A 72,089-nucleotide genomic window follows, 5' to 3' on the forward strand; every position below is an offset into this window, starting at 1 on the left:
CCAAATCACTTGCTGATATCTGTTGGGATAGGAACATTCAAGAGGCCTACAGAAGTCGTCTTAAGCTTATACATCCCTAAATAGATACACATTTTTCTGACAGTTCCATCAGTTTTTCGTAATCTAAAATAAATTTCTCTCCAATACTCAAAATAATAAGGAATACTAGTCCTTTTTATTGCTATGTTGCAAAGATACCTTTCCAACTATGAGCTGATAGAGATTTGCCTCCACTCCTTGATATTAAGAGATACATAGGAGTTGTCTATTCATGACGATCTAAACTGCGCATGTGTATCTATGTGTTTACAGAGCAGTAATCCCTGTTCTATAAATAGCCTGAGCCTCTAGTGACCAAACAAGAACAAAAATCCAGGCTTCCACTTAAACAGAAATTTGGCTTTATCAGTATGATAAACCTAGAGTGGTGGCCAGGGTTTAGGACAGCAAGGCCTGAGCACCCGTCCCAGAAGTCGAAGCTTCGAGTGTAAAATCTACAATTGTGAGGAAGCCTGGAAACCTTGGGGGCATCTTAGTTCTTCTAGACACAACTATTGGGGTCTAAGGGTTCCTGTTCAAAGCCAGAAAGTTTCGAACTGGGTTGGTCCAGCTATGCAGACCCGGGTGCCCTACACAGGGTACCCTGGTGGATTTAATGAAACAGAGAATTGCTGGGAAATTTCTGACTTCATTCCACTTATAGGTCTCTCTAAAATATGCGTGAAATATCTGTAATTTAATCAACACGCCGTTAGCTTATAAACCTAATGACGACTGGTTCAATGCCAACATTTTTTTTGGCACTGCAGTTCATTTTATTATAAAATTGCAGCAAGTCTGGAGCTAAATTCAGAATTCTTGCTTTGGATATCAAGAATGGTAGGAAAGAATCACCACATTTTCTCTGTTTTCACAGAGAAACCTTGATTTCTTGCCTCTTTTGAGCCAAAAGAAAACATTAATTAACAACATTACATCTTCAGAGAGGTCTGCGTGAGATAGCCTTCTAATATGTAATCATTATTTTAAGCAATGACACAGTATCCTCAAACGATTTCCACCACAAGTTTGTTTGACCTTTAGTTTGAAACTACCCACAATGGGGACTGGTCTTTTTTCACTCTTCATTACCTTAGCCACTTACATCTGAGTACTTAAGGCTTTCATATTTTTGCATAAGTGTGGGATATGAATATATGACTACATGATATATTGATTTCAAATGAATGACAAATGGACATATTATTTCCCAGCATATGAAAAAATACAAAGCCAGTGATTTATTCATACCAAGAACATCAGTAAAATCAAACTTCAAAAAGTGGTTTAACCTTTATTTTATTCTGCTTTTCTTTCCTCTTCCCTCCATCCTTATTCCTTCTTAGAAACATCACGGGCATGGTATGCATACTGTGGAAAGGATATTAGTCTTCAAATAGGCCTTATCCACCCTTGCTTACAGCAAATACAGACAAAGGACACCTTCCCAGCAAAATATTTTACACACTGTTTTGCAACCTACCCTTCCTAAAGGTTATTTGTGCATTTTAATTAGCTCAGGTTTTTTCCTCCATTGATTAGGCTGATTAGACGGATAGTGAAATATAACTAAGAGGATCGCAAAAGAGACAAATACTTCTTTTAAATGTGGTTAGGTGTTGATGGTGCTGTCAAAGCTCACTGTGGCAGATCAACACACAACATGTCTATGAAGCATACCACATAAATAAAACAACGAGTGCCAGAACTGGCTCAATGATGAACAGAAAGTTCAACCTTCTGTGTTTTATTCAGTAGCTCATCACTGGCTTGAGGAATATCTGATAAATACCCAATACACCATAGACTGACACAGCTCTCTTTGCAGCTATTAATAGCAGTAACTATGCTAATGTCTGTAATGAGTTAATTACCTGTGGTATAAACATGAAGTTTTGCATAAAGAGGGCTTTTTTAATCCCAGATAATTTCAAGTTTTAATCAGCTTCCTCAACCAACCAGGTTTTTTTATTGCAGACATTTGATTGTAGTCTCTGGAAATACTGTGCTAAAAGGTGTTTTTCCATAGTTTAGTCAGGAAATAATTACATTCTCTTAGAAATAACTGAAAAGATGATAAACCATCATCTCTTTCATAACTTGGCCTTTTTTCAAAAATAAATCCGTTCAGTGTAGGGATCCTGCGTGGTCAAAACTGATGGCCGGAAAAAGAACATTGTGCGTTGCCTAGACCTCTTCAGTCTACTCAACTCAAGAAGGAATTTTGCAAGAGCTCACAATCACTAGAACAGAAAATAGATGCCCTGAAATGTTATTACATTTACAGAAAGCATCAGGATAATTTATTTATGAGATGGGTTGTTGCTTTTACCTACTCCTTATGTTTACCAAATCTTTGGCATTTATTCTTCCCAGCTGGGCCAGTGAAAAGCAGTCAATTAAGGTGCTATTCAGGCATACAACTTCCATCTACATCTGGAAGCAGAGAAGTAGGAAGAAGAATTATCCAAGGGTTTTTTGGATTTTTTTGGGGGGTTGTTTTTTTGATGGTGTTTTTTGTCTTTTTTTTTTTTTTTTTTTTTTTTTTTTTCCTTTTTTTTTTAAATCTTCTAATAGATTCAGCTCAAGCAGGTAGAAAGGGGTCCAGGAGATCCCTACTTACATGGCAACTATTACTTGACCATGTCAAAGAGCTGAGTCCTTCCCACCAAGGTCACAATGTCCCTCTTCGGTGATATCCTTCCACAAGAGGAGCGAGGGCTCTGTGGCCAGGTCCCGCTCTCCTGCAGGAGCTGGCTGGCTGAGCAGGGCTTTCATGGCTGATTGCTGATGAACCTGCTGACATGCAAACTGATGCTCTTCCACAGGTATAAAAATTTATCCAACGTGTTCTAGTAAGCATGGGGCTGTCCCTCAACTAGGGGACAACTTAGTGGACAAAAAAACCCACCATAATTGGAGTTTATGTTCATAGCAGAGACTTTTATAGGTTAAATACAGTGGGTGCCTGAGCAGGAAAAGCTGTGAGATCATTACTTTGTTAATCTGTAGGTCTTTACTCCTTGGAAAATGAGGATAGCAGAAGGAGAGGTGCCAGTTTTTCTGGCTTGTTTTCACCATTGCACTTGCACACAGTGCCAATGATTTAGGCTTTCAAAAGGTAGTTTGAATGCTTCCTATTATGGCTTTGTCCTACAGATTTGACCATAAAGAAACAATGATTCGGGCTTTAATGGCAGTCTTAAAACTTTTTGGTCTAACAAACAAATATAATTTGGTGTGTCCAGCAAAGTTATTATCTCTTTATATTTATGTCAATTAAATTATGTCTGAAGCAAAGTTTAAGTGTGGTGGCATTGCAGTTAAAGATCAAAACTGATTGTGTTTTGCTTGGCAATACTGTAAAACACTGCTATTTCTATTAAAAAAAAAAAACAAACAATTTTTCTATAACAGATTACATTGTTTCCTTGAAGTGTGAATTTAAGCAGCTAGTGTTTATAATAATATGTACATCATTAATCTTCAGACTTTATAGTCTTGTTTAACACAGTGAAGCTTCAAAGGGTATGGTTGTCTTATATTGTTCATTGAGATATGAGGTAAAATATAAATGAAAGATCTGGGGAATCAAAATTATATCCATAATGTTTCTTTAATCTGCATAATATATTTAATGCTAGATGTATTAGAAAGCTACCTGTATATTTGCCTGATGAACAGTAATACGGACATACTGGTAAGGGTAAACATATTAATTAGAGCCTGCACATTTCTCCTTCTTGCTAGTGTAATCATTAAATTGATTTTTCCAGTCTGACATGTAATTGTTCCAGCGATGGAATCCTGCTTTCCACTCTCGTTCTGCTTCATCAATATTTCCTGTAAAACATGAAATGGGTTACATTAATCTAAATTTGAATCTTTTTATATGCTAATTGAAAAATAATTTCGATTATCAATGTCATTTGCTCCAAATACATTATAGGATGGTCTTTTGTCTCTTAAATCTGGAAAGACTGAAAATTCAGTGATTAACACTTTATCTTTAAATCAGGAAGGAAGTACTGCAAGGATATCATTCTGGCACACTGTAGGATAATAAACATATTTATGTTTGTTCTTGTTGCTTCTGTCCATCAAAGTCATCAATTTAAAGCCTCCTTTTATAAAAACTCTCCAAATATTATGTTGGTTCAGTAAACTCTACAGTAAAACCTGCATTTCCTGGAGACTACAATATGAAAACTGAGATAGGTTCTTGTAAAGATACAATGAAATCACATCTTTGTTCAAGACAACAATGGTATTGCCATCAGTTTCAATGGATTTCAATGGATAGCCAGGATTTCACGCTACTGTGGAATAAATCCACAAGTTTAATGTGCAAAGGGAACAGGTTTGGAGAAGGATACAGTAAAATGTGTACTGTGTCAATATGAAACCATCTTCTCTTTTCTTTTTCATTCTAGCCTATAAAGCATTTGCCAACTAATCCTCTGTCCCAAGGCAATATTTACTGCCAAATTTGTTATAGACATCAGAGCAGAGGGTGAGGATAAGAAGAGTAATAAAAATATATCATTTTACAAGGTTCCCAGAGTATTTTACAGACAGGGATCACTTCCTCCAGTCCCAAAAGGTAATTAATGTTAGGGAGAAATGCAGTGACCTTGCAGGAGCAACCCATACAACAACTAAAGGAAAGATAAAGTATGTATACTGTAACGCATACTGTGGCTTATTTTGGATCAGTTGTAGAATTTTTCTTAAAGTTTAGAAGCCATTTATTATCTATGAATGCCTTTACTCGTTCTGGACTTAATTATCTCAGTGTCCCATATTGACATATCTTGCTTCCAGAAAAATTTGGTAATCATGTTTGTGAGATAAGTTCCATGGTTTCTTTATGCTCCTTTGACTTTATGATCTTATGCTGCAGTAGACCATAGGCCCTTTCCCTCCATAAATACACCCTTTCCCCCTTTTTGATGATCTGCCAGCACTGCAAGTTTAACTGGTTATGTGAAAATGAAATACTTTCATGTTTTACACATCAATAGAGAAAATATTCTGAAAAGAGAGTTAACAGATTCAGAGATTTAGTTTGGAGAAGCAGCCAGTAATTTGGTTGCTTATCTGCAGTTTAGCTCAATATTTCCAAACCTTTTTGGTCTGGAAATCCAGATGGCAATTTAATGAGTTTGAAATGAGATTTACATTACTTCTTGGTTTCAGTGAGACCAGAAATAAAACCAAAATACTTTTTCTTGGGGAGGTTCTGGACTTCTGCTTGTAGTCAAAAGGGAAAATATGAAGAACAAATATAGGAAAAAATATTTTAAGAAATTAACTACAAATCTCTCTCTCGGTTCAAAGATGTAAATAAGCTTGCTTATATCGGAGATCAAAGAAAAGTTCAGAACATTTTAAATTTTTTTGTGCAAGCCACAGTTGTCATTAACTCAAAGAGCATTTGTAACTGCTGGTAACAATAAAACTTTGTTTGATAACTTAGATATGCAGATATGACTCGCAGAACCATGGGGAGAATATATGCACAACATTTTACTTTCCTGACTCAAAGAACTCATCTTTGTGTGTTTCTTAATTTAAAGATGTAGCTAGGGTCTCAGGTAAAGCCAGATTTTCCACATATGTCAAATAGTTTGGTAATTTAGTGTATGAACCAGTACTAGTATTATTTGGTGAAAAATGCTTCAACTGTATTTCTTGTCTTATTCTTGGTTATGGGTATCCAGTTTTATTTAGCCAGGCAAAGCCTCCACTTATGAATTAAGAAAAATCTGTTCCTTATTTAATTATTCAGGTTATAATGTGTTTGAAGTCTGCCCAAAGACTTTAGAAACTGGAATAGCTCTACCATACACACATCTTCAATTAAAAGTCACTCTTCTAGAGTGTAAATTATGAGGCATTTCAGTGCTTCTTAAAGATCAGTGAAGTGAGTCAGCTAGAGAAAGCAGACAGCAAGAAATTCAGAGTAGCCACCATTATGAATCTCAAAGACAAAAGAGGGAAAGAAAACACTGAAATAAGAACTTGGATTCCCATTTGTTTGCTATTTTTCAGTGATAAGATCCAAATTGAAGTCACAAGTCAATGCATCCCATTATCACCAACATCATCAATCTCTTTGAAGCAACCACCCATGACTTAGATGAGCTGACAGCTAGAAGGCAAAAAAAAAAAAAAAAAATTGGAGAATTCAGTTTGACCAATAATTACAGCTCAGAGCACTGGGTTACTACAATGAACTGCAGTACTGTGGAAGTTGGCTAATAATATGATGACGTATTTTGCTATATGTAGTAATGTAGGCAATCCCAAACTTTATATCAATGCCAATTAGCCTAATGCAAAGCCCAGTGAAGTTTACAAGGAGAAAAGTGGAGATTTCGGTAGGCAATGAATCATACCTCAGTGCTCTGAAAGGTCCCAGTTTAACAGACCAAAAAAATTAAAGTGTGGTTATTTTTTTTTTTTTTTATTCTTCAGCAGTGTCAGTGCAGACAGCTGGCATTTCTTTTCTTTACACACAGACGTACAGCCCTTAATTTAATGGCATTACAACAAAGTTAAATTTATCTCCATACCATCATTTGAACTGCTAGATGTGCCAATAAAGTGCTAATCTTAAATGTATTTTTGTGGTATTAACATTAAGATTGGGAAAAAAGCCATATAGCTATACTGATATAGTATAATTAATAAGGGATGACAGGTTAGAATTAATTTTTCTGTCCTCAACAGCTCATAAATGCAAGTACCTGCAAACTTCTTGATTCATTAGTATGATAAATGCTACAAGTTTATCTATGCTGTAGATTATTATGGTGATACTTTGTACACAAATGTTCAGAAAGAAGAAAACAAATAGTATGTATACTTCAGTATCTCTAGTCAATGTTCTTTTGTCACACACTCTGAATATCAATGCTTTTTTAATCACAACACTATATTTGTTTTCATATGTATTTTTAAGGACTTCAGATTTATGGGTTTTTTTAAGTTTTCTTCTTCCAAAAGTCAATAGAGCTCTCTGGGAGTTGAAATATTGTAAGGGCTGTTATCTCTTCTATGACTTGGGATGTAAGGTACTTACTGGAGTTAGAAAGAAATCAAATTGTTAAGGTACATAGCTTATTGTCCATAGGTGCACCGAGTACAACCAAACTGTGTTGGTAGGTGCAGTAGTATTGAGGAGGTTACTTCTGACTAGTTCACTTTTCTGCATGTGTAATGAATGCAGCATCTAGCCCTATGGAATTTGAAAACTAATTTCAATGTTGAATTTTCTAATTAGTCACATTTTTAATATTCTTACTGCCCTGAGTATTTAGCTCTACAGAACCCAGATACTATTTAGAGGATCATAGCAAATACAATTATTTTGGTTATTCACTGATCAAGAGGTTGAATTTCTCTCTGTCTCCACACTCAAAATCTTTTTAGGGCTGCTTTAAAATGCAATGTATTTACATTACTTACTTTGATCTTTGGTCTCTCTATAGATGATATATGATGCAGTAATATCAAATAAAATAGAAAAATATGTATTAGGCACACTAAAATAATAATGGAACACAAATGGAAAGCTTGGCTGCCTGCAGCCTTCTATAATCAAGAGAAAACAGGCACATATAAATAGTTAGGGCTCTAGATGCATTAAAGATTATGTTAAGGAGGTAGAGTCTAACATAGATGCTTTTATAATTAACATATGATTGCTCTAAAAGCTACTTAAGAGTCACTTACTGTTTACTGTCCCTCCAGTGTGTTTCTTCAAGAAGCAGTCATCAGAAAAAGTTTTGGTTATTGTCCCAGCACTCACACCCTCAAATGAAATATTAAATGCTGAGTGCTCCCATCTTGCTTAGGGTGAGTTGGAACAGAGAGTATTCTCAGTGCTTTCACAATAGGGTTAAAATCTGTGTAGAAATTGTGTCTAGTTGGATTTGAGAGCCCACATAAGGCATGTCTAGGTCCAGTTTACCTGGCTAGTGATTATTATTAAGCTAGACACAAAACTACAAGTTTTGACCTATGTCTTCAATGATACTTTTATATATTGAAATTGAAGTGGAAAACATTGAGAAATCTTACAAAATCATCCAAAATACCTGAGATATGAAGGCCAGTATTTTATATATGGTTATTACTGTTATGTTAGTGTGTGATGTTTACTTTTTTTCTTATTAGTTTTCTCAATCCATGACATTTTTTTTTTAATATATTAGATTTTGTTGCTTGAAGAAAATGGAAAATATCTAACCATAAACACGGTAGGGAATAACATTTTTCCTCTCTCCCATATGTAATTGCCTCAAGGAACCTATCTCACCCGGCCTGTCATGGAAACAGGCTGGCTCAGATGATGAACACCTCTGGAGCTGGCCATGACATGTCCAGAAAAGCTCAGGGGGATAGCAAGGCTTGTGCTAGGAGTGGATCAGTAACTAAACAAGTGGTTTGTTACCAAGCACATCCATGTCAAATTCTGACCACTTAGCACAATGAGAAATTCCCCTGCAGTTTTTGCAAAATAAGTTGGTTTGATTGTCCTCTTAAGGTTCTACCTGACATAATTCAGCTTGAACTGCATCTTGCAATAATGGTAGCATATTAAAAAATCCTTACTTCTTGTTCTCTGTCATCTTATAACATATCATGTTAAAGCAACTTTCTTTTTATAATAATATTTCAATAAAAGGAATAATAGAAAAGGTAGACCTTCAGAAAATGAGGAAATAGGTGTATTTATGGCATGCACTGTCCTTTAGGTATAAAAGGAGATAGAAATGGAAAATAATATTTCAGTGAAGAGAACTATTATAACATAAAGTATTATTTCATGTTTGTAAACAGAATCTTAAAGATTTGTCAGAATTGTATAAGGTTGTATAGGGAAAATAAATATATAAACAGTATTTCTGTTACAGTATTTCAAGGACTGATAGATGTACATACATGGCAAAGCAGCACTACTTCTTGACAATATTCTTGTCTCATTTCTATATTAGGATCCAGGGATCCAGGCATGATGATTCTTTACTTTTTGCTAAGAATATTCTCAGATTCTTTTATATTGAATTACAAAGATTTATGTTTTAAATTACTGAACATGACAAAGCCATATATTTATGTCTCCTGGCAGATCCAGAGCATTATTTTGTCATGACTTTTATCCTAGGACCACGCAAAGCAATTCTGCTGTCCTCCCAAGATGTGTTGAGCTATGTCTGGTGATGTGCTCTCTTCTGCTCTGCCACAGAACATTTGGTTGTGCACAGTCCATTTGTAAGATGCACATTACTCCATAGGGGTTCACAGCCAGGTTAAAGAAATATGTAAAATAGTTCAGTTCCCCTGGCTCAGCATAAAGGGCTTGTCAGAATTTTTGAAACCTCCTTAAAATCCATCCGTAATTTGGTATACTGTGATTTTAAAATCGCAGAGTATGCTTTATAAATTATTCATTTACCTACTGATTTTGCTTCTCTTGATTTAATTGGAAAACATCTATTGAATTGAGAGGGGATAAAAGTTGAGCCATATTACAGTTATAGTCTCAAGTGAGGAAGGAATAAATTATTTCAGAAAGAATCATCTGTGCATCATGGAAGTTTACATATTTTTAAGACTAACATTCAAACTGAATCTTGCAGAAAGCTTGTAAATTGCTAATTAACATTTTAAAAGTGTATCTTATTTTTGAAATGAGACTTCCCCTCCTTGCTTCAGACAAACTGCAGAATGTGTTTCTAGAGCTGCAAAATCACTTTATAAAACCAATTCCTTTCATTGTCCAGAGGCACAGAGGCTTGGTCTGTCTGGTGGGCTTTGCAACAACAGTGGCATCAGGCTTCTAAAGATAGTCCGAGTGCTTTGTGTTCAACTGATCTTAAAGTTTTAAGCAGCTCATTATACTTTTCTAGGTAGTGTAATCTCATAAATTTATAGTACACATGGTCAGGGGAAAATCAGTTATATTTTGCATAGGCAAATCCTGAACTGTCTGGGTTGTCATCAATGGCTAACACTAGAAATAAACCACAAGACTTTCCCATGTGCAATGTAGAACAGATGCTGCCCATCTTGGCAATAGCAATGCACTTCATATCCTCTGTGGATTAGTTGCATAATAATATAATCCCATAAATAATAGACAATATAATCTCAATATGACATCTCACAATGTACCTTAGATACATGAAGTTAGTATGGAACATCTAAATCCTCCAGAAAACCCTGTGCCAGCTCCCCCTTTAGCAACATCTCTCCTGCACCCCAGGACCCCAGAGCCAGGCAGTGCCAAGACCCTCGCAAGGGGCAGCTTCAGAGAAGAGGTCTGCAGCACCTCAAAATGTCTCGTTAAGCACCCTAAAATGCATTGTGGCTGTATCTGCACTCTGGGGCCGAGAAGCTCCACACCCCGTAAATCCTGGGCCTTGGCCTGTCCCTGGGTTTTGCCCTAAGACACTGTTACAGGGTGGTGAGCCCATGGCCAGAAGTGTAGGACACATTATGGGGTACACCCCTGGCACAGCCTGGACAGCTTTGTCCAACATCTGAACTTCTCCTGCAAATTCAGCTGTAAATAGGAAAGTAAAGATTTAAATTTGAGTTTAAATGATACTTGAGTATCATGTCAGTCTCAAGCAAATGATCCTTATATAAAAGTTATACAAAAGCATCTTGAAAACAATTTTTACCTGTCATTTCCAGGACTTTGGGAAAAAAAATATTCCAGAATCGACACTGCTGAGCACGTAACTTTGTCAGTATCTCTGAAGTGTTGGTATTTAATGTCAAATATTTTTGTTCAGTACTAGTGAAGACTGGCCATCTTGTTCCGTTAATCAGCGTCCCATTTGGAGTTCTAAATGAGAAAAGAAGCATTTCATCTGGAATGAGAAATTACCCCAGCACATAAATAAAAAACACATAATGTTTTTATTCAACAGTTATCTCAGCCTAAGTATATTATTTTATAATTACTGAAATATACTTTTGTAAGTAACAGGAAGAAAGGAAGGTAAATTTGATTTAACTTCATTGGGGAAAAAAAAAAAAAAAAAGTATTCTCCTTTTGGGGTGTTCTGGGTTTACCTAAGGTAAAAATGTTAGTAAATGGCCATACACAAACTACACTTGCTGAATTTGGAGATTCTCACGGAAGCTGTAATTTATTATGTATGACTTAAGAACAAACAAAGCAACCGGTTTGGGAAGTTGAGTAGTTTATGTTTATGTTTTAGTTTGAATCTTGCTGATGCCTTCAGATAGGCAAATAGATTGAGCTAAATAGCTCAGATAAAAATGCAAGTAGAGGTACAAATAATGTCTAAACTTTGGATGACAGCTGTACTGGGAGAGAAAAGGACAATATGTAGTATCTATATGATTAGAGAAAAAATAATTGGTTTAACTGTGTAGAACAACAACAAAATGGGGAGCAATGAATTAGGGAAAAAATGAGACAGAATATGATTTTCAGAAAAGGGAAATTTTATACTTGAAACAGTCACAAATCACCATTTGTTTGGAAAAGGTTAAGAATACAAATTAAACATCTTATTGAAGTGCAAGCAGAAGGATTCATTTTGTCCTCTAGAAGCTGATATCAAGGAATCTGGGGTTTAGGGCAGAACAACAGTAATTGAAGATTTTTTTGTGGGATAAATTAAGAGCACTATCAGCCAATTTAATTTGGTTATCTCTACTTTTCACCAGGACTCTTCTCAGAAGGCAGCGATCAGAGAGGAGTCCAAGGGGTATGGACCCCACTTGAGTTCTTCTTGCTGAGAATGGGAACAAGGTACAGGGTGTAGGTGGGATCAGTCAGAGCACAAGATTCAGCTGCTGAAATGCTATTTATATCTCTTAGTTGATTCAGAATTAGTCAAGTGTTCGGCCCATGTTTTAGTATTCTAGAGTCTTTGGCGCTGACTGCTTACAGAAATTATGTTAGAGATTCAGCATGTTATTTCCTGAATTGCTCACTTCTTTACTAATGTTTCTTCACTAATTCAGCTCTGATTAACCTACGGCACCCTTTTCAACTGCACATTTATCTGTGGCTCATGAGAATGATGGCTCAAGCAGAGCTTGCACTTCAGTTCAAGATCAGAACACTAATGGTGCTGTCAGTATTCATTTAACAGCTTTTATGCTATAAAATAAATCATGACATTCCACATTATAATTTACAGGTGTGGGGGGGATTACACAATGGCTCCAGATGTATTTTACTGAAAATGATTGAAAGAACTGTCAGATGAACACAGCATTTTGAAATACATGAACCTGTTGATTATGACATTCTCTCCGAATTGCTGGGAAGCTTACTGCTCACAGAAATGTCCAGTAATTTCCTTTTTAGCTCCATTATTTAAAATTTCCCAAGTTATAAAATAGCTCCCAGTTACAGCAAAACAGAGATCACGTGAATATAATTTTTAACTGGTAAGAACAAGTTATGATTATAATCTTGTTGTTCCATCACAATTCCTTCTTACTAATAACTTCATGATGAGAATTGCAGTTCCCAGAATAAACTGTAAAATTCCTTGTTCTTTGTACCAAACTCAAAGTTTAGTAATATTCATGTAGAAAATTAAAAGTATTGTGAGAATATCTTTACTGAACAGAAAGGAATCCAGTACACTGCACAACCTTGTCTTTGTCCATCTATGTTTGGATGGATAGATTATAGATTATGTTTAGATGCTGATAGATTATAAGAACTTGTTTCTAGTGAAACAAAGCTCAAAATTTCCTATTATCTTTATCAGTTCCTCAAAACTCTGCTCTTTCATCTTCTGAGTTAATCGTCTCTTCTTCAGTATGTTCCAGTTTCGCCCAACTGGATGATGCCAATGGGGCCTGAAGGTGTGTGCTGAAAGGGCTTGGGCCATGCATCTTCAGGATGGACCTCTATCTTGTGCATCTACATTGTCAAACATTAATCACCCTTCTTGGATCTCTGCTTATATGTAAAAACTGTAGTCAGGGAAGAGGTTCCTTGTTGTTTGGAGAAAATGCGAGCTTCCTCACTGAATATTTTGGAAAGAAGCTAGCTCTGTTTCTACAGACTTTTAATGTTTACAGGAGCAGGTCTTATGGAAATTAAGAAATACAATTATTTGAGTTGCTCTCAGAGAATAAATGTAAGAGAGGGGAAAAAAAAAAAAAAAACTAAACAAAAACCCCCAAGCCATCTGTGTTTAAGCTTTGGTGTAAACAAAATTTGTTTAATTATTTCATCTTTTTATTTTTATTTTTTCTTTGTCTATGCCTTGAAGAGATAAGCTGGACTCTCTCTACTCTCCAATAGTGTTACAGCAGCTCATTTATAGTTAATTATTTTAAGATATGTCTTTAAGTCAGCCAAACTTATTTTCTCAAGAACTTGAAAAACAGTGTCCTTGTGGGCTCAATCTCTGGTAAAGCTGCTCTCATGTTCTCTCTTTATACATATATGTGCCTTCACTGCAGTTCATGAGCCTTATTTAATCTTGTGCTCAGTGGAAGTTGCTTGGTATTACTCATTGTTACTAATATCAGATTCTTCCCCCTTTGGGTATTGTATGTCCATAACTGTCAATAACGTTTAATTCTCAAGACTTATTTACAGTAAGCATACTGGATCTGACATAGGAATTAAGAGGGTTTTAGAGGAGCTTATTCACTGATAATTTCTGTGTATTTAATGTTCATCTTCAACTATTTTAGAAAGTTAATTTGGTTTGGATGGAAAATGCAACAACCTGAACACAGTTCTGTTAATCATAATAAACATATCTACATTATTATTCACATTAATATTATCAATATAGCCTGAATTACGATACTATTCACTGCATATTTATTAATATTCACACAATTTTACTTTTACAGATGGTTTATCATACACATACACAAAAAAACGTAATTCATCATTTAACCTCGTATTTGGTAAGCATTCATGATAAAAAGCACCTGTAAAATATTCACTTTATTTTTGTGAGTCAGCTCTAAACAGTTTTCATTCTGCTATGGTATCATTTAACAGAGTTCTTTTGTACTGTTAAGTTCTATTTTGATATAGTCCACACTGAAAAAATCTTCTCTGATAAGTCTCCTGAAAACAGTTTTAGGCATCATTTACCTTCCTAATGAGTGTTGTAAACACTAACTGTACCACATGCCAGCTTAGATTGTCCCAAGCTTTCCCTGTTTTCCTATTTAGCTGCTCTATTTGTAAATGGATCAGGTTAACATGTTGTGTATTTCTCTAGAGGAAAAGAAAAACAATACCCACATCATTTTAGCTGTCTAATACAGATGAATTATACCAACCCAAACTCACTAAGAGGTTCACAGGCTGAAACACTATTTTACCTCCAGTCCCCGGTAGCCCCTTCCTCCAGACAGAAAAAAAAAAAATATTTGTTCTGCCTGGCTGAAGCTGTTCATAGAGATATTGCTCCCTGAGAGGAAGCACACACTAATTTCACCCGAGCAGTGTGTTATTGCTCTTAATTGTCTCTCCAGTTGCAGCTGGCTCCCCTCCAGCCCCCTGCTAGAAGAGCTCAGCAAGCCCATTTGCCCACAGCTCGCCCCGGGGAGGATTTCCCGTCCCTCCCCATCGTGCAGGGCCGTGGGACGGCACATTTGCTCCCCTCCTGCTCCCACCAGGGCAGCAGCAACCCCGCCGCTCGCAGACCCTTCGGAAGGCAACGTCTTCCTCGGTGCCTTCTGCAGGTTAGCGCCAGCCTGGCATTCTGCTGGCGTGTGTGCCTCGTTAGCTGAACGGGTTGCCCACGGAGATTAATGAAAAGTTATGATAATGCCGCTGCACCCTCTGCTTCCCCCACGCTGCAAGAGCTGAAATCAAATGGAGACCCGTTCCTCCTCAGTGCGACTTTATTGACTTCGCTCGGGTTGTAACCGCTAATGCTCATTTTCAATTTGGCCCCCTTTTTCTTTTAAACAGCTGGTTTGAAGAGAGGAGAGTGTGAACGTGAATCATTTTTATTAGCTTTCATGGCTCCTTGTAGCTGTCAGGCAGTACTCACAATCAGCTGTTTTTCACAGGATGGCGTTTTACAGTGTGTTACCATGGGCACAAGATCACAGGGAAGGGGGAATGGCCTTAGAGCAAATGAAACGGCAACAATAACCCCGTCGCTCTCACTTTTTCTACAGTTGCATTACAAAGCCTTTAAGAATTAACAGCCAGCTTAGCATCAAATAAGAAGTGTACTGTAGCTGTTTTACCCCAGGGGTAGCTCTGGGACTGAGGGACGGCTCTGCATCTGCTGGGGAAGCTCATGTGGATGCACCCCAGGTGGCTTCAGAGCAGCTACACGAAGGCTGCTAGAAGCACAGAGTGGTTTCCAGCCTTGAGAACCCTCGTGCAGCAGCCCAGTACAGATATAAAACCTGATAGGACTGAATGTAATTAATAATATCTTTGTGCTTGTAGCAATAAATAATGAAGTGCTTTTTCTGTATCTTGGTAAATTTGGGTTCTGTTGTCTCCTAATACATTTTCTGCTAGGTGAAAGGGAGTAAGACAGCACAAGGTAGAGAAATCTAAGGCTCAGGAAAAATGAACAAGATGATAAGGCGTTGGCTGGGTTATGGAATCAGCAGCTGATCTGAGTAAGGGACTGGAAGCAGAGATACGTGGTTTACAACAGAAGCAAAGATGCCAAACTAACAACTGGCACCACAGGTTAAGCTGTCACTGTGCCACAAGTAAAAGTGGCCCCTTGCTTTGATGAAGCTGCAGGTAGATTAAAAAAAAAAAAAAACAAAGATAGGGTGGTAAGGTCCCCACTAAAGCTCTGGCCTCCAAATCTTTGCTCCTCCAAGGGACAGGCTATGCCAGCCTTTTGTGCTTCTTCCTGCAGCATGGCCACAGCCTGTGGCCCTCCTGCTGATGCCCCAATCAAGAAGTGATCCCGTTGACTCCAGAGGAATTGCAACAGGGATTTCATATGCTTTGAGGAAAGGCCTCAAGATAGGTATCCTAAAAATTTATCTCAGTTTTACCATTGCTTTATTAGTGGTTGTGTCATGTAGAACACCTCCATTAATAATGCTGGCATTAAACATATGCAGTCAAAGTATCTTTATTTATCTAATCCAAAAGGATGAAATGTGCTGGGGTTTTTTGTGTTTGTTGGATTTGGGGTTTTGTGTTTTTTTTTTTTTGTTGTTGTTTGTTTGTTTGTTTTTGTTGTTTTGTTTTGTTTGTTTTGGTTTTTTTTTTTTGTGGTTGTTTTTTTTTTTTTTTTTTCCCCTGTCTGGAAGAAAACATTTTGTTGTTTTCCCTCTTTTCCACTTGGACAAGAGGACACTCCTAATTAGCAGGAGAGCTGACAAGGAGCATCAGGCAGCCTGTGCTGCCTCAGCCCTCTGGAGCAGCGCTCGCTGCAGAGGGGCGGGAAGTGTTTGCGGCATTAGTCAGGCAAATGTATCCAGATGTCTTGCATAATTTCTAAAGGCCGCAATGCATGATATTTATACCTATGTTCATTTTCTCATTGCAACACAACGACTGCCAGGTTAACAGCAATTTTAGGCTGTGGTGACAATGGAGTAGCGACAGTGCATATTTGTGTAAGGCTTTGCTCAGATGGTACAACTGGGAGCTTAACAGATACTTTCCAGCCCAGTCCTATTAAAAAGAAGAGCAGATTTTATTGTTAAGTACTGGTGGAATCTTCTCAAACCCTCAAACAATTTGGCTTACTGCTGGTTTCTTCATACCAGGCTATTAGTTTCAGATGACTCACTGTTAAGTGGACACTGGAGAGGGCAGTGAGGTTGAAGACTCAAAGTCCTTAACCTGAGGAGCAGTCCTAGCTATTGGAACAAAAGAAATGAAACTGTTCTGGAAGCTTTCCTTAGAAAGGTTAGCGAGGGAAAGGATGAAGGAATATCTGCAACACCTGTAAAAAACTTGTTAACTATACAAGCATCCCCAGAAGCTCTAATTACTGTATAAGATTTCCATTCAGAGATTGAGACCTGTATAAATCTGAAAAGCATTCACTATGTGAATACGTGGATTGCCTCTGATGCAATATCACCATCAATTGGGTCCACCTAGGTATGATTCAATATAATGAATTTATTCTTAGATTTTTGAAATTCAGACAGTTATCCAGAACATTTTCCCAAGTCAGCTAATTATCTACCACCTACTAAAATAATTTGATGGAGTCCCTGGATGATATCTTTATGCCAAAATATTTTACATAAAATTGTGCACTCTGAGGCTCTTGTCAGTAGAAACTGCTAAAGCAAAGACAACAGGGGCAGTTTTCTGTCCATTATCCAAAGTTTATGAATTGGCCCATTTAGAATAAGACAAGGGGAAATGTCACCCCTAAATAAGTGAATTGGAAAGCTGACACACTATCACTTTGTAAATACATATATTAATTTTGATGTCACTACTGCTGCCAGTTGGTGCTCTTTACACATGATGCCTCATAACAAGTTACCTTGCTGGTTTTTATTTAATTGAGACTGCTCTTCAGAGTATTCCTTAATATCGGATAATTATTAACCATCCTACCCATTGAACTGATGGACCCCCTGTACAAATGTACTGCCGCACTTAATATTTTATTTTAAAATATTCTCTTAAGGTCTTTATCCTCTTAGACTAATGGGAAAGGCAGCAGCTATCTAATCTATCAGCTGAAAAGGGTGAGTGGTGCCATTTATAATAACCAAGCTCTGAAAACTACAGTACTGAAAAGTGACAACTCGGACAGGGGTATTGTCAGCTTGTGCAATACTGGGTAATTGGAAAGCATCCATGATTATCTGTTTTATACACTAAGCTTCCCTGCAGCCTTGTGGCATCAGCATTCTCAAGGCATCAGGCCTATGCTCCTGTGGCACTATGAAGAACTGGAGAGCTTAAGAAAAAAACCCAAGAAGTTGGACAAGTTTAAAAATGTTGTTTTGTTTATTAGAATTTAATTCTAGCAAGAAAATAGTAACCAGCTTCTGAAAATGTGTAGTAATTAAACCTTTCTCATTTACTTGTTCCTTAATAAGATACAAAAAATCATTGGTCTTGATTCTGTGATGTTTGCACCTTACTCAGATTTCCACTGTAATGAATTAAAGGATTCTTACGATTGAGCACTACAAGTTTGAGAGAGGTTGCAGATTTGAATCCTTCAAATTACTTTTATTCAGCAGCTGTTTATGGGAAGTCCATTAAATTCTGCTGTGCTCAGTTCCCCATCGCAGATCACACACGAGTTCATAATCTAGTGACTATAAAGTGCCCCTGAGCCACAGCAAAAGGAAACTGCTTTGCAAGTTATAGTATAAGTAAATATTATTTCTTCTGTTGATCCTTGAAGAAACCTGTAGGATCCAGCTGGCATGCTTTTTAACTGACAGAAATTGGAGAAGGACCTTTGCAGCTAGGCTTTCTCACACCTTCGCAAGTTAAATAAAGCTCAGGATATTCCTTCCAGATTCCAGCCTGGTGACAGCAGTTGTGTGTTTAAATGTCTTAAACTATAAATTCTCACGGTATGCACTATTACAACCGATATCAGTTTCAGGAAATGAAGCAACAAGCTGTTGCTTCTTTTTTGAACTTATTGTGTTCTGCTCAAAACAGCCTCATGAAGCACCCATCAAATTGAAGTGATTCTTGCTTGTACGTGTCCTGGTACCTATTTGTGAATTCCTGATATATAATAGGGGATTGACAAATTACATCTGATGGTATTGGCCATAAATAATATCGTATTTGAGAAATTTAGATCCAGGATGTTCTGCCTTAGCTCTTTGGGCATGCTTGCAATGCATTTAGGAGCTCAGTGCCTCAAATCTCTGGCTCCTGGACTGGAGCCTGCTCTGGTATCAGGAGTAATAACGAGCTGGGTCAGCCGAGCCAGAGCTAATGAGCCCTTCAGACCCTGTCTGTGTATTTCCAACCTCCTGGGCCCACACTGGCACTCCTGCACATAGGTTTCCTCCACTGTGAAAATGTTTCAGCAAAGCTTGCTGCTATTTCTGGAACCCCTACCCCAAACACCGCTATCCTTATAGCATAGGATGAGATGTGATTATTATACAAGGTCTGGAACTGCAGTCCCACCGTTCTAAGAGTCACTAGCTCTTGAAAGCAAGTTAAAATGTCCTTTCCTGAGCAACTGGTAGTGAAACATGACCCGACTTTCCTCTAAATTTAGCTCTAATTAATAATGAAGATCCACATTGATTTAAATGAGAGCAACATTGTCCCAGTATCCTCTGGGTCCCTCTGAGTGAGGACTACCAGACTTGTGTCTTCTGTCCTCTCAGTGAGTCTACACTACAGCCCTAAAGCTCTAACAGTCAGAATTCCCTCAATATCTCTGATGGTACATCCCAAATGCATGCATGTTCTGTCCAGTTTTGAAGAAGGTGTAAAGAAGAGACTGAATCTCATCACAGAGCATTATTTCTGGCCAAAGAAAGGAAAGCAGCTCTGAAAATGGAAGGAGCCTGTGATGCTGGAGGCTGCCACAGTGAGAATAGTTATTGGCAAGTGAAAAAGGAAAAGTAAAAAACCAACACCAAACTAGCAAATAATATTGAACTTAATGGTATGACTTCAAGGAGACAAAAGATTTGAAGTTAAATTGAGTTCAGGGAAATGGATGAAAGTTTGACATTAATCTGGAGATAATTTTAACCCACCAAATGTTTTATCCTATCTTGTTTTAAGAAATACTTATCACTCAGTGTCATAAGATCATCTAAGATGCTCACAGTCACACTAAGATGAATGTGACAAGTATCTAATATAATATACCTACAACATAGGTTGTAGTCATTTACATATTTAGATTATGCATTGTGATAAAGCAGTAAAGAATTTTCAGAAGTATTCTATTCCTTCTGCATAACATGTCTTGCATCTGATGCATTATTTTTTATGGTATTTGAAGTTCAGTCCAGAAATTTTTTATGTGAATCAACTTACTAGTTAGGGGCTGATCCAAATCCAAACAAATGGAACAGATTGATTGACTTCTGAAGCTTTGGATCAGGTCCCAGCTTGAAAAATACCTGTAGCTGTTTACAAAAGGAGCTCCTCTTCTCCTAGACAGAATTCACAATGATGATTTCACACCTTCTCCAGGACTTCAGGTTCTGGTGTGAATATTCTCAGTTCGTTTTATGTCACTTTTGAATAGACATGAGAGAGGCAACACTATGGCTTAGTCTTTTTTTTTTTTTTTTTTTTTTTTTTTTTTTTTAATGTTCCCATAAAGTATTTTGTAAGATCATTATGTCCTTTCGTATGGTATCAATTTTAACTTTCAAGGACCACTTTTCAAAGATGTTATTTTTTTACACTTATGGCTGCAGCAAATAATCAAATGAAACTATACTTTTTAGTCTTGTAGAGGTTAGAGAGGGCTATTTGTAAATGGAAGGAGGTGCTGAACCCTGTTGAGACCTTGAAGGAGGAAGTAACTTTCATAGAAGGTAAATAAAAGAATAAGTAGACAAGAAGGCACATGGCACTTGCCCTTTTACTTATCCTCTGAAACTGTCTTATCTCCTCTACAACCTCACTTCTGCTTCCTATGACCTGGAAAAACATAAACTTTTCATAGTATCTTAACCAGATTTGCTCCCTGGGAGAAACCTAAAGAGACTGTCTAAAGGGAGAGAAAAACATTTTTATTGTCATGGAACAATTAATACTGTGCTTTAAATTCCCAGTGGCTTTGGTAAAATTTGTCAGCCCAGTTGGTTGTGAGAAAGAGTGAGTACTGTACTCATATGTATATGATTGCTGTTTCTATTTCTTACTTTCTTTCCCATTAATAGACTTCATGCCAGACTATCAGCAATTGTTAGATAAATGGATTCAGTGCTTTCCTTATCTTGAGACCAAATTTTCAATACAGACTGTGTAGTAAATACTATACTAGGATATAATGTTTGAGATTTGTTTTCAATTGTAATTGCCCTAATCATGATTTCTTTTCAAGATGTATGTTCCACATAGCCCTGCACCAACTAAAATCATCTAGGTTCACTGTGTCCTCACAGACTTGATCACAGTAGCATTTTCCTTGATATTTTCCACTACTGCCACTGTTTTATTTCTGTGAATGGTAGGAAGAGCATGAGTCACAGACTTCAACTACCATGTAATCTAGGCCAAGTTGAGCAGTCCTATAAATGAAACCATTATGTGGCTTTCAGTACTGTGTATACGTGTTACCACTTTGTCTGAAACAGAACCACTGATGCTTCGTGATGAGAGATGTAAATAAGAAGCTCTAGCATTCATAAATCCCTCCAAAGATATGTAAATACAAAAAAATACCAAAGTATTAATTTCTTATCGCTGTTATAATTCATTTTAGGTTTGACATTTACAAGTAGAAGTTACATGTAACATTGATAAGCACATTCAAATTATGTCCCAGCTTTATAACATCCTCTGAGTTTAGTTTGAACTACACCAAGAGGGAGATCTCCAAATACCAACGTTTGGACTGAGAGTCATGCTCACAAGAAGAAATAGTATGTAAAGAGGAGGGGATATCTGAGCCTATTCTAAGTCCTTCTCTTTCAAAATTGAGGGTATTTTTGTGGAAATTATAGTATGCAGACTGCTTCATAACTAGGAAAAAACAACTGTCAAACCTCTAAGCATTTCCAGGTGTATAGAAAAATCCCTTGGAGGCTACTCCTTGAGAACACCATGGTGAATAACATTCATTAGGGGCAGATTTTTAAAACTTCATTAGTTAAAATCACAGTGTTTGAACAGTAGCTCCAGTAGAAAAAGGATCTCTCTGGTGTAAATTTGAGGCAACACTCTTTAGAGTTTGTATTGTATGAAATTAAGAAGTTGTTTTATGATCCCTCAATGAAAGGTAGAGAACACAGATGGCGGCCAGAGATACCTGGGAAAGCAGATGATGGCAGCTTTTAATTTTACATCTGTGCTAGCATGGAATTGTGTAAGATCGCTAACTGTAAGCATGAAATGACTGATTTCTACTTATGTAGCTGTGGGGACAGAATCTCACAAATCCTGTGACTAAATTGCTAACTACATTTACCCACAACTGACTTCTCTTGCAGCTGATTGAAAAAAAATTAAACACATATTGAGCTACCTTCAAAAATATGGTGTTGAGTAACCTCTGCTGCTCCTCATTTCCTCTTTTCTCCCCTTTGCCACTTTCCTGAAACAAGCCAATCTCTTGCGTTAGGGAGTAAATTAAAATGTGTACCAAAAGGTTTCTATTCTTCATGTCAAATTTCTCAGTAGGACTTCAGATTAGTGTTCCAGAACCACCTGGAAAAATGGGGTTTGCAGACCTTTTAAACTTCAATTTCTGTCTTTTGATGATGAAACAAGGACTAAGCTGCAGAAAATCATCACAGAAAAAGTGTGCTCCTAAAAAGAGGATTAACTGTGGGTGAGCACTAATTAGAATTTCACAGTGACTTTTGCAACCATGTGTTTACATGCCTGCAAAAGTGATGGTATAGGGAAAGTAATTCATAATGCTAGATTATCTCTGAAGAGTATTGCTCTTATATGTGAACCTGCCTTACACATAACTTGTAATAAGTTCATGCATGCGTTTCCTTCATTTTATTGTTCACAAATCCTTTTATTCCCCAAAATGGTTAGCAAGTCTCTAAGACGTTTTCCTCTCTTATCTTTCCATGTCTTTTTGTGCTCTTTATCTTCTTTATGTCTTTTCTTGTTCACCTAGACTCTTGCCTCGGTTAGAATTTCTCTCTCTTGTTTTCCCATCTTCCTTACTCATGTACTTTCCATCAAACAGTGAATTATTTCCATCCAGGCTTCTTATTCCCACTCCCAAATTTGAGGTAGCAATCATGCCACGATTTTATTTCAACTCTTGGAACAGTTGTGTTTCTGCATTCCTCTCCTTTCCCCGAAACATATCATGCAGCTTCTCCATCAGGTTCTGGGCACAGAAGGGTACCATGTCCAATACAGGCTCTTTTGTAAGAATAGGAAAAGCTACATCCAAGTCATTTCCTTCTCTTCTTTTTCAGGGTCAGCCAAAGACAGCATAACTTTACAGAAACCCACCTCAAAGTGATCCACTATATAATTTCTTTTTCTGTGCCTGTGTACAAGTTTGTGTGTCTCTGCCTCTGACTGCAGACAAGGGGAGTTCACCTTGCTCAGTCCCAGGACCGTGCGTTACCACTGGTGGGTTTGACCCTGCAGCCTTTGACAATTGTAATAGAGCTTACCTTTTTCTATAAAACATTGCCAGTGTTATATTCAAGTCAAACCTTTGCATTATAATTTTAAGGTTCAGTTTTATGTCTCATTCAATGCTCCTGCAATATTTGGACACTTCCTTATATCACATGTTTGAAAATAGTAGTTTGGCTCATCTGTTGTAGAGAACAGAATCTGTATGGACAGAATTGCATTTGCTGTACATATGGAAAATAACAAGACATCTTCTTGTAATTTTGCAATATTTGTAATAATACTAATCCAATTTGAATCTCAGACCTATTTTCAAAAGATGACTGAATCAAATACTCCTGGTTTCAACTTTGAAATTCAATGACAGCTTGTCAGCTTGCAAGCCAGAAAGAGAGAGATGACTGCCAAATAAGAGTGTCTAGTTACTGATTTTTTCCATGATGCACTATTTCCAAATAGATTGCTAAAAAGGTGTTTCCATTACTACTTCTGAATATAACAATATGTATGGACCCTGGAAAGATGATGAATCACTTTCAAGAACCTTGAAACTGGAAGTGAAGTTGGAGAAATAGGAGAAAGTTTCCTATAATTTGATCTTTTTTTTTTTTTTTTTTTTTTGTTCATGGCTATGATTTCCACAGTTTTTTCATGGCTCAGAGGCAATTCCAGTAAAATATGACAACTGTGCAAACGCATGTGCTCTTTTGGGTCAAAATTAAAGCTTTGCTTTTGCCTAATGTGTAGGGAAGACTTTCCTTTCTGTCTACCTTCTTGTATTTTTAGAAACCTCTCTCATGTATCATGACTTTGGTTTTTACCTCATACCCAGAAATCTTCTGCTCTGGATTCTTGACCTGATCCAGTCAAATCACTAGTTAAGATGACAAATGGCGTATTCTAGGTGAATGTGAGATGCCAGAAGCAGCAGCCTCAGAGAAAGCCTCCTCTTGGTCCTGTTGAGCTGCAGCTCCAGTGCATTTGATGACACAAGAGTAGATTGAACTCAGGCACCTGTCTCTCTCCCTGTGAACGTGGGCTAATCTCAGAAAGAAATACAACCCACAGTAAATTTTTTACCGTGAAATATCTGAGTGGTACGTAAAACTTCTTAGTTTCTGAAGTGTTAGAAAATTGAAAGTGGTTGGAGTTTGAGGGGGTTTTTTGGTTGGTTGGTTGGTTGGTTTGGTGTTTTTGTTTTGTTTTGGATTTTTTTTTTGTTTTGTTTTGTTTTGTTTTCCCCAGTATATTCGTTGCCTTCCATGCATAGAGTATATAAGTCCCCAGTTCAACCTGCTGTCTGGACTCTATATGAGGCTGTTGTTTTTGTTCTCACTGTTCTGAAACTACCCTCTATAAACATGTTGTGATAAGTTGGTAACAAAAGCACTGAAATTTATTATATGTCCACCAGTGGAACATCAGGGAAAGGCAATAATAACCAGGGAAAGTGCTTCAGAGCTTTAGTGGGACAATCAAAGCCTCACAAATTCCCCTTAAAACATAGGATGAAATATTTCAAAGGCTTCACTTTATAGAAAAAGCTGCAAAGATTTGTTTCAGCAGTTGTAAAACTGGCAGTGAGACAAGTTTTGCCAGTTTCCTTTTATCTGAAACATTTTTCAAAAAGCCTTAAAAATATTATCTTTGTATGTTCCACTACATTCTTATTTGAGTTTTCATCTCATCCGATTTGTCTGTCTCCTTGTCATTTTACGTCACTCATGTCTAAAGAATACAGTTACCAAATCTAATGAATAAAGTAACGCAAAAGGCATAACCTAGCAACCACTGATTTGGGATGCCATATATTTTTTCATGATAAATAAAACTTCCTCTTACTAGAGTTAGCAGAGCATTCTGCTGCTTATGATTGATAGTACCTGTTAGTGCCACTTGCTTACTTTCAAAAGCTTTCTGAAGAATAACAAAAGTGCAGCAGATAAATGAATTTTAAAAGTGTTTGAAAAGAGAAATTCAAATTCTTTCACCATGTATGTCACTCAAAACGTATCAGAAAGCATTCAGAAGAATGCCACTGAAAACTAGCTTAGTATTGCTAAAATGAACTTTACTCATACACAAACATAATCATACTGAGCCTGATCCAACCCCTTTCATGTGACATCATGCTATGGTTTCCCGCTAAATACAATTTGGCCACATCTCTTTGCCTGTCTAATTTTGACGATGTCTGGAATTTTATCAAATGTTTTTAATTTTAACAATTGATATTCAACTGCCAATGTTCTTAAATACAAGAATCAGCTGAGGAGACCCTAGGTCAGGGTAAATGGAGGATTTTTAGATCAAAGTGTAAATCAAGAACGCTGATTTTGGAATCTGTTCTTTCCTATAACCCAAATATTTTAATATACTTGATTTATTCAGACAGCACCAGTAATAACCCCCTTTCTTCCCTCACTGGTAGAACAGAGATTTCTTGAGGGTGTGATGAAAATTCTGTTCTATAAAGGCTCAACCACATGCAGAAAACGTATTTTACAAAATTACGTTATTAGCACTAGGAACGGCTGGGATACTTGGTTGACTTTATTTGATACGAAAAGTTCAGTCATTAAAAGTTGTAGTGATAATGAAGCAGCAGAAATGTCCAAGTGATTGAAAAAGGAATTGGCACACCTGGAAACTTTTGTCTTCCAATCCCATGAATTTATTGGCAGTTTAGTAATAGATACCTTTCTCTGCACCTTAATGGACATCAGTATCCACTCAAGACTGATTTCACACAGTTCAGTCAGGACGTTCCTACCTAGGCACTTTCTCCCTTAGTACACTGAATCTAGTTTTAAAATGAAGAGGTCATTGGAAGATACAAGTGTTCAGCTGCCAGCAGACTTCGGACACCAGCACGCCGGGGAGACTGGAAATGCCCAAGACTGGAAGGCAGAGGCACTTCAGCCATGCCAGGAATGGCAGGAACTGACTGCACATCTCACAGAATTAGAGACTGATTATTGGAGTGATGTTCTTCTATACACTGTGAATCAGAGAATGGTATTTCTGTCCACATGTAGCATACCCTTGCAAGAGTCTAACAGATAATCTGTGCCACTGATTACTTAGATCTGCTCTTGAAATAAATCATAAACATATTTTTCTAAGGGGAAGAGATGCTGCGAGTGTATAACTGGGCGTTAGCCATGGCTCCATGGTGGGCGCCTACTTGTGTCCTGTGGTCTATCTATAAGCACCAGGGTTAGCAATAGCTAGAAATATTCCAGAGGGCTGATCCTAAACATCACTACCAGGAATCTTATGGGCATCCCAGTCTGTCCTTTCTTCAAGCTGCTTCATGTTAACTGCTTGAACAGTCAGAACTATGAGGTAATTCGTTGGGTTTTATTTTCATTCTTTTCAGACTATGTGATATGAAATAGCATCATTTATATGGGTAAATACTGCAGACAGTGATTAGCAGCCTGTCCCTACATGCAGTAACAGAGGTAGTTATGGTATCCATAGTTCCCTGGGGGTTCCCAAGCTGCCAGATTGTGTTCTGGATAATGAATCTGTGGGGAATCGCATGACTGAAAAGCAGTGGCTTATTGTCAAAGAAGACTATTTCAGCAGGGTCTTCACAGATGTTACAGACCATATAAATATATGGTAGATTCCTAAAAATGACATGATTCCCCTGGGTACTGAAGGGAGATATTGATCTATAATGCTAGCATCTAACTTCAAGCCTCACAGGTGAAATGTCTGTTCCCTCTCCTACCTAATCTTGTACATTACCCATTCCTCATTCATATTCAAAACAAGAAAATCTTTAACCTTGTTAAATTTCCAGCAAAAATGGTCAGCTATCACTGATATTTATTTTTAACAAGGCTGTGAAATAAGAGGTGCCTAGAGACTTGGAAAATTACATCAGCTATTGATGGGAGTGGTGGTCAAGTGGGAAATCCATGGACTGGCTGACAGTCTCCTTCTGTTTACTGAGAAATGTAGAAATTAAGAATTTCACATATACTCTTGGGATCCTTTGAAGGAGTTACTTCTCTTTTTCTCCCTAACATCTTTTCTTTTGTTCTTACATGACATTACGTATTTCTAAGAAATAGAAAATGCTCCTACTGGGCATTTGGATCTTTGACTTTTCATATCACCATTTTTGTTCCTAGTACTCATGTGAGAATGAAAACCAGAGATCAGTAAGGTCAAAGCATGGGCTTGAGGAACCCCCTTGACAAACGTGGAGCCACAGGCTGTGGTGCCAGAGGTGACATGGAGCTCACAGCTACACAAGCCATGAACTGAGCCACTTCCCAGTCCCTTCCAGTGAGAAAGTACCAGGAGAAAATCAATTTCTTTCAGTTTTTGTTGACTCTACCATATCTACTTTCCTCTACAGACTGCTCTTCCCTCCCTTATGCTTTTGTACTTCTGCACATTAGAATATTAGGTCAAACACCCTCACTAAAAATTTTGCTGTACAATATTTCTGGTTTTCATCTTTTTGCTTGATTTTCTCCTCATCTACTGTAGACATCAATGGTAAAGTATTTTTCCCCTCAGATATTTGCCCTTTGATCATGCCAGTTTACTAGAAACATTATGTAAAATGGGGCTTCCCCAGTTGTTTATAAATGTTTACTGTGTCTTCAAAGGTATCAGGAAAACAAGGATCAGCTATTACTCTTGGAATTATTAACAATTATTATTATTTCCCCACTCACTGTACACTATGAATAATGTGTTACAGAGCCTTAGGGGGTCTGTGTTCTGGACAATGAGGAAAGTGTCACATAATGGGTTAATAGTCTTATAATCTTTTACATAAATTGCATGATTGTATTGTTTACCCTAATCGTGATGTTTTTGATACTTGTGGTTGAAGCAGAGGGAGGGATTATTTGCTGCTTGCTGTGGAAACGACTTGAAATTCAATCTGTAGGCTAATCTAATTATAGTGCAAATGATAATCAGGCTAGATGATGGGACTGTCTTCTATAAACTTAAACCTGAATGTACCTTATGTTGTCTAATTTTAGCAAGGTACAGTGACAGGGACTGCGTACTCTATTTTGCACAACAGTTTACTGAGATTTATATATATATATATATATATATATATATACACGTATAAAATTTATATAGATATATATACAGAAAAAATAAATACATATAAACCAGTGGAAACCAGTAGTTCACAGAAATGTAAATATTGCTCTACAAAATCTAGTATAGACCTGAATTTGTCTTTTCCTACTAAGAAGTAGTTCTGTTTAATGGAAAGATCTGCTATCTCTGGTATAAGATCCTGATTGCAAACTCCTGTAGGGGAGGTAGTAAAGCTGCAGTATGTAATAAGGAACCTTCATCCAGTTTACACTAAGGTTCTAATGACACCAGCTTCAAAGCAATGTTGTCATAGCATGTCTTCAGGATGCAGGAATCGTTACCAGGCTTTACCTGGTCTCATTGTGAAAACTTCATCTTGGGAATCTATCAGATGTATTTTTAGCACTGATAAATCAACCGCAAACTCAATTCCAGAACATACACCCCTGTTGAATGCTTTTCTCTGTGCTATGGTCTTTCACACCAAATTCATATGGAGTGGTGTCATCAGGCTCTGAGTAAAGAGGAAAGTGGAAAGAGCTCATAGATTAAATTTTAGATTAAATTTTACATTAAAACATGTATTAAGACATTATGCATTAATGACTATAGCTATCTGTACAGTCATTTTCTGAGTTTTAATATGCTCATCACTTATGGTAAAAAAAAATATATATTACAGGCTCCAACATATGAAGGGGATAGAATTTGTTAATGTAATTAATATTTCTACATATCAAGGCAAGGAATCAACCACCCCTATAGCTGAGAAAATCCATTAAAAAAAGGATGCACATAAAAATAAGCTGTTAGTTCAACTGGGGGTGTGATGGCTGCCCCGTGCAGCGAGTTCCAGAGCCGCGGGGCGACCGGAACCCGTCACGGAGCAGCTGCGCACCGGCTGGCACACCGCGGCTCCTGGCGTGACACCACAGCCAAGGCAAATAGCACTTTCCTTGGATGGGTAGGCAGGGGAATGTTGGGTTGGACTCTAGAGAGGATGGATGACAGCGGTAATTAGGACTCCTTGGGGAGGGCAGTGTTTGATTGCAACAAGGAAAGTTCCAACAAGGTGTTGATGAATCACAGTTTTAGAGAAGATGCAGAGTTATTATTTAAGGACTTGAAAAAATGCATTACATTGAAAGCCTCAGGAGTATAACCTAAGAAAAAGGATTAACGGTTATTTGAATAGAGCCGAGAACTATCTCTATATGGAACACAAATCATAAAACTTAGAAATCATCATAAATAATATAGCATCTGGAAAATAGAGAAGTAGAATAGGCAAAATGCAAAACTTCTTTTAATAACTGTAGCTGTTTTAACTGTAATTATCCTTTAGAACAACCTACTAACGTTTGTTCTAGACTTTCCATCACTGGAAAGATTTAAGTCCCACCTGTGTTTTGTGTTATGTACAAGGTTATATGGACTAAATGAGCATAGTGATCCCCTCTGGTTTCAAACCTGTTAATAAAAACAAATAGATCCTTCTCCAAAGTTGATTTCAGTCTTTACAAATCTACATATCCTTCACAAACCAAAAGTGAAGTCCACCATGGATGCAAAATTAAAGCAGGATTTAAAAATTTAAGTTATTTAAACATTTCAGAAGTGTGAATTAAGTGTCTGATTGTACATTTTCACAGGTACAGATTTTTAGATATATAATTTTCTCAGGAGAGAGCAAGAATTGGGCTTCAGAGAAGACAAGATACCTCCCCATCCCATCAGGCTTGCAGCCTTGAGACTAATTGTACACGACTCTGGTAGTGGCTGTTTTTCTTACCACATTGAAATGTTTCCATTTCAAACAGAATATTGCAGTGAGAGAGCCCCACAATCTTGCCGTGCAGCACGAGGGCTGTTTCACTTCTCTTTGACTCCAGCTAAGTAGACTGAATGAGCGGGTGTATTTAATCCATTTCAAACTTCCAAATGAAATATGTTTATTTGCTTCTTATACAGGCTAAGACATATTTCATTTAAAGATGAGTCTAATGGAAATATCAAGCGATTTGTCATTGGCTTCAGCGAAACCCAGTATTATACTTACCATACACACTGGAAGATAGGCTTTCTGAAAAGAGCATCCTGCAATCCCAATCATTTCATCATGTGAACATAATATACCTCCATATTATACACCTGCATGTTCTGAGAAAATTACATCTTAAAGGAAATTGGGCTTTTTGCTCCTATTTCTACTGTTGGAAGTCTTTCCCAGAATTTGAAATATTTTGTTTCTAAAACTTGAAATCATTATCTTCCTTTGTAACAACTGCTGCCACGTCAAAAAAAAAAAAAGTTTTGTGTTTGCTTTTATGGGTGGGTACACATTGTTTCCTTAAGATCATCCAATACAGTGAGCTACTCATCAGCAGTTTATTTTACTAAAATACTGCTTTTATCAGAATTAAAATAGATATTCTGGATAGCAAAGCAATTAATCCTTCCTCATCATTCTCATTAGGTTTCAAATCACCACTGAAACTTAAGCTGCTTTCACCTGTGAAACAACAAGCATCTGACCAATCAAATGAATTTCCACAGTAAACTTACCCAGTTTTTGCAAAAGTTGCCCAGTATCTCAACATGGACCGGCTTAAGATTTCTTCAGCCTTGGTGTAATTCACTCTTCGTTCTAAGGGCAATCCAAACACAAACTCAATCTCATAACCATGCATTACTCCCATCCACTCTGGCCAAGGGAGCTTTGAGGATCGATGTTCAAAGAAATAAAAGAATGCATTGTGTCCTAGTTGTGCAAATTTTTTGGTGAACTCCACTGCAGGACATATTATATTGTAGTCACCAATAACATCATCCATGGCATCACGGTAATGTTCTGGATTTTGCTCATTTTCCCAATCTGTGTACTGAAAAATGATTGATTCTATTCCAAGTTGGCTTGCTTCTGGGAAGGATAGAGTTAAAGCTGCTTCAAATTGTGTTTTATTGATCAGGCCATCACTATCCTTGCTGAAGCCAGGGACTCCATATGCTAGAAATGCTGATCCTTCATCTTTATTAACACCGACTAAGATCTGTGTTTGTTTGAAAAGGCCATTCTCAATCAACGTTTCTGGCATGTCTGAGAGAAAATCACCATCCACAGTTGGGCAAAAATATACTTTTAAAAGAGGGTCATATGTTACAACAAAAATTTCATTCTCCAATATATCCTTTGGGTCCTTGTCTTGGAGGCAGAGAATTAGCTCTGTCTCATTGCTGGTGGGACACTGGAGTTGTTTAGCTAAAGCCACTGTTCTGTTTCTGGCTTCAGATGCTGATATTGCAGCCCAAGGGGCATTTGCAGATCCACTTTGCATGATGGCTCTTGTGAACAGAGGATGGCTTTTAGGAGAAAGGATATGGTAGCTGACAGAAGCCGAGCCTGCGCTCTCCCCAAATATAGTCACACTTTTTGGATTACCTCCAAATGCTGCTATATTCTCCTGGACCCACTGAAGTGCCAATCTTTGATCAAATAAGCCTACATTTCCAGGAGCTTCCTGGTTTCCTGGCAAAGCCAAAAATCCTAATGCACCAGTCCTGTAGTTCATGGAAACTACAATGACTCTTTCTACCCTGGCCAGAAACTTGCCATCGTAGACTGGTAGGGAAGTCGACCCAGCCTCAAAGCCACCACCATATATCCACACCATGACAGTTGCATTCTTGGGTTTGGGAGAAGGAATCCATACATTAAGGTATAAGCAGTCTTCACTTAGGTTAGTTTTTGGATTCCACATCTCCGATCCAGGAAATCCTGGGTAAGTTGTATCTAGAAGCTGGTAACAGGAGTTTGCATGCTTTGTGGCATCCCAAACATCTGACCATTTCTCATGAGGTTCTGGTTTTTGAAATCTCAGTCTACCAATGGGTGGTTGTCCATATGGTATTCCAAGGAAGGTTGTCACGGTTCCTCCTAGTACCTGCAAGTTCACCCCTCTGACTCTACCTTTCTTGGTTGTGATGATATTGTCTTCAGGTACCACCTTCCTGATGAACATGTACAGGATAAGAAGCCACATAAGAAATCTGGTATAGAGACTCGTACTATTTGTCCAAATCATGATATCTGAAACACAGGGAAAAAAGAAATTCAGAATTAGTATTACAATGTACTAGAACCAGAGTCAAAGCAGTTTATTCAAAAAGAACGTAGGTCATCCCAAGGGCATTGAAAATACTATAGTGCTGCTGCACAAAGCTCAGAAATCTTTAAACATAAGTTCTTGTTAGTTAGTTGCGTTGCAAGGATTGTGTTTATTATTTAGTATTTGTTACAGTGCCTCAGAAAAACTCTATCATTAAAAAAGCATAGAACTGAGGAAGCCAGACGAGGGGAGGTAAAGCCATACAAGCAGACTCTGACTACTTCAGTTAGCAGATGACTTAACCACTTAAGTTTCCACTGGCACGCTGAACAGAACATTTTATGATCTGTGATGGAAAATGCCATGCCCAACTAGCTGTTATTCTGTTAGAGTTTACTTTGGCAATTTCAAAGTAATTTCAAATCAATGACCAGTGATAACATCACCAGGCACAGATTTTTCCACACATAAACATGTATCCCATGAACACTGAAAAAGAGCTTGAAGCCAAGCTTTAATCCAAGGATTTCCAGGTTCACATAAGTTTTGAACTATATGCTTACATCCCAGTAGATGCCTGGACAAAACCATTGCGATGTCTTTGCTATAAACTCAAAGCACTGGGTGATTTCACTGTCCTACTCATAGGTCTTAAGATCTGAAGGTGTTTTAGCAAGTGAAGTACATGAAGGACCTCTGAACTGACTGTCAGTTTGTCAGCTCCTGTGGGCAACTGCTTAAATAGGTACACCAAGACCTACATGAAACATTTCTTTCAAGATCTTTTTTCTCTAAAACCCCGTAACTAAGTCTATAACCACCATAGTCATAAGAAGTAGTCATATTTCTACTACTTAGTATTAACATTAAAATCCTAAAAAGCCAAGGATTTTTTAAATATATGTAGGTCATGTCTAATACTTTAAGTCTGACCTGGTCTTTGCTTCCTAAGAACATTTCAAAATGATGATTAATACTATCTTAAAGTTAAGCGTACAGGTGTTGATTATGTACCACATTTAAGGATACTAATAGTCCTATTTACCCCAACCTTTTCAAATGTTATAAAAAACCTGGTATCTTCCCCTTGAAAGTGAAAAGTCAGAAAAAGACTATTTGCGTAAACCCATTTCTGTAGCTTACATATTTGGAAATGCTCAACAAAGCTTCTTTCTTTTTTTGCTTGTTGCCCTGTCGTACATAGTGTACTGTGTCCTGCCACTTTAAACAAGACGTTCTTTGTTAATGAGAAGCATTTGTGTCCTTAAAAGGAATGAGGCTAATTTCTGTGGAAAACACAGCTGTGGCCTTATCTGAGCTCCTGCTCATTTGCGTATTCTTAGAAATTAACTAAGAAAACACAACGGGGAAAAAAGGAAGATTTTGAGCAAAGAGGTTCCTAACTTTGAGATAGCATCAAAGGAGCAGGGAAGAATCTTCAGACACAATATTTTTGGCATTCATCTAAACAGATAAAAAATAGATAAATTGTAGAAAACATAAACATTTATGCCTTAGTCTTTTTATTTAAAAAAAAAAAAAAAAAAAAAAGATGAAGTGGTGAATGGGGGGAAATAGACTTTAGAATTGGTCTAACACTCCACTTAACCTTCAGCTTGACTTGCAGAAACCTGCAAATGCCCCCGTGTATGCTAAACTTTAGAGATGTGAGTGTACAACTCGTGTGGTCCAGCAACTCCCGAGAAGTTCGAGTAATCAGAGGCTCCCCCTGGCAGCCTGCAGCTCCCGCATGGGAGGTTCACATCATTTAGTGGCATTTAGCTTCCCTCTCTATGTACCAGTCATTTTTTGTTCCAGTCATTGTTGTAATAAATTCTTGTAAGAGCTGGGTGAGATAAGGTATGTAAAGATTAGCTTAGGGCTAAACTCTTTCACCCTATCTCAGAGTCAACCAAGGCAACTGGGGTGGCTGTGAGAAATGTTAGTAGTAGGGCTTGAGTTGGGGATTTGTGCACCCAATGTACAGTACTGTGGGGTGGGAGAAGTAATTTGTGCAAGTCTGTTGTTTCACTGATACCATCTTTCTTCACATATTCAATTCTAACATATCACCCAGGACCAAACCACAGCAACAAGCTGGAAATAATGAGATTTCAAACATTGTCATTATGAAGAAGAGAAAAAGACACTAAGAAAAGCAAAAGACATTAAAGTTCCTAAAGCTTTCAATATCTAAATAGTAATTAAAATTAATTCCCTTATGCACTTTCCTGTTAATTAAAAAGGAATAGGATGGGAGGAAAACACTGCAAAACAGAGAGGCATAACTTTTGACCCTGAGAAATTTTAGACAAGAATTTTAAGAAGAAACAAAACTAACGAAAAATTCAGGTCTGTACATTTTTAATTAGCTCTGCAAAAGAACAGGTGGCATTTTAAAGAGAAAGATTGAAATAGATCAAGCTTGAAAAACATAAAAGTTTTGTACTACTGAATGAGAGGACTTGTCTCAAGTTACTCTGCTAATATTAACAGAAGTAGCAAGTGAGAGAGGATTATTATTATTACACCTTGAATGTATGGCAAATATTACATTTAATAAGGTTTTTAATGCTGCATTAAAACAAACTCAACAACGTAAAACATACTGAGCAAAACAAACATTAGTTGATTATTACTATGAGAGTAAAAGGGTCAGATTGCCTCAGCTCATCAACCTTAACTGAACAGAGATATATCGTATAATATATTTACATACTTTAAAAAGCTGCTTCTGTAGTAGTTTCCTCCAGCCAAAATTAAATAGACTATACTTTTGTATTCTTATTCAGCAAGGGAACACAATTTATTTCAATGACTATTTCCTCTCCTTGCAAATCTTTACCCAGCCAAAAAATCTATACACAAGACTATATAATCACTATTTAAATAGAAAAGATGGTTGAATTAATAAATGATTTCTAGCTCAGCTTAATTTACTTAGCCCAGGATCCCTCAAATAATGCCAAGGTCTGATACACACGCCTGCTTACTCGTTCCATTTGCAGAGCAGAGAGAGTTTTCCCAAGAGAGCAACAAATGGGCAGAGCATAACATTTTAAAAGATCACAATCCCCATGCAAATCAAGCTGAACTGTAAATTATCCTGGCAGAGAGAGACGGGTAAATAGAGAATCACTTACCCCACTTCTATTACAAGAACTACAAAGTTTTTAAGAGTCAGGATCTTTGAATACTTCAGGGAAAATGCTGTATGCAGCTGCTTCTTTAAGCCCGTAAATTGGACAGTACTGACATTATAATCAACTGTTTCTGACACAAAGCTCGCGAGAGTTGGCAGCAGCAACTTGATCTGCAGGCAGCCGTTCCTTACTATCTGACATCTGCTCAAAGGCTAATGGTATAGTTGTAGAAATGCTACAGAGAGAAACCCGTTTTGGAGAAAATCAGGCATGAGCTTTTTTTATAGGAAATGGAAGATGTGATTTGTTCTTAGCACGGGACAACAATCTTATAATCTAGAAAGATAAACAGAATTAGAAATATAATAAGATCCTGTTTCTTTTTCCTTCATCTTGTTTAGAGCACCAATCTCAAATTACTTTTTTTTTGCTGTTGTACAGCTCAAGATTAACACCATTTTAAAGTACCTCAAACTTTTATTCTCACTGTAAGATAAGTAGTTATTTTTGGTTTTAAGCAACTGTGGCAGATAAAAAAAGGAGTGTCCTCTGCACAGACATGTCAACAACTGGCAAGCATCAGTTGTATTCCTTGACTCATGGCCATCAGTAGGCTACGGCAGAAATCTGTGCTGTCCTCTTCTGATGCTAGTGTTAAAAATGGTACCCATATGGTGTCACATGCTGTTTTCTCTCTCTTCTTAAGCTTCAAATAGGAAATCACCCATGCTACTTAGTACATCTGATACCCTCCTTTTGCCTGAATCTCTTGAGCATTGTTTCCACCAGAATTCAGCACTGCAGGTGCAAAGCCAGTCTAAACAGCAAGTCAGAGTTATAGCACAGCTGGAGACATGTCCCACAATGCTGGGGGGGGGGTATTTAAATTACAAATATATCAATGTACAAATGAATGCATAATAGAGGAGTGGAGAAGATAAATAGATTACGTACACCCCCCCTTATAAAATGTCTTGTCAAACCCACATCCCTGAGCCACCATGTGAAATCAGAAGTCCACCCCTTGGTGGTGGGGCTGCTGCCCCGCAGCAGCATCTGCTTTCTAGCTCTGCTCTGAAAAAAGCAACTTTTCCACAGTTTAAGGTTTTCTTCTACCAAGAGCCTTTGCTTCCCCCGTTAGAGCTGAAGACAATTACTTTCCCTCTGTTTAATAATCAAACTACAGCTCTGTTTCAATTACACAAAAGCAATATTTGGCAATGCATAGAATAGGAATAAAGCAGAAATAAAAAGTTAAGTATGAAGTTTATAGACCTTAACATGGAGACTACAAATGATTTTTAAAAGCTAGCATGTGAAATAGTGGTTTAATAGAGAAAAAGTCAAGAAAGCATGGTCTTTTCATTTCTCCCAGTAATTTTACCATCTACCTTTAGGATCAGACATTCAGTAGGCATACTGCAGGTATAAGTCCATTGGAGAGAATATGCCCCAGTTTAAACCTAAGCCAGGTTATAAATCCCTAAGCTTTCACCACAGAAGTGTCCAATATAATTGGGAATTCAGAATTATTAGTCAAGATTGTTATCTCAGTAACATAAATAGAAATATTTAATAGCAAAATAGTATTAATTTGGAATCAACTCTAGTGGCAACTCTTGCTGATCAAAACTTTTTAAGTGCAGTTTCCTGTAGGAAACTCTAAGTTGTGCTCTTTAAATTAAGGCGGTTTTCAGTGTTCTCTGAGGTGCACATTCACTCACTTTCTCTAGTACCTCATCCACCCATTTGGAAATGTAGCCAGGTGACACACATTTGCTGTGACATCAGAGGAATGAATCATAAGCCCCAAATCTTGTTAGAGGCCACTTTTAAATAAGGTATTTCTGACGTTTATGACAAACCACTGTATTCTTGACCTTCATGACACTCTTGAGCAGTAGAGAAACAGCAGGAGACTCAAACACTAAAAATGTTGTTTCTGGCTTCATTTATTTTCCAACATTGGCCGTGTTGCCCTACACCTGCTGTCACCACCACTCCCTTCCCTCTCCTCACCCCTCTCTTCTCCCCTTTATAGTGCCCAAGGCACCTGAAACAGCCTCCTGCTCGGAGGCAGATACAGTTACTAAATGTAAAATGTGGAGCATTTCTATGGACTCTGAGAAAGTGACCCTGTGATAGCTGAATCAACTGCCTCCAGCTGTTTCTGGGTCAGCAGGAAAATTAGTTCACCCTTGGGATTACCTGGATGTCTTCAGGGAAAGGAGGGCATTAAGACAGACTAGACTGTTACACTTCTAGACTATTATACTTTAGTCTAATGTCAGACCATTATGCTGTACATTTTAAAAAAACTAAGCCCTCTTCTATATTTTTTCCTTTAATTAAAAAATTAACATATAAATTAAAATTTCACAACTGTGTGCTGTGAGAGGAAACACTTATTTTAGTTATTACTTAGCTTAGGAAAAATACCTGAGTGAAAATTAGAGATTAAATACAGTTAATACTTTTAGTAATTCTGTGTAGAGTGGTCATTTTCTCAGTTACCCTTTGGGAGCTTGAAATGAAAGGAGGTACAAACCAGCAGGTAGAACATCATACAGATATATATGTGTGTGTATATACAAGAGCTGTTATACACACATGCATATATATGTATGTACATATACTAGTACTTTTAAATATTACTATGCATCTATCTACTTATCTATAATGCTGGAGTTTTCTGAGGTTATGTAAATTTAAATTTAAATTTAAGGTAAGATTCTTAAAAATCAGCATCAAAGATAACCATGTCTTTTCATTATTTAATGTGTGCATATGAAATATGTGTTACACTGACATAGGAATTCTGATACGACAGAGGTCCAAGTCTCTTAAGAAATTAAAATAAAGGCCAGCTCTAAGAAAGATTGACATTTCATAGGCTAAGAATCTCAGAGAATTTAAACAATATGTATTATAGAAATATCAAACACTTTTGTTATGATTTAGTTCATTATTGAACTGCCCTTCAGGATATTACCTAATCATATGCAGATGTTTACACTCAGAATATCCTAGATTATGCACGTTCTGGGTTATCTTCAGAATTTACCTAATAGATCTGAGAAACCTATGAGAGATAAAACCATTTGGAAAAAGATGTATGTCATATATTTCTAGTGAAAAACACGTGATTCTCTCCCAAAGTGTCCTCTGAGCTTTCAAAGTCCACTTGTACATGACAAGTTTCATTCACCATATTTGATCCTGCCTTTCCAAGCCATCTACAGCCTCAGAAAGAGCACCTGAGCTCCTTTAAGGATAACTGGGCTGAAAAACTTTATAAATGTCACTTCAAAGTAAAGGATATCACATAAGACGTGTGTGCATATATGAGGAAATATTTACATGCTAATAGTATGTAAAAGTAGGAAACATTCTTACTTTTTTTAATCACTGAGAGGGAAATCAAAAGGTAAATTATAGCTAAACTATATGAAATGTTATTTGTATGAAAATGTGGGGAGGTTTTCTTTAAACTCCAGCCTTGGTAAGGTCCCTCGGGGAGGCTCAGCCACCTCTGATCCCTGGCTGAGTTTTCACGCTGAGCATCTGTGTGACCTTGGCTCGAACCTCTGAGAAAACCGCTATGTTGTGAGAAAAAGCTGTGAGGAAAACAAGTAAACTCAAGCTGTACAAGTTACGAAAGGTGAAATTGCTGACAGGGGTAAGATTGCCGAGATGGGAACAGTTAGCAGCTCAAGGACTCAGAGGGAAAAACACCAAAGCTGCAAGCTGTGAAATCTTCAGGTAAAAACCACAGAAGATGGGAACTCAGCAGCAGCAAAGAACTACCGATGTTCAGCTTCGGGGCTTGCATTCACGTCATTCTACTGTGCATATTAGAAAATAAATCATTGCCTTATAAATTGAGTATACTCTGCTTACAGAGCATCTTTCCATGTCCAAATACAGTGACCCTGAAAGGTAATACCTTTCTTCCTTCTATATTTCTTTTGCAAATCTCATATTTGTTGCTGCACGTAACACCTGTGTATACCCATGAATGTAAAACAGGGACGCCCTAAATGAACCTAGAGAAAGCTGAAGTGTTGCTACAGGTGACTGGAGCTGGTAGTCAGACCTGTCTGAAATTCCGTTCTTATTCTGGTTATTCGAAAAAGCCTCACTCTAGAGGAGCTTCCGGGACTAGCTGAATTTCCCAACAATAGATCTGAAGGGTAATTTGATAATATTAGGAAAAGTGTCTCCTATACATGCCATGAAAATGGATGCCAATTTATTAAGTATACAGAAGACACTAACACTCATCTAAGCCATTAAGCATGATTATATTTTCCTCTTATTGGTTCAATTATGATCTGTTGCACCTTTTTCCTGATTACTCTAATTATAGGTTGGTATAATTTCCTCTTTATTAGCACAGTTATGGTCTGTACTTTTATAAAATTTTTTGAGAAATCAAAGCCAATAAGATAATATAGCTAGTTAAAAGATAAAGCTATTATTATTATTATTATTATTTCATTTGAATGTTCACTTACTCTTAATTCCTTATGCTTCTCTTATATAATTCAGTATTTTGTCTCATATAGGGATAAGATTCAATAAAGAAAAAATTATTAATGTATACACAGTTTTTCTTGCATTATGTTATTATAGTCTGCTGTTTAGCTTGTAAAAAAACAGGTAAAATTGGAGTGTCAGAAAAGCACTGAAATCTTGTGTAAGCATGATAAAGCTAATTAAATTATAAGTTATAGGTTTCACAGATTTTTGCAGAAGATTCATTAATTGACAATATAACTGTTTTCCATTTCTGTTTCCTTCTTCTTTCTTATGAATAGTAAAGCTTTAATTGTTTAAAATTATGTAAAGATATCTGAATAACTAAGCTTGGCTGCTGGTAATCACCTACTGACAGCAGTGTGAAGTTCACAACAGTAATACATCCTCTCATATTCAAACTCTCTGAATAACTAAGAATTTTGACAGGTAAATGAGCTATCTGTTAAGTAGAATTTGTATTTGGAAGGTGGGAACTCTTCCAAATTCCCAGTTCTCCCAATTCTCCCTCTTTATTTTAGGCCTTATCACTAACATTATCCCTCATCTTTCAGTTTCTGCATCCACAAGAGAGGTAGGCATCAGTCAAGAAAAATGCCATAGACACCTTCAAAGGTTTATCTTAAGCCACTGCAGTTTTCAGATTTCAGTTTAATCCAGCATGTTGAAAGTAGGTATGAAAATATTGAGCCTTAGATAAGGACCTGCTGGGACCTGCGGGTGGAAAGTTATAGAGGAAACAACTTCAGTGTGACCCCGTCCACTCTCCAATAAAAGGGTCAGAGAACCTGAATATGTCACAACTATGGACTTTAGTGGAAATAATTAGGTGTTTGTCATGAGACAAAACTTCAGATCCACCGATGCTCTGTCATTGCTCTGCATGGGTCTGAAGCCTGTGGGAGAGGAGATGTGAAAGATTACTGCAGCTCACGTGCAACCAAGGCAGCTGGGCTGCACCTTGCCAATAGCTTTGCTCAAGTAGGAGGAAGGCAGCGCTGATGATGTTGGTCAGCAGAAGGTCACATGTTTTATTTTTCCTCACTATGACAGCATCCAGACAAAACTAAAAAATATTCCATAGACGTTTTTCCTTTATTTTCTATAAATCACAGCTGTTTCGATCTCTTTGTCTGTGTGTTTCATGAAAGAAATATAACTTTAGGACAAACAGATGACCCTGGAAGAAGTTGTGATTATTTACCACTATGACACAACACACGTAGGCACAGGGACCATTAAGCTTATGAAAGCTCAGGCACTGCTGAGGACTGTTCTAGTCCCATCAGGGAAGCAAACTTCTCAGGCTGAGAGACTTTTTAACAGCAGGCCCCTTCGTTCTGTGAATGTGCAAGAGTTCTGTAATCATGAAAATATCATTGTAAACACCTGTGCAAGTTTTTCAGGGAAATGCCATGATTGGTGAATATCAGGTAATTCAGCACAGTGCCATCTGCTTGAAAAAACAGTTGTCAGAACGGGTGGCTTAATGGTAAAGTACAGTAAACTCCCTCAGATCTTGATATATCACTATATACTAAGTAAGTAACTAACTTAAAGGTAATGTGATGCTCAATATGAAGTTCAAGGATACAAGTCAAAATATTAAAAGCATTTTGATTCCAACATTGTCCTTAAAATATTAATCATGTATAACTATTAGGAAACATTATTTTATAAAAGACTTAGAATTAGTCTCCATCAGTAATCTTCATTAGAATATTAATAGTACGTTCTGCTCTATGCAGATTTCTGGTGGATTAACCCATCTCATAAACATATTTTTCTTCCCCTCACCTTTGTTTCCACAAAGGAAAACATACAAGCCTGAAACAACACTGACTTTTCCCAGTCCCTTTCCCCCTATCATGTTGTAGCATTTGAACACCAAAAACAATCCATAACTGTATTTTCCCTTAGCAGGGGTTGCAGCAGGTTGAAACGGGAAACGAAAACGTCATTGCACTGACAGAACATGGCACCACGGGCAGACCTTGTGGACCCCGGCTGGGGAAAAGAGGCATTTTTAGCGGTTGCAGGAATGTTATGATTCTCTGCTCATTCTCTCACTTCTGCCTGAAGGGAGATTCAGTACAAAATGCACAAAGACAGTCCGCAACCTGAAAGACTTTCTATTTAAGTTATCAGACCAAAGATACTGGGAAATTGGAAGATGTACCCAAGATCATAAGAAAGACTGAATTGTATTCAGACACCCAGAACTTTAAAACACCACCCTTATTAGTTTGTTTTAAATCCCCTAGCTTTATAGCTGCAGTGTTGTAGGTTTTCTCTCAATATATTGAGACAACTTCAAAAACTGAAGATGTTTTTGATGGTAATCTTGAATAAAAGCAGCATTTCCACCTATTTTCCACAGTAAACAGAAGTCAGCTCTTGGGATTCAGAGGATGCATTTTCTAAAAGTCACCACAGGCAATAATCAAAAGAAGTTACTGCAGAATACTCCTGGGCTCCTGAGCTGGTAGATGTACCATGGAGAAGGAAAGCCACTTCAGAGCAGTCTGCCCAGGAGCTGCCAGTGCTTGTTGTTGGAGCCACCACCACAGCTGTGAATCTTTCGTGCACAATAATTAATCATAATAAAGGTTGTAGTGAGGATCTGGTCTGGAAATGGATTCAGAAGGCACAGATGGAATAGCATGGCACAAAACCATCTGCCTTCATTTTTGCCAAAGCAGCAACTTACTTGCATTGAAGAAAAGAAGAAAACCCACAGGTAGGCAGGCAGGCACTGCTGAGTGAGTTTTACATGGTTTGCCTTTCATTGCCTATGCTGTGGGAACACAGCTTTAATAAAATGTCAGTCTATTTCCCAGTGCCGCTGGAGGAATAAAGTGCAATGGCTAAGACTTGCTCAGTGAAAACATTCAAGTGATTTTAATTTTCGTGTTCATGCAAAAAAATCCCATCACCAGCTGATGAAAACATCAAAGATTGTGAATATCGCACAAAGAAATGTAAGTGCCTGTGGTGTTGCCTTTCTGATTAAGCACACTTGTACTTATATCAAATATGAACTGTTCTCCCTAGTGAAAGGGCATTTACCAGTGTTTAGGATTTAACCATGTGAAAACTGAAAAGCGATTTGCTAACTCTCTTATGTTGCCTTTTCTCTCCTCCTCTTTTTATTCCCACCCCCACCCCAATTTTTAGTCAACTATTCTCAGTGTTGCCAAAAAATGTGCAGTGATGTTCTTACACTCAGAGTATAAAAAATAGTTTTTCTAATAAATCTTAACAGCAGCTGTAAAACAGCAAAAGAAAATAACATTAAGAAAAGCAATCAATAAAAATCTGTACAAGAATTAAGTATTGGTGCATGAAATAGGAAAAGGGGCTGAATCAGAACACTTTACAGAGAAACCTGGAAGCTATTTCAAGAGATGGTCAAGGAGTAAAATTTATCAAATGTTGCTGAGATAATTAAACCAGAACAGACAGGAAACAAGATGTTTGACCAAAGGGAATGTAAGTGAACAGATCCAGCCCTTTTCTATGCTTCCCAAATCATTGTCCTTTTGGGCTTAAGTGATCCCAGTGAGTCACCATGCAAGTGACTTTAAGTTAATGCTGAGACAGATGTTTCAGCAATAGGTGCCTGGACAGTAGGAATTTAGTTCATGCTGAGCACCTGAGGTGTGGGCAAGGAGGATTCAGTCTATGGGATCAGACTAGAGCTTGTCCAAAGTTGGGGGGGGTGGGGGAAGAAAGAAAAAGATAAAAGGAAAAAAACAAAATAAGAAGCCCTGCAGTGTGTACACCATCATATCCTCAGAACTAGCTCTTTTGTTGCTCTCACCAAGCTGCCCTACCTGCTATTGTAGCCACGGTGTGCCCGTGGCTACCTCCCTAGTCCAATATGTGCACCCAGACATGTCCGAGTCATCTCTGCAAACAAACCCCAAGACCATCTGGTCAGCAAGCAGAAAATGGGACTGTGCACAGACAGTATCAAACAGCCTTCAGAACTGAGTCAGTGTAAAAATAAATAAGCATTTATTTTGGATGATCAAATAGTCAATAGGTTCAATATATAGAAGCAGCTCCGAGCTCTGGTTATGTGGGCTTTGGTGTTTGTTCTGTGGACTAAGAGCTTTTTACCCCTGAGCAATGTGGAGTTAAGCGTGGGAAGACAGTCCCTGCCTTAATCAGTTGGAGGGATTTTTTGGGCATTTCCTTTGGTACCTCCGGCATTCTGGATATGGGATTGCTGTGGGATGAGATACCTAAGGACTGTTCAACAGGCATGTTACTGTCTGTCTAGTATGCTACACTTGATCCAAAATATGAGCCAGGAGCCCAAGGTTTTATGTGTATTAAGCGGAGATTTTCCAGCTTAACCATTTCCGTTAAATACACAGGTTCAACGCCTGAGGTTATAGAAGTGCTTCCTGTACCTCAGCAGATATTTATTCAATAAAGTGTCTGAAAGACAGACATATTGCCTCCTCCTCCTCACCCAAATATCCTGAAGGGACAAAACAGAGTCTGATAAAGCCAACAACCTCAGTGAATAATGGGTGTGAGATTCTCCAAGTATAGTAAACCCCCAAATATCTGCTGGAGATAGTAGTGATACCACAGTGAATGTCCAGTCTAGTGATGATAACCAGAATTGAATACAGCACACATCCAAAAAGCAACTTTCATTTACTGATTTGTGGCACTTCACGAAGTGTTTCCTCTGCCCCATTACCGGGTTAAAGATCTTTACCAAAATCTCTTTGGATTTATTGTAGGGAAATTTTATTGTACATTTATGCAGAGCAAACCTTTATCTTAGAAAGCTGTACTGGGTCTTCACTCTATGACTGGAGTTTCAGTCATGATCAGGACTTTTCATGTAATGGGGTGCACAAGATCAGCTGTGAGCAGTCTTAGTGAAAAAAAGCTTTCAATTTAAGATAAGTGGCATCTGGTGGACACAGAAATTTGGGACACACACTCTGAAAACCACAAAGCCACCTTTGCCAGCACATGCAGCACATACCCACATGAATTGAAGGCAATAGAAGGTACAAAGCTGTGTGGAAATGTTTATGGGAATCTCCTTTTCACGCACTGAAGAACAAAGAGGTGTTTTCTGAGATAGGTTCAGCCAGAAATGAAGTCTGGAGTTTTTGGCAGGAGCTGGCATCTCAACAGCAGTGCAAATAAGAGGTAGGTTCAGAGCAAGCAGTGAGGACAAGTCGTTCAGACTTGGAATGGAAGCATCTGCCTTCTAGCTCCTGTTGTCCCCATGGTGCCTCAAAGTTGCATGAAATAAGCCTGGTCCTTGCTCACATTAACTCATTTACTATAAAGCCACGGCGTGGCATACAAGAAAATATCAGTTAAAATGGAGCTGTTAACACACAGATTTTAAGCATTATATACAATATCTCTGGTTTTACTGCAGTGCTGGTAGCAGGAAGGACTCTGGTGCTGTCACGATGCAAAATGCCAGAGCCCACCGCAGTTATTAGCATGTCTACCTTTGACAGGATGCCTTAAGATTTTTCTCCACAGAACAGCTGCTATACTACATTATGTCAGTGCACAGGATAAGAGCTATTAATGACTTTCAATATGATACTCCGTATCCTGACAATGCATGCTATTAGGCGGTCGTTAATCACCGGATCATGGATATTGATATACCAACCCTAACAGCTCTCAAGACGTGCCAAAGTGTACTACCCACGTCTTCAACACTATATAGTAAAACCATTAGGCAAAGATTCAAAATGTTATTTAGTTCAAAGGAAAACTATGAAATTTTAAGCCTGAGCATCCATAGATCCAGTGTTTTATAAAAGTAATTTGAATTTTCATTTTCCAGGTGTCCACCTATTCTTCGGTTAATGACTGAGTGTTACAACCAGCTTTTCAAAAATATAACAAAAAATATTGCCGCTCTTTTTCCTGGCAGACTGCTTGCATCACTTTAATTTAGGAAGCAAACCATTTTACAATAATCACAGACATGTAAATGAGCCAAAAATTGTGTTTGCTTTGTTGTTTTCCAAATTTAAGCTGACTTAAATAATTTAATACAAAATTTGTAACAGTGAGAACACAATTTGGTGGACACATATGGGAGCACATTGAATTTGTACTACAGAATTGTTACTCATCTGAGCAAAAGAGGATTCACTCCCTAAATGTACTATAAATGCTGATACATCATTCACTTTGGCGTCAGGAATGGCACTGTGAAAACAATACAGACCCTCTCTATGTCCCCTCCGTCTAACATGGAGAAAGGCGAGCATTCTCTTACCCAAGCATGAAAAGTGAGTACATGCTTATTCTCTGAGTGGGTGTTTGATACTCGATTGCCAAGATTGGCAGATGTCCCCAGGCAGCGTATTAATTTGTTGCTGACAAATTCTTTTCGCTACCGTGAAAATATGGAATAACTTTAGCAAACAGGAGGGGGAGCAGCGTGGAGGGCTCATCCCAACAGTGGTGTGTGTCTGTGGTGCCCCTGACACTTCAGAGTCATTATGGCAGGAGGGGCTGATGGAGACATGTCAGCTCAACCCAACTGACTTGGGGCTCTCCATCCAGTAATCAACACTGTCACCTACTGCACGAGCAAAGCAAAAAGCAGGGTCTGAACTGATGGGGTATAATTATTGCGTGATGAAAAGAAATATTAAGCAAGTAGACCTGACGTCACTATGCTCACCTATGATTTTTAGCAAGATGAAAAATATTCTGCAGTTTCTCCACTGTGAAGCAGGGTGGGAAGTTGGCAAAAAGGCATTTCACCTCAGATGCATTTGTTTGATGTTCTTAGTTAATGGCTACCTACAGCAGAACCGAACAAGCTTCTGGCATCTGCTCCAGTGGGTGGAGGGTTGCGGGAACCACATCACCTCCCTGTGCTTCAGTGGATTTTAGGGAAAAGTTATGAACAACAGGATTTGGTCTGTGACTATTTTGTCCTCCAATTCAGCACTCAAGAAAAAGAAAACAATTTCTCTTATTTCTTCTTTTTTTTTTTTTTTTGTTTTGTTTTTTTTTTTTTTGTTTGTTTGTTTGTTTTGTTTTGTTTTTTTTTTTTCAATGCTATCCTTTTCTAAAGCTCTTTGTACAGTTTCTCAAAAAAATCTTCACTGGACTTCAGAGTATTTTGTCCTATTCATATAACGACAAATTTCCTCTATAATAAACAAAAACATAATAATAAGCATTTTCATAAATTTCAGCACACTTTACATTTCATATATATTCAATCACAATAAAATAAACGAAACTTGTCAGCTCAAGTATAAGTTTAAATGCATTAATCATACTTGCACATGGACTAAAGTGCTTTCTTGGACCAAGATTGTAAATCATACTTCAGCCACCAACAGGACTGAAGTACAAATATGAAGCAATGAGAAATCTTAGCATTTACTTGTGGTAACAGTCCTGTAGGAATATTTACTGCATAAAAATAATGCCATTTTTTGACTCAAAGTGCTTCAGTCTTTCAGTGTGTTGGTAAAGATCTCTTAAGATACTTTTTCCCTCAGGTCCAAACCCACGCGGGCTGAAATCAAAGGTTCTTCCTATCAAGTTAAGAAGGAATGAGGAATCTGTGTTTTGGACGCAGCCAGAAGATGAAAAAGGCTTTCACAGTCTCAGGACCAGCCCCACCATTAGACTGGAACCACCTTTCTAGTTACAGCTAGTGGCTTCTTTTCCATTCTATATGATCAGTAAATGAACTGAATATGTAGTTTGCAAGAATTTTGTTCAGCAACCACACCAGTGCCAGCTGCATTGCTAGTAATAACATAGCCCGCTCTTCAGAATCAAGCAAAACAGAAAATGTAATTAATTTTATTTGAAAATTCTGTCTGAGGACATTTGGCACCCACTTCTTTTCACTGCCACATCACAAGAAACACTCTGACCAACGTCACATATCCTGAAGACACAGAAGAAAGAGAATAAATATTACTATTGGTGTTTGAATATTCAGGTTATGTAAATGTATTATATACTTTGCTTGGCTTCATCATAATAGAAAAAGCAAGCAAGACAAACTTGTATTTTTTTCTGCACACGCTTTCCTTTTGTCTTTTTTTTTTTTTCAAATTTTGCATAGTGCATATTGCAAGCTTTTCAGTTATACGCCTCCAGCTATTATCTTGGAACAAAAATTCAGACATATCTAGCACAAAACCACATGAAATGTCTCATCACAATGGTGCCTCAAGGTTTCAGAATCATAGATGTTGGAAAGGACCTATTAATTTATCTTTTTACATATGCCCTTGCAGTCTAGTCTTTTCTATTTATTCTGAAAACCTCAGGTAAAATGGTATCTTACAAACGAATTAATGAAAAACAGCTTCAGTTCTGTACAGACAATGAGTTAGTTTCTGGGGAAGGGAAAGTCCTGTGTTTCCTTGTGCAGATACCTGATCTGATGCATTAGAATAACCATAAACCACCAGGCTGTGCTGTTGCCCTTAAGCAATATGCATCACCACAGAGCTATGCTACCGTGCTCATCCGATGGCTGTTATTCATCTGGGAAGACCCTAAAATCCTAGAAAACCAGAAAGAAAACAAGTCCCTCAGAGTCGTTTTCCTTTTGATTAAACAGCTCAGTATTTTTTGTAGGACTTTGGCTCACTTTGTAAACCACTGGCAGTGTTTGCTGGCCATGAAATTCAGGTGCAAAAATAAATAATCCATCTGCACAGGTTTAGGATGCAAACACTGCAAAGCTGACCTGAGAATTAATGTTATACTCTGTGCAATTTCCAAGAAACCATCCATTAGTGTTCATCACTGTACATCATTACCTTTGCAACCGCATTCCCCCCCTGCGCATAGACCATTTCAGTTTTTCAAAACTGTATATTGTTTCAAAAATCAGGAGTGTGCTGAGGAGAGAGCTGTTAGGATGCCTTGAGTAAGTAGAGATGGGTGAAGATGTTGGACACCATCTCTGCAGCTGGAACTTCAATGCTGCTTGCACTAGACTAAGAATTTGAATCTTACGAATGCCTCTGGCATGCTAGACTAACCCATAATTTTTTGATAATATCTTTCAGATTTCCCTTTTTGATAGTTTATAATTGCGCTATTTCTTTTTCTTGCTAATTTCTAAGTAGATTTAATTTTTTCAGGTTCCCCATTACAGAGTTTCTAAGTAAATCACCACTACACTGAGAAGACATTTTTTTCTACAGGACTGATCACCTCAGACAGTGGTGTTACTCAAAATTATTTTTCCAATATGCATGACTAAGTTATGTTAATTGCAGAGAAGTTATAACATCTTTCATTAAATAACAGCAATTTTACGCAAGAAGAATGTGAAAGAATGGCCATGCTGAGTCTGGCCAAAAGTAAATCAACAGATGAAGGGATGCCTGTAAAAGTAAAGTAGAAAGGCAGGTGAGACATACGATGATACATGTAAAACTTTCCAGCCAGAAAAAACCTGAGTCTCAGCAAGAGGTGATGATTTTTTATCTTCTTGACACCCAGAGATTTTTCTTCCTTTAATTTGTACAAGCACTTTTTGAGGCCTTGTAAATATTTGGCATCCAGAACATCTGGTGACAAGATCCATTGCATAAGTACATGAGCTGTGAAAAACTGTTTCTTTCAGTTTGCTTTTGAACCCACTACCTGATAGCTGTGCACGGGATAGTATAAAGACAGCTTGGCTGAGATTCAAGGGTGGATCCTGATACTTTCCCTCATCAAACTAAATAATTAGATAAGACCAGTTTTAGGGGTCTGTGACACAAGAGATAAGACCATCCCACAACACATAACTAAACCAGGGCTCCAAATATTTAAACCTAGATGAAATAACTCAAAGTTACATTTGGAGAAGATTTAGTTGAATTTTAACATCCATGACACAAAGCATTTGACTGTGCATTCTCTTAATATTCCCAAAATTTTCAGGATACTTCCCCAGCTACCCTTCAACTTTTTTGCTTGGTGCTTTTCCGTGCTGTGCGTTTTCCTCCTCCACTGATGCAACATGTATTATCTTCTATCTTCCCTCAAAGTACTCCAAGAAAAAAAGCTTTTAGCAATGCTTAAAAAGAGGAGGGGAAAAGGCTCCTCTTCCTTCATGCACCTCAGTGGGAATACACCAGATCAGGAATTGCTCTAACACAAGAAACACAACTCAGGTTATTCAGCTCCCAGTGGGGACCTGGTACCATCCTGGCCTGTGAATCACACTTTAGTTGCCGATGACATGCTGCACAGTTACTTTCTTTCCCAAAATAGCCCCCCAAAGAACACAACCAGATTTTATCTACTGGAAATCACCACAGCACTCTCACAGCCTGCTTCTGTACATCTATTTAGATGAGATGTGAATCTGTCCCTTCAGAAAGAAGGTAATTGTATGTTAGGCATTTTCAGATTTCCTTCTGTCTAAATTATTGAGAAGTAACTACTACTATGTTAAGTCCAGTGTTTTAAATTGGGTGATAAACATGAATATAAAACTCCAGAACATTTAGAAAGTCATGAAATAGGGAAAAATCCCCGCCTGTTTGGAAAGGTTAAAAATCTTGCCCCACAGATCTGTTCAATGCCAGCAAAAAAATGTTAACAGACGATAAAAGCAAACCTAAGGAGTTCATTCAGTTGCAGTTTTAGAAGGCTTATGACACAATCCATCACCAAAGCCTATTATGAAAATTTGAAAACTACAGGGTAAAAGGTAAATTTCTGCTTTGGATTAAAAATTATTCATAAGATAGAGAAAACAAGGGAGAAAAAAAAAGATCTAATTCTTGACATACAGAGAGGTTAATATGGAGTGCCCCAAGACTTGCTGCTGGGACTGATTTTTGTCACTTTAAATCGCTGGCATAATACAAAAAGTACTAGCTTACTCAGCAAATATTCTTCACTTCTCTACTGCAATAAATACTTGTGCTTGCTTGCTTTAGATCAGGCTCCTGAGTCTGTATGCCTTAACTTGTAATAGTACCCACAAGACTATCAGGGCACGCAAAGAGGAAGCTTAATCTCGATGTGGTTACACTTCAGTAGAAATGTCCCAAGGGGAGAATCTGTGTTACTTGTGATCGCTCATAAATCAGAACAAAGACAATTTTTTTTTTTTAAACCATTCAGTGAGTCTGAAGCTCTGCAAAGAAGATAAAACATATTTTTCCCTTGTATATCAAAAAAAAAAAAAAAAAAGTGGGAACCATGCTAGCTGTGGAAAACATTGCTATTATGTCTGAATTAATGGCATGCAGCATCAGAAAGATTCTTTAAATCCCAAGTAAACTCCATCTTAAAGGTCTAAGTCATACCATTCTTGTATGCAGATGTTCAGCATGGAAGTAAATGGTATACCACTAATTTTCCAGTAAAGGTGGCCAACTGGAAAAAATGGTAGAGTAAGATTCATGCAGATGAATCTTAATGAATCTACCAATACAGACACTAATGGATTCAGAGATTGGTGTTTAACTCTCAAAAAAAAAAAAAAAAAAAATCTAACAGAACTCAGTAAAAATGTCTGCTTATTCTTCAAAACCAGCCAAAAATGGTCAATGTGTTGCAAGCAACTGTTAGCTAAAAGATAAAGTCCAATTAAAAAGACTGCTGTTGTTTCATATCCTCTTGATTTTGAATTCAGTTTCAATCACATTACAGAAAACATGGAAAAGATTCCGAAGCAGCAAGCAGAATTGTCTTCTAGGCAACAATAGCTTTTAAAAGTGTAAAAGCAATTTCATACATGGTTCTGCTCCTTTTTTCACCAGCAAAACCAGCAAATGTCTTTGAACTGTGCAGTGTCTCAAAAGCTGCAAAGCTGCCATGGTCACACTGATTAGAGAAATATGACTCAATTATGCTGTGCAAATATATAAACAAGGAAATAGTAAGTACAATGAATACTTGTGATTCAGAACATAAATTGATTAACAGTCGGTTCAGCCAAAAAGTTGTCCTCATGGTGTATTTAATAGTTAGGCATCATGGCAAGAGGAACTGGCAGAAAACAAAGCTGAACATTTAATTTCCATTGTCAGCTGATGAAGGAATGATCTCAGAAAATCAGTTACCTGATGCCAATGCGTATTGATATATGTGACTATGTAATATTTTCACTTCCATTATGAATAATGTTGCCTAGTGTAAGCAACCTAAAATATCTAATTTTTCTAAAAATGTGATTGGAAGCCTTCCCAGCTTACACAGTACATTCGTCCTTTTGAGAATAATGCAAAACTGAAGTCAATAATTTTATTTTATTTCAGGTTGTGTGTAGCACATGCAGAGCATTCGCCTTCTATTCACGATGCAAGATGAGCAGTTGTGGAGTCTTGATGGTCATTGTAGGGGGAACTGATGAAAATCAACAGCTGATATCTACCTAGAAAGGAATTCAGAAAGTATCCCTGATCTTTATTGGTACTGGTGAGGAAATGTACAAAATTTAAAAAATTATGTTCACAATATTTTAAATATATTCATTTTCGGTGTCTCCTTTTCCTTTCTCTTGTTCTCAAATACATGGATTAAGGGAAAGCTGAGGATAATATTTTATTTTGAGAGAAATGTAGCATCTCAGTTTCCTTAGATTCCTCAGTGTTACTAAGCTGATAAGAACACAGCTTAATTAAGCTAGAAAGCCTACTAACCATAATAATCCCAAAAGCATCTGTTTGCTGGAGCAGGCTGATAGCTTCCAACCACTTTTTTCCCTTCTAAACATGTTGTTTAAGAAAAATAAACTTTTTCACAGAAAAATTCCTGAAGACTTCCTGCTCATTGAGTCCATACCTCTACTATTGTAAGAAGAAATCGATATATATTATTTTACTCATTGCTTGATTAAGCATAATCTTGTAGTTTCTTGCCTGCTTTGCTCCTAATGGAAGAGCATTTGACAGTCACTTTTATTATATACCTTACTCTCCTTTCCAGAATAAATGTGTACAAACCTATTTTTATTATGAATGTTACCATCTCCTCCAGACATTTCTTTATGTTTAAACTTATAAGAAGAAAACATCTGCATTAGATGCATAATTTTTCTAAGATAAGTCAACCTATTTCAGTCTATCAGGCTTTTGGTGGATAGGAAAGAATTTCCTTTCATCTCATCATCCAAGTAAATCTTGTGTCCCCTGTCCCTATTTGAAAGCATCACTCCTGACACTGAGTGATCGGAAGTATATGCAACAATATTGGAAAGTACATCAATATCTTACATTTCATGTCTTATTTCTATACAGCTATTACAATGAAACTATCCTAAATTAACCAGAGCTGTCAAATTCTACTCTTTGTCTCCAAGTGCATGACTTGTTTTCATTTGACATTACAAAACCAAATAAACTTGCACGACAGTTTGAGATGAACACAAATGTAAGAATACCAGAAAGTCCTCCTAGAGGTAAATTCCGCTTTCTGACTACTGTGTGACATTTCCTTGGCTGCTCTGAACTGGTACAGGACTTGTAACCTTGGGTCTAGAAGTCATCAACAACAGCAGTAAGCTGTGTGTTGGTAACTGTGTTATTATAATCTTATTTGAAAAAGAAACTGAATCCAGAATGTTTTCAGCATTACAGAACGATGTACTTATTTGAAAATAGAATCCATGCTTTTTCTTCCCCAGCCTAAGTTGTGAAAATTCATTTTGTTTCTTTGAAGTCAGGCTAGTAGAGAGCAGGCCGCCAAAAGTGACAGAGCTAAGACATAAAAAAAAGAAAAATAAATACTTTTTGAAAAGTAATTATTCTACTCAGAAATGAAGGGCCACTGGTCTGTCCAGAGTCATTCCTTCTGCCTGCCTTGCTTGCTTTACAGGACCCCTGGTGCCCATTCTTCCTTCTGGGCTCACCAACCCCATCTATTTTGCAACTTTGTTTTGGGTGAGAGAGATGAGAGAAGACGATTTCATGAATCAGAGAAAATAAAAGAAAGAAAGGAAATAAACACAGGGCAGGTGGTGCCAAGCAGGGATGGGATGACCTGGAGTGAGTATCAAGACTTAATTTGCCCATTATTTGTAAGTGAGGTAGTAATTCAGCACCATACTTAGGTGGTCTACTAATGCAGCCTCTGCATGGCACTGAGACAGGAGGAACTGGATACCCAGATTCTTTTTTCTCCACACTTCTCTCTGATTTCCTTCTCACTGCAGCTTAGCACCAGTATTCAGCTCTGCCAGGTATGAAGTAAACAGCTTTGTCTCGAAGCAGGAGGCCACCGTGTTCCCTGTCCACTGTACACACCCAGGTACACAAACACACACACCTCTCCGTGAAAACTTCTTCAGGTATCTTTTTCTCTTCAGAAAGCTGCTTTACGTAATTCCATATTGACTGAAAGGTTTTTCAGGGGAAAATACATCCAAATTAAAATCAGTCACTTTAAAAACATGAAATGAAAATTGCTGTATAACAGTCATATTTCTGCCAGAGGAAAACAGGCATAGAAAGGGAAGAAAAGCCTTTCTAAGGGTTTTACAGCTGGGAAAGCCTGGGAACTTTATTTTTCAGAATTCTTAGAAATGCAATGATTTACTGCTATTGCTCACTGAAACAAGTATGTTAGTTATGGTAGAAGTGCAGAGATAATAATGCAAAGATTGAAAAGACGAGATGCTCAGGGACCCTGGAGCCGTCTGACAGACCAGTCTGACTTCTCCAGTATCCAAGGTCCTGAACGCAAACATTGACTGTCCAGAAGGAAATCTATAAAATGAGATTAACCCCAGGAGGAAAAATACAAAGATTTAACTAACCACAGCTGCGGGATCACACGTGTTAATCAGTTTAGTTACCTACAGCATTGACCTCACCACTCTATCAGCTAATGATTAACTTCATCTGTGCCACAGCCTGCCTTTTGTTGCCACAGAGGGCCTTGGGGTCAGCTAGGAGAGAAAAGGGAGGGGAGAAGGGAAGAAGCTGGGCACAACTTGTGTGTCATGAGGAAGCTGAAGAAGAAGGAATAGCCACTCCTCAGTGCTCAGTTTCAAGCAGTGAGTTGTCAGGCATGTTACATTAATAACTGTAATTTGTAAGTGCGAAAGCTTCAGGATATCAGCAGTGCCTTGATGAGCTGTGACCAAGGATTAGTTGCAAACAAGCCTCCTCACTCAGGAGGAGCTTCCCCAGCCCTGAAAGCACACAGCCTCCCTAGCAGAAGCAAACAGTTTTGGAAAAGCACCATCAAGTGATGGTAAACTTCAGTGTCTGAGTTTTGCTAATCTCATGGCACGACTGCAGCACAGAAAAAAATCCATTTGAAGTATCAACCTTATTGTCAGCAGTTACCTGCCAGTGGAGTAGCAGGAAATCAGCTCAGAAGTGTTTGCTCTATTTCTTCTGTTTATAACATGCTTTGCACAAAAGACATCTGACAGCATTATCAGCTAGAGAGAAATAGCTCCAAACTGCAATGTATGTTTAAGTGCATCTATTATGGCTGGATTTTTGATGATTGGAAAATTCCCAGTGGGATCTAGGAGATGTAAGCAACTGACATTTAAAACATTTTAATTCCACCTTGGTGTCCCACTAACACTTTAAAGGGAAAATAGTACATGCAGTTTCATTCCACACTGATGTATGATTTTATCTCACTCAGTTTACTCAATGCTAATTCTCACTGCAATATTACTGTGCAATTTTAAAGCTGACATTTATTTCTTTCACCATGACAGATTTAGAGGGTGTCTTTTCCTCCTCTGCAGCACTGTTAATTACTAGAGCAGTCCCCTTTGCACAGGGGGTGACCCACACAAGCTGGGTACAAACCATCTCCGTGTGTTTGCCTTTCCTTGTGTCTGGACATATTGTTGAGTCACTTGGTGTCTCCCCAGTGTGACAAAGAGGTGTCTACATGCCCTTTTTGCAGTTGTCTAAAATGAGATTATTCAGTAGTAAAATATAATAGTAAAGTATTGCAATGCACTTAACAGCCTCTTCATTCTCCTAGAGTACATTTTGCATTTTCAGCAGTAAAGATTATAGAAAGGACCAACAACTTGCTGGTTTTAGCCATCAGCAACTAGCTAAGTCTCTTTTAGGGTTCCCACAGAGGAGGATCTCCAGTTTCCTGCTTTGTCCATCCTCTGTATGCAGCTCAAAGCGTAGGGCAAGGCAGGTCTCCAGGCTCTTCCAGGCTCTGGGTGCAATTCTGTTCACTTTGATCTGGTGCTAGGGGCAATGGCCACCGGGGCGGCCACCGCTGAGGGGACAGACCAGAGTTCAGGACCAAAGGGCACCAAAACACCCTGATCCCCCTGCTGCAGAGCCCATGGGTCCCACTGGTGCTGCTCGCATCATTTGCCCACAAAAATATCAGACCCATGATGTTGGCAACAAATTAACATGGAAATGGGGGGTGGGGGGGTGGGGAGGGAAGCAACACATATTTGTTTATTTACTTGAACCTCCCTGTCTGCTCAAAATAGCACTTCCATCTTGCTCACTTTTAACACTTTTAGCTGAAAAGAAGGCATAAAAGACTAACCTGAAAAGCTGATTTTCCCGTCTTGCTGCTTCTGTCTTTGAATAAAAGAGTTTTCTCACACCAAGAACGGATCACCAAGTAGCCAGACTACTTAATCCTCATTTGTGGTTTACCTGCTGTCAGATAAGCATCAGGTTAAGGAGCCAGGAACGTCACATGAGTCAAAAGATATGCTACTTTTTATATGTAAATAATGTACTGAAGTAATGACGATTTGGCAAACAACTGAAGGAAACACACACATTTCTGCTCAGCTTTGTTTACACATCTGTGCATTTCCCACTTTGCTGAGACCTTTGCCCATTATAGCATATTTTTATAGTTGCTAATAGGACTGGAGTTTTTTGTTTGTTTCGAAATTTGTTCCAAGGTCCAAAACAAATACATGTAGATTTAGGGTTTTTTTCCTTTAACTTTTTGCAGTTTTAATTCACAGGGTCGATTTATCATTTGAGTGGAATGTGTTAGATTCCACATTGCTTTTATTAGAAATAAAAAAGCATTAAAACCTAGTATAAAGTTGTGGTAGCCACCCAATTCATTTATTCAGTTTTCATATATGGTATTACTTGGTTGTATGAGTGTGGGATGTCAGTTCAGTGCTCAGGACTGAGAAAGGGCTCTGCATTCTGGTCAGCTAGCTGCTGTGGCATTGAACTACCTTCTTTTATACTTCTAATTTTCTGATGAAAAAAAGAAAACAGTTGGTTTGGGGTTTCGTTTTGGTGGGGTTTTTTTAATAGTATTTTCTGTCTTTTAAATAAATAAAAAAGCAAATTTTACTCCAAAAATAAAATGTCTGAAAAATAATTCAAGTTGAAGAGACTCCACCATTCAGTTCTCAGTGAATCTGCAACGTCTTCACTCTCATGTTATCACTTGATTGTATCCTCAGTCCTGCATTTATTTGCCATCTGCACTATAAACTCTAAAGTCTGAGTCGTTTACGTCCTGAGTTTTGGCCGTCTAAAAGACCACAAGGAAATTAAACTGGAGATAACATTTGACTTGCTCTCACTGCTGACATGATCATTCCCAGGTTAAAGAGCATTTTGATATTATGCTCTTGAATCCATGAAGTGAAACACTGAATATCTTAAAAGGTTTAAAGGTGACCATGTCTTAAGCTGCAGAGAGAGCCTGGAGCCACTGATCTTTCGATGGTAAAGTACAGATGGGTGTTCACAGCAGAAGTAGGCACAGCCACACCAGCACCATATATAGCTAATTAGGCTAATGATTAACAGAGAACACCACAAATTATATTGGTTGCAGGTGGTGTGGGTGACTATGAGCCTTTTGCAGGAGGGGGGTTCTGGGAGCTCGGTGGGTCTTTCAGGTGCCACCAACTGGTTTTCCAGTTTTTGATCTCTGCTGCCAGGTCTTCACTGACACTGTTGTTCTGGGACTCTTCATGCAGCCCGGTCAAAGCTGACAGGTCCTTCCCCTGCCACTGCGAGCTTGTGCCTCGCTGTACCAAGCAGAGCTGTGTCCTAAACATAGTGTTTCTCTGCTCAGAATCTGACCATGCCCACCCATGATGTTTTCTGCTCAAGAATGATCCTGTTCTCAGTACCAGCACATCCAACCACGATTTTTTCTTTAAAGGTATGTATATTTAAGATGTAAAAATACAGATGCATTTTTAGGGGTTTTTTTTAGTGATATTGTGCTGAAAAGAGCTAAAGGACACAAAAGGAGTGTCCCATGAGCAGAGTCCTGGATGCAGCTGATGAGTGTAGGTGGCATGTGGTTCTCAAGCAGAGATGAGCATGCTCTCAGAGGAAAGCCGGACCAGGGAAATGGTTCTCAGATTGAGGAACTCATTAGGAAACCAGACTAGAGTTTCAGAGTTGGGGTTTCTGTTTATTTCTACAGTATTTAAGAAAATGTGGGGTGGTTTTTGTAGTTTGTGAAAAAATATTATTGCACTTAAGAAATACTTCACTAATGCCAACAATGTATTATTTTATAGAAGTAGACTGCTGGGGTTATTTATTCTGATTATTACTCTGTGAAAAATGTTCACAGGGACAATGATATTTCACCTATGGATATTAGACTTATTTTATATGCATTAAAATAGCTCTGGCTTTCAGTATTGTAATCTGGAAATATAATCTATGTATACTTCACAAGACTTTACTGACACTTGATCCTTGATGTGTTACATATTAATTATTAACCAGATTAATTCTGAGAACTGTGTTCACATTATGTTTTTACACAAGATATTTTGGCATGATAAAACAATACCTGTAACAAGTTAAGGTTGTTTTTGCTCAACCAAAACAACCGCATTAATTCTAAATTCAATGTAAACAAGAACCAGAATGTTTTCCAAGTAAAAGAACAAACTTGGCAAGGAATAAAACATATTAATGCTTTTAAGAGCATGATACAAGTATGTAGAAATACAGAATTTCATATTTGAAGGATTTAAGAAGATGTTAGTCTATTGTTTATGTATATTTTCCCTTTCATTTTGAGTTAATCCTTCATTTTAACCAGCCTTAATCATTAATCTGTTTCATTTCAGGAATTTATAATTTGTGCATATATCCAAGCCTGAATTTTATTTGAGTCTGAATTGGGACTGATTCTGAGTGCCTTTTCAGACAAGTGTAAATCAGAGCAGTCACTGACTGAATTTACCTGTGGATACACTACAAACACAGAAATCCTCTACTACTAACTTAATCTGACTCATAATACCAAGACGCCATTGATGTCAATAATACTATCATAGCTTGTGTAAGGATCAGAGTATTTATTGGTTTTAATAGCTTACTCTTAGATGATTTTTCACATCAGTGCTTCCTTGACTTCAAATCAAGAGAGTCATCTCTTAAATTATACTTGGACAAATCAAATACATTCAGTTTCATAACTTCCTCTGTATAAAATAGGTTTTCCAGACATCCTACCATCATTTTTTTCTGAACATTTCAAATTTTCATTATCAGTTTGGAAATTATCAGTATGGACATATGCCACCACTTCCCTACTTTTTCTTCTTCCTGTCCTGCTTATGCCTTCAGGTGTTGTGTCCTTGCTCTTTCTTGCAGTATTGTACTAATACTTTATATTCAGCTTGTTATCTATGATCCTTGTTTCTGTAGTGCAGGATAGGTTGATTTTCTAAACATAGATATATGACATTATAGATGTACAAAACATGTTTGTCTATATTAAAATATATGTGATTTACACTTAAACATACCAAACATTCCCTACTTCTTTAATCCACAATTCATTATTATCAAGTGAAGATGGGCTCCTGTCAGAAATGGCCAGAAGCTATTTTCCAGTGTGTTTTACCGTAGACTGTAGTAGTGTGTAACGTCTAAAAATAGTGGTTTAATGTTACCAAAGTCTACTGCTGATCATTAAAAATGGTACTACTATGAGTGAAGTCCCATACTTTAACACCTACGGAAATATGACACAGTATAGATCCCCCACTAGTGTAAGTCATGCTGAAATAGAAATGAATGAACTTGTGATCATTTATACCAAGTAAGAACTGCTATTTCCTAAGTTTACAAATACTTATCTGTATTTTAAATTGCCTCTTTCACACTGAAAGAAAAAACCTTCCTTATTTGTCATCTAAAATTTGTCTTTGCTTCCTACATTTGGTAGAGAGCTGAGAACCAAAATAGAGAGGGTGGAAAATGGCAGAAATTAATGAATAGAAATAGCTACCTCCCCTATCATGAACTGTGTTAAAGAAGAAAAGTCAGCTTTTTATATTTTCTCTTTGCTTAATATTTCTGAGTTGAACTCTTTGCTATGTGAATGAGTGGGCATGTGCAAGTATACAAATTTACTAATGGTCTTCAGTGTTATCAATAATTTTTAGAAACTAAAGACCTAAGAATGCAGCCTGAGAATAAAAACCTTTGAAAAGAAGCTTTACATCACCTAAGACAGTATTTCTAGCAGAAGACAGAGTAACCTAAGACAAATCATGGTAAAAAATTTCCTCTGCTAACAAATCTTTGGGTTACTGCTACAAATTTCCTATCATAGTAAAGCCTTGTTTGCCTCTAAGCACACGAAAAGAGTTTAAAAATATTGACATGAATACAAGATTCGATAAAAGACTGTAATCTTAATCAGAGAGGGGTGAAAGTACAGAGAAGATTACATGATCAAAAGATATGAAGAGTCTTGATTCATTATTAAGAACAATTAATTCTATGCTATTTCTGCATCTCCTGATGAAGGCTTTAAAACATATGGAACTTGCACAGGAAGAAGCTAGAACAAGATACTAGTCTTTTTAAGATAGATATATTTCATAGCCTCGTGGGGAATAGAAAAGATTACTCTCTGTATTTCAATAACTGGCATTCAATTTGATTTTTAAAAATCCCAAACAATGCAACTTCATCTCTTCTATTATTCAACAGTTTAATATGCTGCATTTCTTGATATTTACAACAGATCTCTTTCATCTCTTATAATATATCCCCCTTACTTGTTGAAATTGTACTTCCATGGTATCGGGTTTGTGTGGCAAGGTTTAGTAGCAGGGGGGCTCCAGGGGCGGCTCTGTGAGAAGCTGCCAGAAGCTTCCCCGTGTCCGATGGAGCCAAGGCCAGCCGGCTCCGAGACGGACCCACCGCTGGCCAAGGCTGAGCCCAGCAGTGATGGTGGTACCAAAGGTAAATCCTTTGAAGTCCATGGCCTAACTCCCACTGTCTGCAAAGGGCACTGGATTGTAAACTTGCATTTTTTTTTTTTTTTTATAATTCTTATAACATCCTCCAACTCTTTTCCGTTATTATTGTTCTATTTTCTATACTGCTTATTCTAATGGTTCATCTTCCAGTTGGCTGCATGTTTTATGTTGGCTTTTTGTTTTCAGTAAAATATTTTTACTCCCTTGATGAATCTATTTTGCCATGCTTCATCCATGTTTCTTATCAGTCCCTTTTTATTTCACTCTCCTTATTGACGTTTTAAATCTTCTAGAATGAGCATAATCTGTGCATTTCATTAAGATCTTATTTATGTCTGTTTTCTAAATCATTAATGAAGATATTAAGTAAACCCAGACTAACAATCAGTATGTATTACCCCACTGGACATTTCCAACCATCTTGTTGCACAGCTGTTTATCGTAATTTTTTTCATTTGTCTTTTAGCCAATATTCAACCCACACAGAATTGTCTTCAGCCAAGCTGACTTGAATTAATTTTTCAATTAAGATTTCATGAGACAGTGTCAAATACTTTACTAAAATCCAAGTATCTGTCAACTCTTACACTGATTTTTTTTTTATTTTTATTTACTTTTTTTTTTTTCCTGCTCCTTCTGTCTAAAGCTCATTCCTTCACAGAAAGATATCAACAGCTGTTCCATGTGTGGAGCACTTGAAAATTGTGCTTGTCAACAGGTAGACTTGAATTGCTGATTTGTCCAAGCACCATTTAGCTCAGGGTTTGCAGACCCTGGAAGAGACATCTCTCTCCTTGGCTCTTTGCAGAGTGACTGGTATAAGCTGAAGGAGTTACAGGGTTGTTCTAACTAAATCCACTCTCAGACTCATAAGTCTCTCCATTATTTCAGTTTACACAGCTTGAAAATACCTTCTGTCTGTTCCTTATCATCATACAAAAAGCAGCAGATGAATTTGTAATTGCATTCACTGATTTTTATGCCAGTGAGGGAAATTTCTTTCCACCTACAGCCATCATCTGGTGTCCGTGTTGTACCCTAGCCAGTAAATGCAAGCTTGATAAATCTAGGGTGCTGCTATGGATCTAAAGATTTGAATTTTGACAATCTCATTCCTGCATATCAATCCTTTGGTATTTCTATTGCTTCCAGAGAGACTATTCATGTAGTGAAGTTCTGCTTATCTCTAATTAAAAAAGACTAACCCGGACATATTAGAGTTACTCTGTTTATCTCATTGAGGGGAGGTAAAGAAAAGATGGTAGCCCATTGTATTTACATATTATTAAACATTTAGTTAATTCCTTTAATTCACTGAAAACAGTCATGAAAGTAATTGTTCTTGGCTATATTAACACAGTGTATCTGGAATCCCCACTCATTACAAAGGAAGCTTTATGTAATGAAAGACACAATAGCTTTCTATGAACTAGAACGTAGCATTCACATCTAAGCCAACAGTAAATCTCCAGCCACTATGATGGATTTTAAATTAATTCATGGTGACTAATTACAAGGTGTTTCTCCCTTGATTCTAGAAGAATATTACCAGTAAAATATTTTATAATGATGAAAACTTCTGCTAGTGTAAGGGAACCAATAAAAAAGTTTTTGAATTATTAAAATACCTTCTCCTTTCATGAGAAAAATACAGAAGGACCATCAATGTTCACTTTTGCACTCATCAGAGACTTTGATTAATTGATAAAGGATTATGTGTATCTTTTAAAAAAACCCACATCTGAATCTATGAAAGATTTAAAGAGGCCTTTGAATAATGAAGAAAATCACTGAAATTAAAGAAACCAAATGGCTTTTATTTTATTACAAACATTTTAAGGCTTGACAACAGTTGCAGTGTTCCCCTAATTTTTGCTATAAAAGGGAAGTAAAACAACAGTTTATTATAGCAATACTTCATACTGCCCTACTTCTGTAAATTGTCTTTATGCTCTAGGGTAAGGATGGAGCATTCATGTTTTTAAATTGGATACAAAAGCAGTTTCTATGCTGTGGCTGCTGTAGCATAAATTGCTACACAGAGACTACCAGATATATCTAAGCATACTGATGCTCAGCAAATTGTGAACATTTTTTTGCCTTGCTTTACCTGCAATGCTTATCATTTCTTCTCCTTTTAAATGCTTTCTAATGTTTGGAAGTTATAACATAGACCTTGAAAACGTTTCTTGCTTGTAGAATGTTGCATAATTCTCTTTGAAACAGACCCAAAACTATACGAGCTGTCCTAAAGTTCTAAAGTGTTTTAGCATAACTAATTTATAATATAAATTGGCTGACCAGTGTGAACCTGGATCTCACACTGCAATTTTTTATGAGGACATAATGCTCTACCCACAATAATGGAGAGAAAATAATACTTATTAAACTTTCATTTGAGAGCAGCAGTGGGTCACGCACCATGTCACGGAGGTGATGCACTCTCCAGACCCCACAGAGGAGGGACGAAAGGGTGGCCTTGCCTCGTATGGAATCTGACAGGTAATAACAAGTTGATATATTTGGCATGCCGGCTAGGTGGTGTGATGGCCTCACGGTCACCCAGCGGGAGCCGCGTCAAGTGTCTGAAAAAAGGTCCTGGGACTGCTCGGAAAGCAGCCGAACATTTTGCAGGTGGTAGGAGGCTGCTCATATCTGTTCAATATTCCAGATGGCATCTGTAATAATTACATTTAGTGAGACGGCTAGGAAGGGAACTGTGCCATTAAGAAGCCCTTGCAAAAGCCATTTGAACTGACTGCTGTATTTCGCAGACAAGTACATAATGTGATACTGAGCAATTAGACATTGAATTAGCAATTAGATATTGAATCGAGTAGATCTCTGATGTAGATACCAACTGTCTCTGGAAAGTCCTTTCTTGCTTGTACTTTCATTACACTTCCTTTGTTGTTCATTACAGAATAGACTTTTACATTCTCTGTAGGAAGGAAAATACATTTTAAGGCTATTAAGTGTTAATGATCAGGCTGTAAGGTCCTATTATTTATTAAGTTATTTTAAGTTATTCAATACACGAGAACAAAATGAGCAGCACAACTCCTACAGCATTATCTTTGAGAAGTTTGGATGAGATTAGCGGGAGGCTATTTGCAAGAATAGACATATAAGTTTACATTCACAAAGGGTGGGAAGGCCAGTTAACTGCAAGATTAGCAACGCAATCATCTGATATTTTAAATAATATGAGAGATCTGAAACATGAAAATAAATTAAGCCTTGCTATGGATGAGAAAACATTACCTGAAAATATGTATGTATTTAGAGCTTAGCTAGAGCAACAAATGCTGCTCCTGAAAATAAGGTTTTTACAAAGATGTACAAAGCTTCCTCTGCATCTTGCCTCTAAATTGCTATAAAACTCACAGTAAATGCAAATTAATTTTTAAGATTAGAAATGTGTACATACACAAATAAGCAATGGGAAACATTTTTTTTCTTGTTTCTGAAATTAACAAATATATTGAGGATTAATTGGCAACAGTTTGTAAGAAGAATAATTTGAAAGTAATACAGCATGGTTTTATTTGGTTTTAGCACCTGGGTACTAGATTTCTTTTTTTTTTTTTTATTATTATTTCAAACTGATGTTATGAAACCTTAAATGTATTATAATAGGAAAAATGGCAGTGTTCTTTATTGCTGTTTTCTTGCCTTAGAAAAAACCTGACAGACATGTCTATCATCCCGTTCAGTTCAGAAGACACAGCAAAATCTGGATGCAGTGGAAACTCTGTATATGTTTTGAGGTAGCAAACATAGATCCCATATCTCCAGACTAGCACCTAGTTTAAAAGTAAATATTAAATATACAGAAAAATGTTCAGATTACTGTCTGGATTTTAAGCAATTGCACTTGTTGCATCCTTTGAAGTCAACTGTAATTTCAGCCCACTGGGTGGAATTGGGTATGTACATTATTTGTAGCATTATGTATCATTTTGCTTGTTTTCTAAGCCACCTCCAGCCTTTCTTCCTGGGTATCAACCTTTGTTTTTGTCAGCTGTAATATTTGCAATTTGACTAACTAACTGGCCTATAAGATGAACATGAGGAGGCAGTCAAGGTTGATGTTAAATGCAATCAGCTGTCTTCTAAGCAGGACCTGATTCATTTTTTTAACCTATATTTTTAAAATCATATTTTTCTCTGTATAAAAAGGTTGGTTGTCAGTGATATTAATACTGTTCAAACAATTATTCCCAACAAGACTTAAAGTCTTCAGATATAAATATAGACTCATGATATACTGTTAATAATTGGATTGTCTCTTGGACTCTTTTAGAAAAGACAGAAGAACACTTTTTCTGAACTAGAGCTACAATGCATTGAACTTCAAGTCTGGGTCTGAAGCAGAGGTTGCTGGGGCAGATGCAGCTTTTATCATCCTCGCAAAAGGTAAGGGCTTACAGGAGGGAAAGCGTGAGGAGGTGGGATATCTACAAATCAGGCTTTAAATATACCATTTAAAAAAAAATTCTATTTTTTAAACTAAAGAAATAAGTCTCATCAAGTGACCTTCTCTATATTTAAATATCTTATGATGGTCTATATAAATATAAAATAACCATCCTCCAAAGAAATTTGACAACACTATAATTTTGTAAGTCATGACTCCTTACAGAGTCCATTTATTTCTAATGTTATCAAAAATCTGTGAATTATGGGCAGCACTATCGGTACCTTAATCTTTCCCAAAAGAGTCAAAGTAGAACTGCAAACATCAATACCTTATGCCTCTTTGTGTTAAGAAAGTTTGGTCCAAAATATTATATAAATTAAGTCCTGCAGCAGGTTTGTGTTTTGGGGGGCTTTTATGTTTTTTTTTTTTTTTTCTTTTGTGGTTTTGTTTTTTTTTTTAACATTAGTAGGACAATTTCCCCTTGATATTGGATGCATTGTACAAAATATGTTCACACAGAACAAACTGTTTGCATACTACTCATCTAGAAGATGGTAACAATAGGATAGAAGATATTGTTAGTTTGACTCTATCATTGTTTGGAATTTCACTAGCTAGGTGCCCTCATACCTTTGTGATGATCAGGTATCAAATATATGCTGTTATCTAATCTTGCCTGCTTTTGGTGGATAAAATAGACAGAATGCAGAGAAATAAGGCTTCATTTGCAGAAAAAACCTGGCTAGGCGATGCTGTATCATTCCACACTTATCACAAGAGACATTTTTTGCAAAGCTTGTTGTGAAGAAAAGGTTTTATACTTATAAATTTTATTCAGATGCTGATTTCATGAGAGATTAAGTGAATATAACAAATGTAGGAATTTCTGTTCATAAAATGATGATTCTTATCTATTTGTTCCTAACGTAACAGTAATTTCCATAGATTCAGATGATATATTAAAACTCGTTCTTTAGCTATCAAAAATTAGTTTCCAAGTTCTGGGTGACATCTAGATTGTAAGGTTTTCCATGAAACTATGGTAAAATCGAAATTGTCCCTCTCTCTGGACTTCAGCTGGAGGCAAAGTCTTTTTTGATCTCTCTGCAGAATGGGAAACAAATATTAAAGTAGATTTGGCCTCCATAGTCCACAGGAAGATGAATTCTACATTTTCATGACAGCAGAAGGCACACAGGTGATGCTCGGACTGTACCTGGGTATTAATCAACCGGGAGTGCAGAGTGAATCTCTGTGAATTTTATCTCCATTCATATGTTGTAGGCAGCTATGAAATTCTTATACTGCTCTATTTGATGCTTTCTAAATAATAACTAAGAAGCAGTTAGCCCATAAAGAGGTAATTTTATGTTTTACTTTAAGAGTGCATCATTTTATCTTTCTGTTATGACATTGGTTTATATATTATGCCAAAAATAGAAAATCTGTATTGAAAGAACAGCAACACTGCACACAAAACTACTCAGTTCAAGCATTCCTTAGCTTGTAAAGTCACCCATGAGATTTTATATTGCCTCACATGGCTTTTTGCTCTTTGACATTACCTTTCATTACAATACAGTACACTATTTTTTTTCCACTGTATCCTGCCACCTTCAGCTGATATGATTCTCACTACTCTAACAAATATAGTCGTTAAATTTGCATCTAATCCTTGCTTTTTAGTGTATGAATTTCCATTATTTATTCCATATTCTTCAAAAGGAGGTTGTTATTCTTAAGTAGATGGGGGAAAATCCTCTTATTACATGAACAAATTTGAGGTGATGCCCTTGAGGTGTCATGACCCATCCTTTGTCCAAGGGAGAGCTCTGCTGACTTGTAGCATGCTCATTTGAGCAACTGCAGCACAAATTTAGGTTTGCCCCTCCAGCAAAAAAGGAACATCTTTGAGAGGTTTTTTTTGTCAACATAAAATACATGCTCTTTTCACACACACAGTTTCCTAACCTGGGGCACTTGCATCTCTCCCTTAGCAGTGCATGCAGAGCTGCCCAAACACAGCCAGCCTGGGCTGGCTGGCCGTACGAGGAACTACAAATTGGATGTTTCTCTCTCTCAGTCTGCAAGCAATATAACCTGATGAGCAGTCACAGGGTCTCTCCAGGATAAGGCTCTGTTCACAACCCAGACATGGAAAGAGGGAGTACAATCTCTCCTTTACAAGTTAAAGAAGCTCCCAGGATATGGAAAAAAGTTTAATCCCTCCCTTTACCTTGTTTATAACCAGATCCCTGCTTCCTCATTTAATACTCAAGCTACACGCCTATAACTTGCAGGAGGGAACAGGGGAAAGAACAAAGTAATGCATGACTTGACAGGAGGCTGGAAAGAGGGAAGGATGTGTGCTTTGCTGACAATTTAACATTAGGAAACCTAAGTGGAAAGCTGTTATCTTGTCTGTGAACCTGCCGTGAAGGGTGATGTGAATTGGCAGACAGATCACAGCTATTTGCTAAACAAATACGAACACTAAAACTCAGGAATAAGTTGCCCAGTTCTTGTAAAGGTGCATGTTGCAGTGGCTAAGTATCTTTTACTTCTCCACTCCATTTGCCTCTAATTATCCCTTTCTGTAATTTTGCAGAGGTTTGTTTTACCTTCTATCTCTAGAGATACTTTCCCTATGTTTTTTTTTTGAAAATGCCTTTGAAGTTTTGGTAATTATACCTCTGCAAAACACATTGTTGCTGCCTCCCTTCTTCCTCTCTCCTTTCTGTCTTTACCTCTACCACTCCTCCTTCCTTTCATCAGCTGCAAATTTCCACTTCTTTCCATTTATTTCCTCTCTTTACAGATTTTGTCACACTATGTTCCTGTTCACTATATTTATTCTCGATCCCTTCCAGATTCGCTAGTCCTGTACCTCCCTTTGACTCCCATCAGGAATTTCCCGTGCTTTTAGGGTGACCAGGAGGACCAAGAAGAGCCCCTTGTTTTCTTTTGTGCCTCTTAATGCAGTGGGCTTGCCAACCAAGAAATTATTATTGCAGGAAAAATCCTGATCCAGTGCTGCAGTAGAGTGTTTTAAGTACTGTGTCCAGCTCGGGGGCCCCCAACAGCAGAAGGACACGGAGCTGCTCGAGCGGGGCCAGAGGAGGCCACGGAGATGCTGGGGGGGCTGGAGCAGCTCCCCTGGGGGGCCGGGCTGAGAGAGTTGGGGGGGTTCAGCCTGGAGAAGAGAAGGCTCCGGGGGGACCTTCGAGCGGCCTCCCAGGGCTTAAAGGGGGGACAGGAGAAGTGGGGGGGGACTCTGGGTCAGGGGGTGGGGATGGGACGAGCAGGGACGGTTTTGCACTGAAAAAGGGCAGATTTAGATGAGACCTAAGGCAGAAATTGTTCCCTGTGTGGGGGGTGAGGCGCTGGCCCAGGGTGCCCAGAGCAGCTGTGGCTGCCCCCTCCCTGGAAGGGTTCAAGGCCAGGTTGGACGGGGCTGGGAGCCCCCTGGGCTGGGGGAAGGGGGCCCTGCCCGGGGCAGGGGGGTTGGGACTGGATGGGCTTTAAAGTCCTTTCCAACCTAAACCATTCTGTGATTTTATGATCCTGAGCAGTGTAATTAGTAAATAGGAGGTGAGAGAGGGAACAAGATGGAAAGTGGAAATGAACTGTCAGACGCATTAGCATCTTATCTAGATTTCTAACAAGCACCTATGTGCACGCTGGGATTTTAAAAGTTTGTTACAGACCCAAATTTGTATTTGAGAGATATTTTTCAAGGATTTCCCTACATTAAAAAGCATGATATCACATTAAACAATCCCATGCCCAGAAATGCTAGCTTAAAATGTCCTAGATTTATCAACTAACACCATTCCTAACTAATGTTGCATTACTGCAATGTGACTAATTTCATTCCTTGCTCTGTAGTGCTATGTGGCTTCTGGTCAGGAACACAGTTCAGCTGAAATTGGCTCTAAGAAGTACTGAATCATGAGGTATGGGTATCTTTTTATCTATATATTTATATCTGTATCCTTATCTATATTTGCAACTCAGTCCAAATAATAGAAGAAGTATTTCTTCATAAATCAATATTGAAAAGTTTCTTCTTTAACTCACAAATGTTTGAGGTATTTTAGAAAGCAGATACTCTCCCCTGACCCCCAAGTTTCAGCCTGACATAGAAAATACCCCTTAATTATTTGGTTTGTAACATTAAAACTGGATGAAAGTGAGCTCTTCCAGTAAAAAATTCCAGGCAACCACAACTGCAAGTGACCCATAAGAGAAAATGATAAAGTGCTTTTGGGCTCTGTGCTACTGTCCAGTGTTTTATTACTACATGTCCTCTTAGATATTTTTCCTGTACTTAGTGTTCAATTAATAAAAATCCTTATATAAAGGTAACTAGGTGTCAGATTCATTTCCAGTTGAGACTGTCTGTTGATTAAAAACTACTTTACAGTGACATTAAGCTGCAAAGAACAAGTCAAAAAAAGCATAAGCCCAAGACACGCACTGTCAGTCCCCATAGATTTAAATTTAATTAAATGAGAAAACTGCAGGACTTTTTTTGTTCACTCTGAAGATTCCCAGAGCTATCCTGTGAACGGTATTCTGTTATTGCAAGACATGCGCTCAGCTTGGAATATTGTTTTATCATTAACGCTGCCAGTCATTCCCCATTAGGTCTAGTATCTAAAATGCCATGCTGCTGCAATGAAAATAAAAGGCCTTGGCCTCATATTAAATGTGTCCTGAGGATACAGCCTATGTAATCACACCAGTTTATCCATTTATTAACACAATAAGCCAGTTGTTTCGGATGTGAGATTCAACACAGAAATGGTGCTATTTTGAGAAGTGTTGACCACATGCTCCTGAACGCAGTTGAGCCATTCCATTTTATAACACCTAAAGTGTGGTGTTATCTTCCTTTAAAACCAGACCTGCGTGGTATGCCCTGGACCCCATGCTACATAAACCAATGCCCTCTGTGTCAGCCCAATCTTACTGCTATGCTGGTATCTGCGTTCCCCAGGCAACATGGAAAAACGCTACATGTGCTCCCAGTAAATCTGATATTTTTCCCACAAAGTGTGAGAAAGAACCGGACTTTGCTTCCTAACCCCTGCAAATAATCTGCTGTATTTTGAAGTATGGAATTATTCATCTGACATTTTATCTTGTCTATCTACCAGCACCATCAAATCAAATATAACATCTTTAAGCCCAGTTTTCATTTTTTTGAATTTTAGCTTTAATATTTGTAGGTTTTCTATTCTCAAAGACAAATTAGGAAATAAATGAGCCCTCAGACAAAGTTGAGAATATGCTATATAATAGCAGTAATGTACATGATTAACACGAAAATGTCATCATCATTGCCAGATACATTCTTGTTAATATTTTATCAGAAAACTGGCTTATAGTTTCTGGGGAGAGAAATAAAAAGAGGCCAAAGAGGTGAGAAGAGAGCAAAGATAGGGGATGCAGTGCTGTACAAACAAATCTCCCCAGTGCCTCTTACTTGCTCGAAAAAAAAAAATGCATTGTTGCCTTCATAATGGCTGGATTTTTTAAACTGGCCTGGTCTGTGTGTGAGGAGCTGTCCTTTCAAGTAAACACTATGACTTTTTGAGATTAAAGGCCAAACCATGTGTTCATGAATTTTAATGTAAACAAAATCAGCTTTTTTCCAGTTTTTAAAATCTCTCTACTTTGTTGTGTGGGGTGAGGGGCAGAGAAGCAAAATGGCCAAAGGGTAAGCTGCAGCATGCTGGTACATATGTTTTCATCTCCTGCTGAATCTTATCCTCCATGCTCTAAAGAGATCACATTTACAACAAAGAGACCTGAGAGACTGAAACCAAATAAGTACCTGAAGCACAGCTTTTCCAAAACACCACTAATATAAAAAGAATATGAAACGAGAGTAGCCCTTCTGACTCTTCACAGGTTTCTCTGAATTTGCTGAAGTATATGCTTCTACTGCAACAATAACCATTAATAATACTATTCATTTTCAAAGCATTTTGCACTTATTTTTCTTAATTCCAGTGAAGTAGCTAAACATTTATGTCTCTGTTTTATTACTTGGGAAGAAGCACAGAGAAGGCAGAGCTCGCTCCTTGCTCTGCAGCAATGCATTGACAGACCTTTGGCTAAAGCGTGGTAGCTCCAGCTCCATACCAATTAGCCTCAGCAAATATTCAGGCCAAGGTGACCTCTCAGAGCAGTTCAAAAAGCAGTCTTGCAAAGTTACCTCTGCAGAAGGTAACAACCATATTTTCTTACATCTTTTCTGTCCTGCAGATTCCTCAGTCGCAGAAGTGAACATGTTCCTAGCACACTTATTTTG

The 72,089-nt window shown here is 37.7% G+C and overlaps 1 protein-coding gene across 2 annotated transcripts; it reads right to left on the minus strand.

The window, feature by feature from the left end:
• Positions 1-1,302: 1,302 nt before the first annotated feature.
• BCHE (butyrylcholinesterase) lies at positions 1,303-56,735 on the minus strand. Of its 2 annotated transcripts, none has more exons than XM_032986509.2 (4): positions 56,655-56,735; positions 30,929-32,450; positions 10,737-10,903; positions 1,303-3,882 (listed from the first exon to the last, which is right to left on the minus strand). In XM_032986509.2, the coding sequence occupies exons 2-4, from the start codon at positions 32,443-32,445 to the stop codon at positions 3,755-3,757; spliced, it is 1,812 nt and encodes a 603-aa protein (XP_032842400.2). In that variant the 5' UTR covers positions 32,446-32,450; positions 56,655-56,735; the 3' UTR covers positions 1,303-3,754. The 2 variants fall into 2 exon arrangements, with proteins under 2 accessions (XP_032842400.2, XP_032842399.2); XM_032986508.2 differs by lacking the exon at positions 56,655-56,735 and adding an exon at positions 35,613-35,748.
• Between the last annotated feature and the right edge of the window lie 15,354 nt (positions 56,736-72,089).

Source organism: Tyto alba, unplaced genomic scaffold, assembly GCF_018691265.1.
Source record: "Tyto alba isolate M040663 unplaced genomic scaffold, T.alba_DEE_v4.0 Super-Scaffold_10, whole genome shotgun sequence".
Lineage (NCBI taxonomy): Eukaryota > Metazoa > Chordata > Aves > Strigiformes > Tytonidae > Tyto > Tyto alba.

Coding starts and splice junctions, on each gene's coding strand:
- BCHE (XM_032986509.2), bottom strand. CDS start 32,445: ATGATTTGGACAAATAGTACGAGTCTCTATACCAGATTTCTTATGTGG. Junction 10,904..30,928: donor GCAACTTTTGCAAAAACTGG/GTAAGTTTACTG, acceptor TTTCTCATTTAG/AACTCCAAATGGGACGCTGA. Junction 3,883..10,736: donor CAAAGTCCTGGAAATGACAG/GTAAAAATTGTT, acceptor CATGTTTTACAG/GAAATATTGATGAAGCAGAA.